At 38.1% G+C, this 56,403-nt stretch overlaps 1 protein-coding gene across 3 annotated transcripts; it reads right to left on the reverse strand.

The window, feature by feature from the left end:
• Window positions 1-15,595: 15,595 nt before the first annotated feature.
• On the reverse strand, window positions 15,596-47,218 carry RPS6KA6 (ribosomal protein S6 kinase, 90kDa, polypeptide 6). Of its 3 annotated transcripts, none has more exons than XM_010572414.1 (21): window positions 47,161-47,218; window positions 43,485-43,601; window positions 39,652-39,733; window positions 38,755-38,835; window positions 38,144-38,223; window positions 35,190-35,296; window positions 34,881-34,918; window positions 33,022-33,164; window positions 32,123-32,193; window positions 30,831-30,919; window positions 30,309-30,373; window positions 28,369-28,471; window positions 26,887-27,011; window positions 26,471-26,596; window positions 25,809-25,898; window positions 24,973-25,131; window positions 24,362-24,523; window positions 23,894-23,970; window positions 22,077-22,194; window positions 19,987-20,127; window positions 15,596-19,109 (listed from the first exon to the last, which is right to left on the reverse strand). In XM_010572414.1, exons 1-21 carry the CDS (start codon window positions 47,203-47,205, stop codon window positions 18,984-18,986), a joined length of 2,145 nt encoding a protein of 714 aa, XP_010570716.1. In that variant the 5' UTR covers window positions 47,206-47,218; the 3' UTR covers window positions 15,596-18,983. The 3 variants fall into 3 exon arrangements, with proteins under 3 accessions (XP_010570716.1, XP_010570714.1, XP_010570717.1); XM_010572412.1 differs by having other exon boundaries at window positions 35,185-35,306; XM_010572415.1 differs by lacking the exons at window positions 39,652-39,733; window positions 43,485-43,601; window positions 47,161-47,218 and having other exon boundaries at window positions 35,185-35,283.
• Window positions 47,219-56,403: the final 9,185 nt, after the last annotated feature.

Genomic DNA, 56,403 nt, shown 5'->3' on the forward strand with positions numbered 1-56,403 from the left:
ACCCCACAAAAACCCCCCCCCCCCCCCCCCCCGAAAAAATCAAAGATCTTTCTGGGTGACAAAATCGAAGACCAGGAAGCGAAAGTGGGAGTCCTGAAAAACGCCAGTAAGAGCAATCCTGCACAAAAACATTTGGTGCACATCGGTGGGATGTTCTTTGCTATTGAAGAAATACAACTTGCCAAGTGCAATAGGGTCACAGGCTGAACAGCAACAGCAAGAACATCAACTTCGCCCTGCTCTGTTTCACTGCTGCTCTCTCCCAGAAAAACCACCCACTGCAAAATTCTGCTCAGACACCATTTAATTCAGAGAGTCTGAATAAATGGAATGATCTACCTTTGTGAAGGATTTTGTCACGCTATGGGCATCAAACGTTAACCATATATGATTTTGTACAAGGTATGTCAGATTTGCATACAACCCTTGACAAACAGTCCAGGTAACCAGCAGGTAATCTCATCCAGCTTGATAGTTGTTGGGAAGATGCGGTTCCTACCTGCGTGGATTAGAGCTACTTGACTAACAGAAGCTCTAATTTCTGCTCAGCATGTGGACAAAAGCCTAGTAAGGCAAAATATCAAAAGAAGTAAGATAAAAATTTTGAAGGAAGATAGGGTTGAGAGGAACTCGCCAAGACAAGCCTCGCTGGTGTTGAAGTCTTTCCTCCCAGGTGGCTGCTCTCAGGGAAGAGTTGCCCGTGACCCTCAGTGGGTTTCCATACACAATACCCACTTCAGGATGTTCAGTGTTCTAGTCCACGAATAACACTAGTCTTACTAAAAGTTTCAGAAAATATTATTTTCCTTTACTCCTACGATTTGCATGCAAGGAAGCAGAAGCTACTCAATTTTTTCCACCTACTATTAATTTTAACCCGCTAGCGTATGCGGAAGATTGCTTTTTCCTCATAACTTTCCTCAACACTTCTTGTTCACCTAAACACTGAGACAGTGTCTGCTGTAGCTGCTTCTTCCAGGGACAAGCAAATCCGACCAGGCACAAGTCCTTGAATAATAACCCCACTCTCTTCACGTCTGGGCTGGTTTTTGGCTGGGATAGAGTTAATTTTCTTCATGGCTCTTAATTTTCCTCTGAATGCTGCCTTATGTAGAGGTCGAGAGTCACCGTGCAGGTTTTGAGTCATTATTTGCCAACTTACTAATATCAATGTGACGATTTAGGAGGAATTAACATTATGGATCATTTACATGAGTAAAGATGTTCTTGCTTACAGACCCAAACAAGGCAATATCTAACTAGGCCAAGTCATTTCTGGGGAAAAAAAAAAAAAAAAAAATAAAAAAGAAGTGACAATCTCACACAGAAGAGAACCTCCTCTCTATGGCAGTGTATTTCCTCCATTTTCATACAGATTTTCTTAAAAAGACATTTCTCAGACATCCCATGGGCAACTGCTCAACGCTTTCCCTAGCTGCAGCCTCGCATACAAATCAAATCAGTCCCAGCGCACAGTACGCCTGAGCAGACCCGCTTGGTATGCCTGACAGCAGCGGGATTTTAGCAGCACGCCGGGACTAGTATGAACTCAACTAATGCCCAACTATCAACTAATGCCCTCTCCTTCATTTCTATCAATAAACCACAAATTAATTGGTAGAAATTTAAAGACTGGCCTGAGGTCATGATCAAGCAAGATACCTATCTTCTCACATCATCCGTTGTCCGTGTTGATGTAATATGGATAAATGAAATTTGTAGGTTAATCTTGTCATATTAATGAAATAGTATATTATGGAAGAACTTATTTTAAAGCAGTTCTGACTTTAAATTGCTCCACTGCTCGTGAAAGATTCACATCCCCTAATTCGCAGCGTTTAAATAGCTGGGATGCCACGTGCGGCATTCGCACGGCAAATGGCAGATACAGAAACCGGAGAGGATCCCTGGCAGGATTCCCACTCTCCTTATGATGTCATCTGCCGCGGCAACTGCGTGATGTAAACAAAGCGGATGTCATCCACGGGAGGAGAAGTGCTCACAGACACTGAGTGAGTGAGTGGGGAAACGTGCCTGATCAGGAAGAATGTAGTAATGTAGTAGTGTTGAAAAAAACTTACAATGTGTGGTTTTGAGATGTTGTCCTGCTTTACAAAAAAAAAAAAGGGGGGGGGGGGGAATAGTTTTGGACAAAACAGTAATTATTGAGTACTGCAAATGACAAGCAGTCATACGCTACACGCTAATGTTAGCCCACAGTTCAATCTATGGTAACACCATTTTTTTTATATGTGTCAAGAATGGGGGAAAGAAAGGGAGATAAGCAAAAAAGGGGTAATTCCCAGCTCGAGTAACTATCTCTACAGGAGGAAGAATCACCAGGTTTTGACCAGTCTAGGATCACAAGTTACCAGAAGTAAACTAAGAGATACTTATATTTTGCACCAACCCCAGAGTTTCATCTGACCAAGAACAAGTGACGACGCACATCGGCCAAGATCCCGTCTCCATTAGTGGAGAAATGCCTTCGGAACTGGTGGCCACATGTTTTGGTTGAGTTGGGACCTGGGGATTTTTCTCTGCAGACTAGTGCATGCCACTCCCCAGATGGAAGGCCACCAAACCAACTTATCGTATAGAGAATTTTTCACACTCTTTTTGTCCCAGTATTAAAAGTATATTTGTGTTGCTTCTAGAAAACTAATTATACGCAGAGCTCGCCTGACCTGAATTAAAAAAAGTGCATTGAATATTTTCCTTATAATATCCCAAAAGCTCAGACACCCCAGCTGACTTCCATATTTTGTTTCAAAGGGAAAAAGAAACCTATGTGTCCTGGCAGATCTGCACTAAAATCCAGCCTCATTGTAGCTCCATATTGAGGATTTTTTCCTAGGAAAGCATCTCAAGTACAACCGTTTCTTTTCAAAGCGTTGACAAACATTTCTATGGCTCCTGACTTACAGTGGTGGAAGGTCACCAGCTCAGTTCACACTATTCGGGTGTCTTTTCCATAGACGAAAGGTCTCACTGAGCAGCTCAGTCTGGAGACAATGATCCATGAAGAGACTCATGGCTTTCCTAGAAAATAAAAGTCTGTCTAAATCATTTAAGCAGGATAACGCCTTCTTCCTTCGTGGAAAAAAGTGTCTTTCACAGCCTGTCTTATCTTTGTTATGAAAAAAAAAATGCCTTTCATTCAAGTTGCAGCACAATGATCTCGTCCTACCAGTACTAGACATTCCCTCTCTCTGAGCCCATGTCTCCTAGCATTGGGTCTCCAGCATGAATAATTGCTCCGCACAGGCCTGGCAATGGGCAGAGCGCAGGTTTTCTTGACATCTCTACAACAAAGTCAGACTTTACCCCGGTTGGCTCCATTCCCTCGCGGCGGGCGGGCGAGCTCGACTCGGGGAACGGTGCGTCGTAGGGGTGGGCAGTTGGCGAGCTGAGACTCGCGATCGTAGGCGATCCTGCGGCGATCGATTCTGCCAGGATCCCTCCGTCGATCAGTGGCGAAGCTCTGACAAGGGACGTCAAAATACCCTCAAGGCGCCCAACGTCTGGGCATCCGCTGCCCGACCTGCCGCCACCTCCACGTACGGGCAAAAACTTAGTGCGCATCGACCAGACTCGCTGGCTGTCACTCTCCCTGGGGCTGCATCCATCTCCTCTTCAATCCCTAAAATTCTCTTCTGTGTTCAGCTTTATGTCCCTCTTCCAAGATTAGCTAGAAAAAGAAGCCCTTTTTTTGACAGAGCTAATAAAAGGAGGATGAAAATGGTCGGTTAAAGGTAAAAAGTAATAGCAACAACAACAAAATTTTACGTCAGTTGTAATGGAGTCACATAATTCCTGATACACTTACAATATAACCCAGATAGAAAGGTTCACACTTCTAAAACATCAGGTAACACATCATCAAAGAAGGGCATGCAGGATCCTTGGTATTTAAAATCTTTAAACTGAAGAGAAGTTATATGTAAGTGTCAGCCTTAGTTCAACCAGAAACTCAGCACTTGCCATAGCAAACATTATGGAATTCAACATCACCTTTATGATCAGTCATCCCTCTGGCCTTAAAGAACATCATATGCGAGTACTACAGTGTCAAGACACTTAAAAAAAAAGAAAAAAACCCCAAACTTTTTCCCCGGTAAACCAGCAACCTACATGCCATCACGGCAAGCTTCAGGACAGTCTTTTTTTCAGGGCCAGATTGCAGCAAAACAAAAACTTTCTGCCTGCCTAAACCAAACCTCCCGGGTAAACGTCTGTCTCATGTTCTCAGTCTCTACAATATACTCAGTTATTTGCTTTGTTTTCATGATATTTAGGATTAAGTTATTACATTTCCAGATATTTCCCCATAGGCATTTTCTTAAATAGCTTACGTTGAAATAGTAATAATCCTTTGGATGGTCCAGCTGATTGTTCACCTTATTTCTTTTCACTAGGGTAGGTCTGTAAATTAGATCTCTCTTCTCCAAAGTTTTCTTGGTTGAATGGTTGCATTAATAAGAAAAGAAACAGAAATCAATTCAAGCATTCAAAAGGCTCTGAAGAAAAATAATTTCAAAGTAAAAAGAATTTAAGAAATTTCAAAGCCCAGAGAAAAAGAACAAAAAAAAGTCTTTATCCTTTTCCTATAGATCCCAGGTTAAAAAAATAAGGGAAAAAATATAGCAGGTTAAAAAAACTTGCCAAGAAATGCAAAATTTCACAGTTAGATATACTGATTTTCTAGTGTTTCTTTCCTGATGATGCCTTTTTATAATAGCTTTATCCTCTAAGCCATTAAGAAATTTTGTTTGATGTTTTATTTTAAATTTGCCTTTCTAGTTTCATCCAAGTACTAAATTGCGTACGGGGGTTTTATCTTTGCATTTCAAATAATACTTCTCTCCCCGGTCTTCTTCACACCTTTGGAAAACAGTTAGCAGGGACACCTTTGTCAGACCTCTAGCCTTGCTGAGCATTTACATTTCTGGTTGTCCAAGGTTTTGTGTCTTCTTCTGCAGAGAAACGGTGGCTATAAGGTGTAAACCTAACCCCTGCTAAGAGGTAAATCCTTGTAGAAGAGCTTCTGGGATAATATATCCACGTGTGTGCATTTTTGCCCACTCAAGAATGGAGAATTCAGAAGGAATCTGTTTTTTTATTGACCCCATTGATGAGCAGGACCTTCCTACAACAAGATCTGCAAGCAAACACTTTTGCTGAATAGTCTACAAAGTGCCACTGGCAGCAAATCATCCTATTCTTAGCTCTGTATAATTTGTAAGGACATTTGAAGGCATTTGCTAGGGCATAAATCATTTACAGTACACAGTTGATTCATGTGAAATTTAAGTTAGTTCACTCTGAACTCCAAACAATTACCACTGCGGTGATTTTATAAAATGCCTCTTCCCCTGGGAAGAAAGCATCTAAATCAAGCTCGGTTTCAAGCCACAAAAATTAATGATAGATATTCTCATCTCAACACGCAGGAAGCTGTGCACATAAATCCCCATGTCAAGATGAGGCTCATATAATTTTAAGCATTACACAAGCCCCACATTCAAAATTTAAATTAAAAGCTCACCTAAACTAGGAAAACGTCTTTGTTCTTACAGCTAGTTTTTGCACTTAGATAAAAGCAAACACGTTAAAACAGTCAGAAAAATTATGGGCTTATAAAATCATGTATCCTTGATGTTGTAGTATTCCAGGAAAAGTTTAGTAATGCCAATTTTAAATAGGGTAAACTGCTGTTCAGCCAGCTAGCCGTAGTTCAGAGCAAGGCTGTATCCACTTCTGTATCACTGCCTTATCTGAAGGACGTGGCAAACGGACTCATAGAAGAAAACTGCGTCAGAGAAAGCGATGACACGCCATCAGCGTCGGCCACCAGAGCAGGGGGATGGAGCAAGGCAGGGCAATGGAGCACGCAAGTCCTCAGCAGCAAGTTTCCCAAAAACTTAATCTTAAAACTTAAGGTAATCCCGAAAGGCAAAGCAGGATGAACATGGAAACACAGAGACCGACCTGTTCTCAGCTGAAGGAGAAGGAATAAAGCGTCTTCCCCCAGGTTCCAGCTTTCTCCAGACCATAACCCACTAACACAGAGATCCACTGCACGACACAAAGCCGCCTCAGGTCCGGACTGAGCTCAGCTGGGGCTGTACCCTGGGCGTTGCTATCACAGACTAAATGGAACAGGGTTTGCAGCAGGAGAGCATGACAGCTTAGCTGATATTTAGCCAAAAATGTAATTTTAAGTCAACAAAGTATGTTAAGGTTTGTTATATTTATTTACAACAGTATGCACGTATTACTGTTGTTAGCGTTCAGGTCGTTAGCGATACGCGACTTGCTACATGTTTAGAGCACATTAAAAAATTTGGAGAACGAACAACTTTTTCCTGATTGACTTCAAAAGCTACAAGACAATTTCCATCATCCAAATATGTCTAGACCTGAATGTCACATGCAAGTTAAAACTTCTTTTTTCTATGCTTCTCTCTACCTTCTGTCCAATTTTCAGATACTGCAAATGTTCATTTAACACGACAGCCAGGGATGAATTTTTCTCTGGCGTTTCCGAAGCCGTGCCGGCCAGGGACAAAGCCTCGTTCAAAGCCATCAGACTTACATGCCCGTAAAGTTACCGTGAGTATTTAAAAGGGTCACCCTGCTTCCCTGATTTAAAACCGAGCTCAAAACACGCGCGTCTCCCCAGACAGCGGCGAAGGGAGCAGGTCCTCGTGCCCGGCACGAACGGGAGAGGTTGTTGGCCAATGCGAGCAGCTTGGGGATGTTTAATAACAAGAAATTATCTTCCGCAACCAGGATCATCCCGAGACCCCAGATGGTCAAACAGCCTCCACCACGCCAGCTTTTCCATCCCAGGGGCTGCCTCGGCGGGGACACGTCGGTGGCACGGGATGGCCATCAGCACTGAGCCCGCGGCCGTCCCGGCCCCAGCTTGGCAAACAGCACCCGCTGGTTTTCGTCTTTGATCAAAAAAAGCCACCTCCCGCTCCGGCCACCCAGACGACTGCTGCCACCACGTCCCATCCCGCACCCGCTGGGGCTGCTGCAGAAGGAAATCCGTGGGGTTTTTTAGAAAAAAGGAGCAAACCGCGGCGCATGCAGCTGGCATCGCCCCTGGCCGCCCCCTTCGCTCCGGCCACACAGCAAAACCCACGCAGGGAAAATCGTCAGCAACGCTCAAAAATCCCACCCCGGCTCCCCAACACAACCCCCGAGGGAAGCCAGGGAGCAACAGGAGCCAGCGTTCCACCTCCCTCTCTGGAAATCATCTCGCTAAAGGAAGGATTCGCCATCACGACCTTTCCCAGGTTAAACCAGAGTCGCCTACCCGAAACCAGCATCCCCCCGAGAGCCGGGGCTCAGCCCCTGCCGGGGCCTGCCAGGAGGGACCCCCCCAAAACACCGGGTGCCCACGGGGCCACGGGCAGCGCGCCCAGGTCTGCGCCCTTGGTAAGGCGGTTTTCTCTCCGGACTGACGGGATTTGACTGAAAGGGGGAATTCAAACTTGTCTTTCTCCACGGGTGCCCCTCACCGATGATGGTGGTACCCGGGTGGGAGGGGGCACGGGCACCCACTGCGGTGTGTCCCCTGATCCTCCTCCACAGGGAGATGGCATCCAAGGGAGCCCCAAATATCGGCACTGACTGAACGCTGCTCGTTCACTCCTCCCCAGCGTCATCTTGCAGTAAAATGCCCCATCTTACTTATTTATAGAGGACAGAGGAGCTGGTTTAATTGATAGATCTGCAGCTCCGGGGGGGTGCAGAGGGTGTCCCAGCATCGCGGGAGGGGGGTCCAGCACCCACAAGGCTTAATATTAAGAATATGACCTGTAAAGAATAGCTCGAAATCACGGATATGCACCCACCTCAGCGTTAACGGCATTAGAAAAGGTTGACATCTCTTGTTTTACAGCCTGGAGCCAAATGGGTCCACAAATTCCTGTAGAGCAAAACCTTCCCGGGCACCATCCCCACCACCCCAAGGACAGCTCGGCTCGAACCACGCAGCGGCTCTTCCCCAGTGCCGGGGAGAAGTTTCCCCAAAAGTATATTTCTGCTTCAAAGCTACTTTCTAGAGCTGCTTTTCAATATTAAAAGATCATGGTTTTATCAGAAAAAAACCCCACCCAACCATAACTGTGTCCCAGCCGGAAAGAAGCATCACAACGAGGGTATTTCAGAGTTCAGTGGGAAGCTTGTTTGACTCAAGCCAAAACAAACAACAGAGCCCCGATGTATGAGATATCCTATAGCACTGCTTTCCCAACAGCACCGCGAGGGAAGGATGCAGAGGGAGCACTATTCCTTAAAATCAAGACAGCGAGAATTATCTTTGTATTATAGGAAATGTTTTGCCAAATCCTAACAAATAGGCTCAGGAGCATCCCAGCTTCAACCCAACACTGGGAACTATATCAGGTAACTACGACAGAGCAAGTGCTGCTAATTAAATCCAATCTCACCACTCTCAGTCCCGACTCATCCCCTGTAGCAAGGTGACCTGCAAAAAGCAGAAGCAGATCAGGCAGCAAATACTGGTACGAGTCACCCAAAAGACACTCGAATTACTACACGTCACGTATTTTAAAGGTAAAGTTGGGTGTCTGCTACCTGATAACTTACCCCCTAACATAAGTCACTTCTTTCTTAGTTGCTTCTGTGCATTAAGTCAGTTAATTTCCCTGCATCTGTGAACAACCCCTTGTAGAAACGCGCCCTATTTAACCCGGACCAGTCCTCGAATCGTCCGTCTTTCACACAGCCTCCACCAGCAACCTGTCCAGAGGTCTCCTCCAGAGGGAATTTCTTTTCCTGACTTTTCAAAAAAAATAAAAGGATGTTTATGATGGTTTTTTTATTCATTTTGCTACATTTTTCGTTCAGTCTCACCCCTAGCATCATTTTACTGCCTCTTTATTTACGACACTGAAGCGGGGCAGCGTGTAGGGGATGCAGGAGATGCTCATGATGAAGCAGGGCTCCCCACCCCAGCCACGCCACAGCAAAGGGAAAACAAGTTGTGATTTAGTAAGTTAATCAAAACTTCAATTGATCCACTTTGTATTTTCTTTCTCTTTACTTTCCAACAATTTAGGGCAATTTTTTTAATTAAATACAAAGGCCTTTCCACATTTCAGAAAATTAATCACTTTTGGCATTTATTAGTTATTCATTTCTGTTTAAAACATGTTTTATAATTCATTAAAGTACCTCAAAAATTAAATTCTTAACAGCCCTAGGCCCAAAATATATTTAAGTAAGAAAATTAAGCACAGTAATAAATAGTGAAGAATTCTGAAATATTAATTTGGCCTGTAGCATTTCAAATGTTTATTTGCAATAATTAATTTGAAACCAAGTTTACATTGCCTTTGTCAGTAGTTTGCTGGGAACTTTTAGTTACGTTGCTAATTTCCTCAAATTTGCCCTTCTGGTGGCATATTCCAACTCTGACAACCATTGCCAGTGCATTTAAATTAATTCTTTCAGCTATTTTTAAGTTTGATCATTTTCCACAAGGCACAGAAAATTAGCAAGACCGCTAAAGGATACGTTCCCGGTTTGGTGCAGAGGGAATTAGCAAACTGAAGCTGATTATTAATGCTAGGTACGTTTTCTGCTCCCCCATCTGCACCGCAGAGCCCGAGCAGCACAACGAAAACCCTTATTTGAAGACCAGCACAAGTGATAACGTATTTGGTGTTAGAAGTAAATGTATGTCCCCCCCCCGGAGGCAGCCTCTGATATAAATAAATATAAATTAAGACGGAAGAAAACCCATACACTTAAGAGAAGTGTCAAGCAGCAAGTTACTAGTTCCACCCCCAACCCCCCCAGTCCTTATGGGACACGGTGACACGGCGCAGTGGTGGCTCTTTGTCACCCTTCAGCACACCAGAAAATGTGCTTTTCTAACTTGGCAAGGCAAGCTCTTAAATAATTTTTATTCCTAAATTGTTGCCTTACTAGCAGGGTTTAATGAAAGCTTTTCTATTGTAGCATTTAGCTGAACCCTGGAGTATCATGACATATAAAATTGCAATAAATTCCCTAACGAAAATAGCAAACATATACAAAGTCGATTGACAAGCATACAGGTACCTAAGTCAGTTTTGCTAGAGTTCAATACCTTTGAAAAATCGCCAAAAAATATACACCTGATCTCTATTTTGATCTCAAAATATTTCTATTTATCTCAAAAAAAAAAAAAAATCTGTATTTTGCAGATTTGGTGGGTTTTGCTCTAGATCAGAAGTTTCCAAATTTGCCTCTAGCTACTGTTTCCAGATCGGAAGCTTTTGTACTTTGCTATGGAAGAGTGGGTGAAGCGTTAGAAGAGACAAATCCCATATCGAAGCATCGGTGGAACACTTCTACTCGAGGTGTCCGTGTGGGTCCCACACGAGACGCCCGTGGGCTCTGCTCCCATCCCGGCCTCACCATGCTTCATCCTCCTCCTCCTCCTCGGTGCAAAGCAGAGAACTGCTTACGGGACAGCAGGGCTGAAACCGTTTCAGCAGATATTTCTGGGATATTAACACCGGAGCGATCCCGCAAGGAAGAGAAGAGCGGATGGTTCTCCGCAGCACAGCCAAATAAATAAAAGAAAAAAAACACCAAACAAATACTACTATAACGCAGCTGAATTCCACCTTCCTTACTCAGTTATCCCTCAGCCGTAACCTGAAGGTTTTCGGTCTCTGAACGTTTTTCCTACCGGCCACCGAACCCCGGAGATTCCCCAACCGGCGGAGCGCTGCCTCCATCTCCTGGACGGAGCGGGCAGCGCAGGCAGCAGTCGCGATAGAAGCCGGATTATGTCACCGACAGTGTTTGGGTACCCGAGTGGTACCATTTCTCGGGGGAAGAATTGCCTCCTCTCTCTGCAGCACCCTCCCCGAGCTGCGCTTCGCCCCTGCTGCCATCGCTGCTTTCTCACCTACAAAACTACTAAACGGAGCCCAAAAGAAGCGGAAAAAGACACTTCACCCGTTTCTAACGCCTTGCTACGCGACCAATGTTCAGTTTAATCACAAAAGACCCTTTAAATTAAGAGAAATCTAGCCATCTGTAGTCGCAAACCTCAGACATCTCAGCAGAGACCGGGACGCAAACCTGGATGCCAACAGCCACGAGACCCAGAAACGTACCTGTTGAGGAATAAAGCAGTTTGCACTATCAGCCACTATTAGGGCATTAAACCTTATTGTTTAGTCACTGAGGACTTGACACGGTGAAATACCTCTGACAAGAGTCTTCTTAGGTGTCTTCCAAAAGGCATACAAGGAGGCCCAGCCTTTTTCTTTTAAGAGAAATTCCCCAGAACTTCTGGGGAAAGTTATTAAATAAAAATTAAAATAAGTTAAACCTGTATTTTGGCAGGATGCTAATGCCAGCAGACACCTGCTATTGCTTCCTGCTAGAAGGGAAACGTAACCCATTCCGTAGCAAATCTTAACCTTCACTTCATCAAGACAAGGAGCAGTGTGAAAAGGGAGCTCAGTTCGGGATTTTTGACCAGTGTATCATTTAACCGTGGTCTCAACCCTTACCTCCTGCTCTCCACCCTCGAGGTCCATCACTGCAGAAAGATGATGCTCAAGGAGGAGCACACTCCGGTCTCCTCAACATCCCAGTTCCTCCATGTCCAGCCTGGTAACACGCTGTGCTGCTCATGACACGAACTTGATCTGGTGACCACCTATGGAAAGCTACTCAGCTGAAGTAAGCATATTTGAAGTACCTTTGAGAGCCTTTTCTTCACCTTAAAACATTTTCTAGCCCATAAAAGCACAAAAGACAGATGGGGGAAGGTGCCTCTTACAGCCATAAAGCTTCAGAGATGAATCACAGGGAAGGAAAACAGCTTCTGCGAACCAATGTTTGCAGGAAAACAAATGAGCAGGATGCAATTAAGGCAGTCTGTAGTCTCCTTACTAACACTCTGCTTGTCCCTGTCCTCGGTTTCTGAAAACACTCGCTGGCATCTGACAAGTAAGGTTGCTTGGTTTTTTAATCCATGCCTCGTCTCTTCTCCCATCAGGAAGATCTTCATGAAGCCTGCAGGAACTCACTACCTGAAAGTTGGGGGTTTTCAGGGTTTTTTTTGGTTGTCATTTTAAAATGAATCTTTTTGTCCAATTTGGTTATTCTTTCCTGCCTACCTTCAAGGAAATCACCACCATCTTGCAAACTTTTTCACATCTTGCCTCCTATGTGGCTTCAGTCACCCGCTTCTTCCCAGCTCAAGGTATAGCTTTGCCGTTTGTTCTCCAGCTGCAGGAGTCCCCAGCTCCACCACCACTACCACCACCACTCTGCCAAGCCCTGGCCCCACACCTGGAGCCCCCCCAGCACGCCGCGGGCTAGCACTCCTGGGCAGGGGCAAGCTCTTTGCCACGAGAAGCCTGGTCCTCATTTAGCTCCTACTTTTTCCTTCCTATTTCAGTTACCAATTTATTAATGAAAACAAAAAAAAAAAAACCAAAACAAACCGCAAACAAGAAACCACAACCAAACCCTACTGAAGGACTTGATCAACCGATCCCCAAATTGCTGTGGGGTTTGTCTGCGGGTGACCTCAGAGCTCCCTCCTTCAGCAAAGGCTGTCCCTGGGCCAGGCAATTCCATCGCCAGACAGGCCTGAATGCTTGTAAGAAAAGTGCCTCGTGAGCAAATATCATCCAGGAGATGGATTGACTTCAGGCAATTGTGGAAAAAAACCTTTCTGTATATTTGGACTGATGGGATAACTGAAAAATAAGGTATCTGTAACCCATTTTGAATACAAACAGCAGCACTAGTTACCAAACACCTTAAAGGTATTTTAAACCCAGATACTCCAATTTAACGTCAATGCTATTACATCAAAATCTCATATTCTTGTCCCGTGACAGGGATTAGTAGCTGCATACTGAGCTGGTCCGTCACCTAGCAGCGAGTCCTCACAACATTTGGCTTCACAGTAACAGTTCATGTATTGGACAGAAGAGTTCAATGATCTGCAGTAATTTATCAGCTTAAATCCAAAGACAAAGCGGCGTCAGGAAGCAAAGCCACCTACTACAGCCCCTGAGACCTCACATGGGACCAGTGCCGATGCACATGCTTAACTCCAACCAGGTGCGCAGGTCACTTTTTAATGCGATTACTCTCATTCGTAATCCAAGTGCCTGTATTGTCAAAGGACCAGATCTTTGCAGGAAAATTATTTCCTCTTTTATAAAGTCAAATCTGAATAGATAACTGAAAAACATACAGAAGGTAGATCATCCCACCCTAAAGTAATACATCAATCCTATCAGTGAATGTATGTTTTATTGAAAGTGTGGCATGAAACACTTGACTGTGAGTATAAACTTATGAACAGCTCTTGATGTATGTGAGATTTTTGGCACGGTTTACCAAATAATGCAATTCACAGTACATTTAATTTAGGAATGTCCGCTCACTGGTTTTGATGTCAATTTAAAAAAAAAAAGGAGTTGGTGAACTTCCAAATCATAAATGATGGATTTTTGTCAATTATAAAATATTATGAATTTGCAACCTTTTTATTCTAGTACTCAAGGAACTGCCAGCTATTTAAAACTGTACCTTTATCATTATTCACAAAGTTTAACAAAAATAAATACAATTTTGAGGTTCTTTGGCATGTCGTAATTCAAGGCAATAGTATCTTTTAGCAGCACAGTGCAAAGAAAAACAACATACCATACAATGCACTACTAGATTCAGCCTTACAAGGAGAAGAGAACGTAGTACAATGCAAACTTTAATGTCAATATATACAGAGCTTTAAAGAAAACATTTTTTTTAAAATTAAATGAAATAAATACAGTATGATACAAAATCCACAATATGCTTAGAGAAAGAAATGAGTTACAATATCTGATAACGGGGACCTTTTGTATAGTTTCATCTTTGAAGTACCTCAGAGAGCATGTAATTCATTGCACACTGTTTTCAATTAATGCCCTTTCGTATATTGAGATTTATAGCCAGTCACGTGCCAAAAGAGTTTTAGCTCTAATCAGAGTATCAGTGCAAGATGCCAAAGTGCTTGGGATATTATGACAATGCAATTACTTAGCAAACGCTGCTCATAAGCCTAATGCAAAACACACAAAACAGGAACACTCTGTCCTGCAAAGGAGATCCACCTCAAGCATCCTTTCAGTTCTCACATAAAAAAACCCCAAAACAGGATCCAATGTTATTCAAATTATTGGTAATAAGCTGTTGCCCAAATCTTAATTAAGAGACATAATCAATTAAGTATGTTTTAAAGCTTTCAAAGAAAGTTTGCTTTCATTACATAGGAAAAATCTCACGAAAAGCAGTCACCGATTATTTTGGGGGAACTTCTAATTACATAAGTTATTACAATACTCAAGTCAGCTTTAGCTATATACTAAAGGTGGGAGGGTTTTTTTGTAAAATTTGCATTCATTCTCCTGTTCCCAAAGGGAAGTGTAGGCTTATCAACAACAACATAATCTGGGGGAGTAAACATTTAAAAAATACACTGAAGTAGAGACAAACAGTATTCAGACTGTACTTAACTAAAGGGGTGTTAATGCAGAAGGATGGTATGGTATGAATGACAGCATAGGCGTCTTACCAACAGGTATCACTACATACCCAAGAAAGTTTTTGAATAAACTTTCAAGGAGAAAATGTTTATTTTTTTTTTTTAGTCACATAGAGCTCCCATAGGATTACGCAAGGACTCCATTATCACAGCTTCAGAAGCCTTCTGAAAACTTTAAGAAAAACCTGCTCCTCCCTTCCCTCCCACAAATATTTGCAAACTTCTAATTCTGGATAGGACTGAAAAACTTAAGTGCTACAGAAGTACAAAACCCACCATGTTTGCATTGATGTTTTAGCCTAATTTCATTGATACACATCAGGGTAATTACTACAGCACTGTGCGATTCATTTAACTCAATTCTTACAAGCTATCTCAACTTTCTAATTGTAACATTTGAGGGCAGAGCGCCGAGTACTGGATGCAGCAATCTGTCACTGCAAATAACCAGTTTATAAGTATACTGCAAGTAACTTTCAATTGTTGAAGTTTGCCAGAGATCATTTTAACTACTGGACATGAAGATTAGCTTTGGAAAACGAATTAAAACATGGAAAACAGAATTCGAGCTCAGTATGACTGACTTGGGTGAGGTTTTGGATACCTTCTCTGGATGCAAGGAGAACATTTAAACCATACTACAACACAGGCCTCAGACAGTACGCTTAGACCACCTACACCTTAGGCTCTTCATGTGGTCAGAAAGAATTTACCAGTTTTAAGCATAATGGGAAAAACACAACATGCTAACAACGGCATTGAGACTACACAAGCCACAAAACAGTGGCTTAAACGAATCCACCCATCGTAATGCTCTCGGGTATGGGCACTCTTCGTTATGCACCACTGGCTGATATTGATGCCACTGTGTAGTTTTTGGATACATAACAGGAATACAATAGAGTTTCTCGCTTTTTATCAAAAGGATAACTGAAGATAGAAATTGCAATATCCAAGGGGTGAAAGAACAGCAAGACTCATCATGAGCCTGCTCCAGCTTTAGTGAGAACATATCAGGCTCTACGTGCACTTGAGAACTAGCCCTTATTTATAATTGCCATTACCAAACATTAGAGTAGAAGCTATTTTGCTGGCAGTAACAGAAGCCATATCCAAAATACTGTATCATTTAAGATATTAATTGGTTCTCTGAAAATTCCTCTAAATACATAGTATGTATGCCTATTCCTTTGTAATTATAAGCCTTTGTAAAAATTTCACTCTTTTTTTAATAAAAAGTAAATAAGTAGGATCATAACTAGTTTGTAATCTTGAACTGTGCAGAGATGATATGAATGTGAAACCATTTACACTAACCTTTCACTCCAGCCAAGAGCACATTCAAATTAAGTTTTCTTCCATTTCAAACATTTAACTGATTACTCATGAGCAAACCATGCTACTTCTATATAATTGCTTAATTGAACAAAACCTAAGTTTGAAAAAAAAAAAGGACGAGAAGTACGCAAGAAATTCCAAAAGTATCACAAAGAGGATGCTCATTAAGTACTATATAGTGAGAGTAAACTGCAAGTGAACTCTTTTGCATCCCTGCATATCCAAAATGTTTCAAAGACTGATATGCTGACATACACGTAGCAAGTGAACTCTTCCCCCCAAATTAAGGATTAAAATTGGCATACCAGCGTACACTGGCCTGTCAGATATAACAAAGGTGTTTGTCCACATTTTCCTTGTGATAAGACAACTTTGTAATGTTGCAGTCACTGAGACCTTGCTTTTACCCCAGGAGTACCACTTGCTCTAAAGGCTAGTAGTGATACAAAACCAGCAGGGATAACTTCATAGAAGATGTTTTAAATTCTTTGCTAAGAATCAGACTATCCATCTTGTTTGTGTACTTTTCCTCTTACCACCTTTGTGTTGCACACCAAGAACTGAAGCACCTTCAGCTGCTTACAACTGCTTTTGTGCAAAATGGCAAAATGCTTTTAAGGTGCTTATAATGTGGTGCTTCCTAAGTAAGCTAAAAGAAAATACCAGTATAAACACTGTTAAATGATTCATGAATAAAACCATTAAAGACCAGCTACTACCTTACGGGAAAGCTGAAGACAATTCAAGTTTGACATTTTAGTTGTGTACCACGCCTTGCATTATACCCTCTATCCCTAACATGGTTTTTACTACTACGTTTCAACCCACATTATACCTTCACCTTGGCTAAGGGGGCTTTATTTCCACTGCCTTTTTTTTTTTCCTTAGAGTGAATTCAAATTCTTCTGGCAGTCATTTTTAAGTTTACAAAAAAATTATACCAATAAGACTGTAGACAAAAGGTTTACAGGCATTCTTGCTGAAAAAGGTCTTCAGTAATGAAAACAAGGATGAACCAGCTGCATAAGGGGCAGATTTTTGTACTAAACAGTAAGCTTTCTAAGAAGCAGTTGTGTTCTTTGATAAGCTTTCAAGCATTTCAAACAGGCACCTCAAAACTAGGCACAAATGGCCCCTAAAGCTTCCAACATCTATCAAACACTCAAGAAATTTAGTATGGGGTATGTTCTGCATGATACAAATAGCACACCTATGTTTGCTATATTCATTAAGTCTCAAATCTACATATATTCATACCTAACTATTTGGCCAGATAATTTCCATCTTCCCCCACCACAACAAAAGAAAGCAGCTTATCTAATAGTACTTCCAATGCCACCAAGTACTTCACAGGTATAAGCAAAAACCAGCCAGCACCCTCTGCCTCTTAAGATCCGAGTTACTACTGCCACTCTTGGCAGTTGGGCCAGAATTCTCCTGAAAGCTTTTTTTCCTGTCTTGAAATGCCAAGTTCTGCCATCACTGGTGTCTTATTAATTGGCTACCAAATGTACCTGGGAACAGGAAATTCAACAATGGCAAATCAGTCTGAACTACATTTGATTTTTGGTCATTTGGATTCTCTAAGTGTTCACAGTCTAATTGTTGGTCACTAATATACCTAATATTTAAAATGCGTATCATCCTACTATGACAGTACAATTGCACAGTAGTGTCTACAAATTTTGAAAATACTTTGGAGCTCATCATCTCTTGATGCATTAGGTCCCTGTCTACTAGCAGCTAGCATGGGTTTGGAGTCAGAAAACCCCAAGATAATTCTGGCCCAGAAATTAATTTCCTCTCCATCACAGTATTTAGAAACAGCTGAAGTCCCAACAGCAAGCACAGAGGGCAAGTGAGTGCTGGCAACAGGATATTGTCAGTAACTTGTCCGTAACTGTGAAATTTCTTGGTCAGAATTCCCTTATCTGGGCACACTGCAAGGCTTATTTATTTTCCCAAGCTACCTCTACAATTAGGCAAATAGAATTTTGCATTTATGTTCCGTAATATTTGTACATGCCGCGAGAGATTCAGATAGAAGCAACAATCTATAAAAATCAAATAAATAAAAAATAAAATCCACATGCCAAGTTTGTTATAATAAAGTGTCAGTTTGTCTTGTATGCCAAACAAACTTAATATTGGCTATATTCAGTGGAAACGACTGCTGAGGAAACAGTAACATAGGCATTGTACTGATGGATAGACAATATAAATAACAAAAAGTATTAGATTGCATGATGTTGTCTTAAAAGTGGTACCAATGTTAGAGATCCTTAATTTGGACAGTTTATACACATAATTACCTTCTCCAGCTCAGTGCACGACACAATACCATTTGTGGTAACAACCAGAAACGTTCGTTTTCCTGTAAGAGGCCATTTGTTACCCATCATTTCTTATGGGTCACAAGTGATCAAATTAAGTTTATGGGTAAAGTGCAGAATCTTACACATCCCTTTTGTTCGTTTGTATTTTCACATAAACTTATCAGTTACCGGCACCATGCAAACGCAGACCTTCCAAATTAACACTAATGCATTTAACACTGGCACAATACATTAGTCAGCTTTTCATAACAGTAATGAACAAGTTAAATGAATTAAGTTGAATGAATTAAGTGCCCAATTACAAAATTAAGAATTTGTCCTTCACAACAGGGTCTAAAGGTGTGAAGAAAAGAAAAACTTACACTGACACTTTATGTACAACTTGGTCATTGGCAACGGTCCCCTAAACCATTTTTTAAATGAACCCAGCAAAACTATACAGAATGTGAAAGAATATTTGCAACAGATCTCTTAAAGGACAGTGTAGAGAAATTCATTATGGTATACCTGATGCTTAAATTAACTTAACAGATACGGCCTGTAAAACACAGTATGAACCTGTGGATTTTTTTTTTCTTTTTAAAAAAAGGACTTTTACAGAATTCAAGTAGTGTAGCAGGAAACCATAGATGCCTTTTGATCACAGGTCAGGCAAAATAGAGCCACTTATTGGATTTTCCCCTTGCTTCTGTTGCTAAGGTGTCCCAGTGGATCTATAAGTCTGTTGATGTTAGCTTTTTCATGCTCCGTCGCTGAGCTAAACTTGAGGCTGCAACAGGCTCTAACACTGGCTGAAATGTCTTGTGATTCAGTGCAGAATATGTAGCAGCCATGGCTCCCTAGAGAACAATGAAATATATAAAAGGCTGTAAAGGTAATTTTTATCAGAAAATAAAACAAATTAATATTAAATTCTTAATTAACTATTAAAAAAACAGGACTTATGGCAGGTCATGGAGATTCTCTAAAGTTTGTTTTCAAAAAAAACCCATTTATTCCTGAATCCTTCAGGTTTGTAAGCTTGGGTGTCTGACATTTCTTTTTCTTTCACATACCTTAGATGTAGGAGTAACTTTTTAATGTGGGTCAGAATTAGTACCTTCCAAGCAACATTAGCATCAATTTATCAAATACAGCCACCCAAGTGGCTATTCAGGTCCTGACTTACAAAGACAACACAATTAAGACTGGCTATCACAGATCGTTATTTTTGAATCCAACAAAACTAATGAAGTCAACGTAAAAGCTGCCTACATACAGTAGGAAGTTTTTGTGTCACAAGTCAGAAACACATATACCGGAGAGACAAAAATACCAGTGGAAAAACTGTAGCGTAGTTTATTAATTTATTTTAGGAAAGCACAATATGAGCCAGTCATACAAAAAAAATCCCAAGATTTCCTGAATAAGAATGCTGGGAGACCTGTGGTAGTCTCAGGTAACTTTCTTATCTGGTTTCTATATGGCCCAAGTTACCTCAATCTTTGAAAACAAAACATCCGAAAAAATCTCTTCCTTTACACATAAGTTAAAACTAGTTTACCAATAATTTGTCTATCTAACTTAAATATGTAGGTACCAGGAAAAACAAAAGAAAGCTAATTTATTTTCTAAGGAGGAAAAAAAAAAAAAAAGTCCTGCCTGTAGCTCTAAAAGCAACCCAACTCATTGCACATCCACCAGCTCAAGCAACATTCAGCCTCCAGGTTGTTTTACCTTTACTAGATGTGGTGCATCTTGCCTGTTCAGTTGATAATGCGGCAACTGGTCCCTACAGGCTATCCACGAATGTTTTAATACTTGCTCTGCTGTATACCGCTGATGTGGATCTACATGAAGCATATGTGATAACAAGTCCTAGATGAAAATGAAAAACGCACATCTATTCAGTTAAAATAATCCTATATACAGACTTTAAAGCATTCATTATGGCAGCAATGAAAAAGTACCCTATGTGGTAGCGATTAACACAATGCAAACACACACAGAGAAAAAAATCAGCAGATAAATTGGATCATTCCGTGCCTTGACACCACAGAAGTCTGAAAACAATGTGTTGTACTATTTAATCTGTTTAACAGAGCAAGCCTTTATCATAAAGAAACTTAACTGAAATATGAAACACACAACAGTTACTATTAATATAATCTTTAAAAGACTAGAAATCCTATTAAAATTTAGCAGATAGATATTATGGAAGAAAGCTATTATTTGCAACCATCTCATTTGTACTACACATTTGGGGTCTACTGACTACATATTACAATTAAATTCATATATAGTGATATACTATTGAAGAATTTTTCCTTCAGTGAGCTATATAAAGAGTAAAGCCAGCAGAAATAGACACTTGTTTTTGCCTGTTTAGAAGCATTAGCAATAAGGTACTAATTACAACATTGGTCAAAAGAAGAGCTGGGTGGGAAGGGCACAGAACAGAGACAGGAATAGCTTGAAAGAAAACAAAATATGAACAAGCTGACAGAATGTTCCCTTTGTTTTAGGTACAAAATGTTAAGCATTCTTAAATATACAGAAGTGAATTACTTGCGCTAAGACAGCATTAGCCAACAAGTATTCTGAATCACTCCTAAAATGAACAAATTGTGCAGTTCCAAAGTATCAGGAAAAAGATTTAATATTAATGCCAAGCTTTATAGAAGGTAACACTGGTGACTAAGATACCTACAGACCAGGCCAACGCTAAACCCAGAGAACACATACAGCAATTGATGAGAGATGCAGTCTTTAAATAAAAAGGACAGCTGCATAATCAAGCTGATCGAGATTTTTGGCAAGATGTCCAGATATATTCAGTTGTTAAAGTACTAGTTTAATTGCTGAAAGTACTAACAAAGACAAAAGACCTGATGACTTCAGCATTGAACAACATTTAAGAAATTGCGCTACAAAAAAATTAACCTATTAATACAAGACTGGTTAGCTACTAGAACTAACAGATAATTGTAAAAAGCCATCCTTCCATTTAAGGAATCCCACAAACACCTGATTTCAAGCCAACAAAAACAAGGAATAAAAAAAACCCCTCATGATTAGAAAAGCCTACATTGGGACCCATCTTACTTAAAATCTTTGTCAGTGACCTGGGGGAAGGAAGGGAGTGCACTCTTGCCAAATTTGCAGTGGGGCACCAAATTGGAGGTGTGAGGAAAGAGCTAATGAGTTCAAGGGCAGGGTGGCCATCCAAAGGGACCTAGGCAGGATGGAGTAATGAGCTAACCAGAGCCGTACAAAATTCAGCAAGGACAAATGCAGAGTCCTGCACTTGGAAAGGAAGAAATTGTCCCCAAAGTACGGGGTGGGGACAGACTGGTTGGGGACCAGCTTTGCTGAGAAGGACCAGGAGGTTTTGGTAGACAGCAAACTGAACCTGAACTACCAGTGTGACCGGGCATCCAAGAACGCTGACATTCCTTTAGTCAGCACAGCCAAAGGAATGGAGACAGCAGACAAAGTAAAACAAGAGATGTTCTGGCTTGAAATTAGGAGAAGCTTTTTCCTCATTACAGCAGCCAAGCATTGGAAAAGGCTGCCCAGGCAAGCTGTTCAGTTTCCACCCTTGGGGGTTTCTAAAGTCAGACTGAATAAAGCCCTGAGCTACCTGGTCAGATCTCACAGCGGACCCTGCTTTGAGCAGGAGGTTGGACTAGATGATCTTCATTGCAATAAAGTTTGCAGGTAATAATAGAAAACTACTGTGTTAGACTAGTCTGTTTTATCCAGTTCAGAAGATGTTCATTTGAATTCTATAAAAAACAGAAGAACAAAACAAAACACATTTACACCTTTGCTGCATCTGAAACAGTGTCCCAGTTGCCTCCACTTAAAGAGAATTTTCCACTGCCTATCCGTACCAGGATCTCCTCTGGAGTATCGTTAGGACCATTGGCAAATGGAGTATAGCTGTCGAAAGAACAAAAACCGAAATGGCCTCGTTATACGTAAGAAGCTGCAAGTAATTGGTAAAAATCTCGTGAATCATTCTGAGTAGATATCCCACTGCTGGCAGAAACACACTATATACTATTAAATACTTCTCACATTAGCATTTCATCTTCCAAACTGTATTATTTTCTTTCCCCCATAATTGTGGTTAATCAAGTAGAATAAATGGCAAATGCAGGCTAAAAAGATGTCTTAAGTTAGTTTCTTAATAATGCATTCTAACCAGTGCAGACTTTCAAGTTAAATAGAAGTGATTCATAAACACAAATTACGCTAGATTACCAGAGCATGTAAATTAATCCAAACCTGGAACAGTACCCTAACAGAATGGCCCAATAAAGCTGGAGTAAAATTGTATTTAAGGTATGTGCATTTAATTAGACAGCGATTCAGCACAATATACACACATCTATCATTTGGGGAAAAGCTACAAGAAAATTCTCATGATAGTTATTTACTTAAGTGAGTTTGGGAGGCTTAAACCACAACATCATTAGTTTTGGAGGCTTATAACAGTTTACAGGGTTTCCTGTACATTTGGCTTACTTTCTACAAATCCTACTGTGATGAACTCGAAAGAATTAAACTGACAAATCTGAAAACCAATCTGAAGCACTTAAGTATGTATTATGATGTTCTGGCATCTCCTATGATCATAGGCTAGTACCAAGTTAGTTTTAACTATAAAACCCAAATCTTACTCTGATTAAGTAGTTGTATCATAATACCCCTTAGATTTCAAATTAGCTTGCAAACCATAATAATTAAGCTTAATACATTCTATCTTAGTACTTTGAAAGCTTTGCATAGAAGAAAGATCAACCAGCATTATCAACAGAGGTTTAGGAAGTGTCCCAGCCAGTTAGCTCTTGTCTTTCAGTTGATGAGTTTAAGAGTAATGAAATGGAAACATAGGAATTCATGCTGGACCATTTCTTCCCCATACTTTCAACCTGCCTTTTGTTCAAACAATGTTTCTCAAGCGTGCAGGCAGTATACTGCCCAATATCTGCATACTTGCACTTAAATCATACAGCAATCTGAGTTTTGAAGACGGAACTGTAGTGGTGGTGGTGGTGGTTTTACATGGAGAAGTACAAATTTATCAAGAGAAACAGTTTCCAATAGATAGACCTTTTTCTTGTAGATAAATACCGCTATTCTTCTGTTAGAGCAAAACTCAGAAAACCTTTTATCATTTGGCCACTGAACGCTTCATGGTGCTTAATGAAAGTTCAGAGATTTAGAAAACTTAAGAGGTTACAAGCCAGTGTGTTCTACAGAAGGGCCAGGAGTCCAGCCTGTGGCAGGATATACAAGAAGATGGACTACAAGGCTACTAGCGTGGGGAGGACAAGAGGCAGGAGAAAGAAGAAGACCACCACACACTTTCACAGACTAAGTTCTCTCCTGGAAACTGGAGAGCATCTTTGGCATCTCCCAGTCATGCACTGTAGAAGAGAGAAGCTTTGAACCTACCTGTAAGATAAGCCTAGTTTTTGTATACATTTGCTTATAGCTTCCTGTTCCACTTCAGTGTCTTTGTCATTCTGCATTCAAACCAATGAGGTAATATCTCATGATTTTAATGAAAGCATGGATTCATGCAGCATGCTGGAAGTTTAGGTAAACAAAAGAGCCAAGAAGCATTTCTCACCCTGCCAACATTGTGTAAAGGAGAACACCCAAGCTCCATATGTCACAAGCAGCATCATATCCCTGTCTCATGAGAACCTATAAAACAAAGAGTGTTAAAGACTTTTCACATATTAAAAAAACACCCCAAACCCATACCACTACACAGCCTAAGGAGGGGTAAGTCAATCCCAGGATAATTTCAGAGGTTTGATTATTTATTTTTCAATATACAGGTTACAGTGACTATCAACAATATTTCTTGTCCTCAGAACATAACCTCTTAGGATTCTCAACAGGCTTACATCTCATTTTAGAGGGTAGATTCTGCTACTTTTAAAGCGGGTTTATTATAAACATATGCACCAGTGTTTATAAAGTACGTATAATTATATTTGAGGAAAACTAGCAGAATTTTTTTTTTTTTTAAAGCACTGCTAAAAAGTTTAAGTACTTGATGCATCAAAAACAGCATGGCAGCTTAAGATACCTCTGGTGCCACAAAGTTTGCGGTGTAGCACGGAGTCAGAAGAAGTCCATTTTCTCCTCGAAGTTGTTTTGCAAATCCAAAATCACAAATCCTGATAGAATCAGCATTATTTGAATCATCCATATATAAAATATTACTAGGTTTAAGGTCTCGATGCACTACCTTCAAACAAAGAAATTTTAAAATCCATCATTTAGAAGTTGCATGTACATTTATTTGTATGTAATTTGCAATTTATAAAAGCTATTCTCTAGATTAATATACTTATTAACAGTTCTATACAATTACATAACTTTAAAGTAACAAAAATTCTGGCTCAAGTAATGTCATAAAAAGCCTGCTGGCTCATAATGCAACTGGAACTAACACAACCATTTGCCAAAAAGCCTAAGAGAACAAGTATCTGCTGTTTCATAAACTGTAAAAGTAGAGTCAAAAGGACTTGCCAGAATAACAGGACGAGTTGTTTATATTGTTCACCTTTGTCATAAAATACTCAGAAATCTTCTTCCTTTCTGCCATAAAAACAAGCCAAGCAAAGCACATAACAAAAGGCATTTGTTAATTCTAGGAAATGTGAAAGAAGCTATGTCATAGAAGAAATCACTCACCCCTTGGCAGTGCAGGTAGTCCACAGTCTTAGTTATAGTGTATAACACAGCGCTAGCCTCTCGTTCTGAGAAGAACTTCTGTCTGAGAATTCGATCAAGCAGCTCTCCTCCTTTCATCAGTTCAGTGACAAGGTATATGTATCTGCCATCATCATATACCTGATGAGAAGTTTAACAAGTGTATACATACATAAATACACACATATCTATTAAAAGATCATCTATAATTATACATCCTGATAAATGAAAATTACAGACTAGATTCTTCACCTATTCACATATGAACTTCAAGCACAAACAGCAGGGACTGAAAAATTTCATTCTGCAATTCAAGAGCCTTAAAGCATGAAGCATAAGAAAGCTTATGTGTCATTCTGTGAGACATCGAGGTAATCGAACGTTAATTCATGACTCGGAATTAAATATTTTTTTTTCAGTCTAGGAACTTCTGCTGTAACAGGAGAGTAGCCCTACCACTCCCTATTGCTCTTCCCTCCCATGGACAAATTTTAGCTGCTGGCACTTTGCTTATGCAGGACAACATGTAACTGCTTTTTCAGATTACCAACACATTAGCTACTCATTTGAAGTAAGTGGAAATACAACATTTCTAACCTTTACATCATTTCTCACTTCAAGCTAACTAAAAAGCATTTAGAAGAAAATCAGTATCAGGACAATGTCATAATTTGAAATACTCAACACTTTACTATATGTACTGCTCTCCTATTTTACTACGGAAAACAAATTTAATAAATCCCAGTAAACTCCCTACCTCTATATTTACTTATTGACTACTGTGTAATAAGAGGTAGCAGAGAAAAAGAGGTACATACATCCTTTAAAGTAATAATATTTGGATGTTGTCCATAACGCATGAGAATCTCAATTTCTTCTGAGGGATCCCTCTTACTTTTATCAATTATCTGCAAAAAATAACAACAGGAAAAGCAACTTGGCTAAACAAAGTCTATTTAATAAAGAAATTTTTTTGTATTTATAGTCTCACTTCAACAACAGAATAAAAAAATTTTCTAGAGTTCATTACTTCTTACTGATCATGAGCAATTGATCATCCAGCTTCACACCTCACTGTTTATTCATTTCTTGCTCTCTCCTTGCTACCAGTTAAAACTGTATCATTAATGCAGTCTATTCTGCTCCAGTGGACAAGGAAATGCAATAGACTGTCTGAAGCATCACTGCTTCCCTGCAGCCCAGCTCCATGCTTGTGGATCTTAATTTTATTTCAGGTGTGCTCACCATCATACAGTATCTTCAGGCCTCAAGACTGAATTGTAAAGCCAGTTCTTCAAAGCCATAACCTTACCCACAAAAAGAAGAGCTATAGAAGCCAAATACACAATTTAAATTAAGAAAACACTGTTTTTAATTTCTCACAGTATAGAAACAGCTACAGCAACTAGAAAGTTCATGTGTTCAAATTCACAAATCTACTGCACAATAATTTCAGAACAGAGACATTTATTCAAAGTACCTTTACAGCAAACTCCATATTTGTAGCTATGTGTATACATCGCTTGCAAACAGAGTAGGAACCAACACCAATATCTTCCTTCAATTCATATACATCAGTAAACTGTGCGCTGTTTCCATGAAGTTGCTTTAAAAAAACAAACACATACAAACTGTCACCTAAAGCAACAAGATGCTCTTTGCCATAATACTGTTTCCAACAGCAAAAGTTTCTTCGGCTTGCCCATGCTTTCTCTTTTGAATTCTGCCTCCAGAAAAACAGCAACTCGCTTTTTCAAATTTCAAAACATCCCCTGGAAGCATTTTAATAATGGACATTTTAATAGTCTCCCCAACAAAAAAAAACCAGACTGTAAACACTAAATATTGGTCAGTCTTTGGCATGTCAAAAAGGTTTCCCAAAAAATAAAATGTTACCTGTACTATTGGCAGTATATTGGTGAGTGGTGATATTTTATGATCTTCTACAGTAGTAGTCGCAACAAAACTAAATCCTTTGAAGAGTTGATGTGCATTCGCACTAGGTGGGACTCCTGGAGAATCTAGTGGCATACGCATTTGATTAGCATAGCTAAATCCTAGCAAGGCTATTTTTTAGCATTCAGGAGAGACGTTGGAAGACACATTTTGAGGGAACGGAAGCAAACAAGGGCAACATTAGATGTTGAATAAGACTTGAGTCAGTTATCTGTCTTCTCTTATTGTAATAATACACACAAAGCAAGCATGCCTGGGTTCTACCTAAAACTGCAAAACACTGTAGGAACTAATGTATGAATACATGTGTTTAGGAAGCAGTTTACTGAAGCACAACACTATGAGAAAGAAAAAGATCACAGCCTTATGTTCAAGGACTGCCTCACAAATAAGAGTGCCCACAGGTTTTGCTACTTCAGTGGTATATGTGCTGTTGGCAAGGCCCAAGTGAGGCAATACAAGAATATTCAATTGATGATACTACTGAATAATTAGAACTAAATTTTCCTCAGATTATGTGCACCTCTGAATTCACTGTTTGAATTTTCACAGTAAGCACAGCCTGATAAGTCTGCGTAGCCTATTAGAACCATAGACATTCTCCAAATAAGCATGAGAAGTTGTTTTAGAAGTTGGATGCAGCAGTACAGAAAAAAATACACAAAAGAAAACCTGAAGTGAAACTTGAAGCATACTAAGCAACAAGTGTTTGCAGTTACTGTCTTTGTTTCCAAGGTCAGTTACTTGGAAATTTTCACAGTGCAATAATCTAAGAGCTACTTTAAAAATAAATTTTCATAAGCTTTTCAAACTATTTGAGATGTCTTTGCAACTGACCTAGTAGTACAGGTACCCAGTCCACTGTACATTTTCCCCACCCTTCTCTACCTTTGAATCACTGTTTTCAAAAGTAAAGTCAAATTCAGCATGGGTAGTGAGGGGAACAGCTCAATGAAAAAATTATTATAATACTAGTTTTAAGATTTAATTTTAATAATTATAATAATTAAAAGGCTCAAGAAAGTTACTTTAAGCAAGTCATTTTCAGTGGAATACTGACCCTAAAAATAATCACTGCACTGCTGCAATCAAATTTAGTGTACTTTTAGTGTTAAGTACTTCCAGTCCCCGAACCACTGCAGGTCTGACTGTAAACCATAACTAGAAACCATACATAATTCAGCTGTTAATATTCCTTTTTTTTTGTGTGTGTGTTTGTTGGTAAATCAAAGTTTAGCAGAATATTTCAAAGAATAGGAACCCGCTGAAGAAAACATGCTTCTTCAAAGTACTGGAACCCCATTGCACCCTTTCCTTTTAATGTCATCACTGGCTTTTTCTCTTAGAAAGCTTCTTGTTGTAACATTAATTTGACCCCTCTTGTCCCACGAATCTCACCAATTTATAACCATGCACAATTACCTTTTGGTGTTTTTGCTGTGAATTCTGGATCAAAACAAAAGGTATCTTCTGGCTTTCCAGAAGCAGGTTTAAATGGGGGTTGAATTTCTCTTCTGAACAGTTTCTGAAGTAGAAGGACAAAGTCTTGTAATTAAGAGTGAATGAAACTTCCATGGGTGCTGTAATTTTGCCAAGCTAAAGGGAAAGCAACTCAAATGTTACTGTTTTATTAAAACAGTTTTCTGAAAGAGTGAGTAATATAGAGCAAGTAGAAAACAACAAATATGTACAGAAACACTAAGTTACTTTCACATACCTTTGATTTGAAATGCTACGGGAAATGTTATAATTCAAACAATACACAGCTCCAAAGGGAGCTTCCCCAAAGAGAAGATATGGCATACAGTCTTTACCTTTCTATTCTGGGTCCCAGACAAAGACCTGTCACGAGTGACAGGTGTGTCCCTCTTGGCAAGGAACAGCCAATTCTCAAAGTTCTATTCCAGGTTTTTCCTAATCTACTAAACTAAGTCGGGGGGAAGGAAAGGAAAGCAGAACAATAGCTCCTCCATTTTTTCCTCCTTTATTCAACATGCTTTAGAAAAATGCATTGCCCAAATGATCTCAAATCAGCAATGAGTCCCATTTACGAGAAAATTTCATGCCAAATGATGTCAAAGCCCCATACAAAGTTCAGGAAGTTCTGAGAACATTTTCTTGGGGTTTCTCTCATCCTTTCAGACCTACTTTTTGCAGTTCTTTTCATTTAATCTTCCTGCACAAGAACATGCAATGTATTTCAATTAAAAAAAAAAAGGTGGGGGGCACGACCTGAATTCATCCCAAAGAAATAATGGGATACAATACAGAAGTGGTCATCAACACTACATATTGAAATAAATACAAAGCACTGTGAAATAAAAAAAGAAAAAAAGAAAGAAAAAATGAAAAAATGAAAAAATAAAGAGTTAGAACTGCAGATCTTTCACACATCCTTGCTGGTATTTATTTCAACATCAGTCCCTTCAAAAACCAAAATAGTAGATAATCAAGCTATAATAACACAGCCTTCTCTTACAAAGTGTACTCACATAAACAGTGAAGTTTTGCTGTTACTAAAAACTCTACTTGCTAATCAGGACTCTATGGCAGATGCTGCATAAAGACAGCTAGAAAACCACCTTCTCAGAAGTAAATATGAGAGTCAGGGAAGGATAATGACCACAGCTTTACAGAGGCAGTTAAGCACAGTATTGGCTAGCATTGCCAACAGCCCTGTCAGCACAGCAACATCTTATTTATTGTGTCTATCCTTTTGTAGGCATTATAGCAAAGGAGTGTTTTCAGAGCAGATTTATTTGATATAGAGCATCTCGGTTTTGAGAATGTTTCTGGGAAACACATCTCAAAAGATTACAGAGAACCACAGAGGAAAAGCATCAAGGTGCTTGTTAAAAATTTAAGCAGGCAATCATGAACTTGTACAACTTCTGATAATGTCGGAGCACCAGAGTCAATATTTCCAACTGTGAATGGAATATGACTGATAAAATAGCAACATGCTGTGGCTAACTAGAGAGAAGTCAAAGAGAATTATAGTCACAGTGAGTTTTTGTGCCCTGAATGGAAGCACTAGATGGACACTTACTAAAGAAAAGGATTCTTGTACATAGGGAAAACCAGCATCCTCTCCCAACTACAAATGCTCTAACAAACAATTTAAGCTTTAGAATGCTGCTACTCTTAATTATTTAAAAAGTAAATGTACAATTTATAATTACTACTCTCTATACCACAAACACTACAGCTCCAGATGCCAAGTAAGATTATAGTAGAAGCCAGAACTAAGTCAGCAGTATTGCAGTGTTTATTGTGCCCTATTGAGATGCAAATACTTACAATGCTACAACACACAGAAAAATTAAGAACAGCCTTAATCATTCAGATAATTTTGTACCTACATTCCAGTCAACAGTAGAAAAAAAAGGATGTCTCTTGATTTCTTCAACTCCATCTGAACCAGCTCCTAAACAAAGAAAATACTGTATTTAAAACACTTAGGTAAAGTCTTTGAAGAAGATTGCACTAAAAATTAGTTCATTTCTAAAAATTTTGTAGAGACATGGTTATTTGAGGGAATTGTAAATACAGAAATATTCCAAGGATATAAAATACTCAATTAAGCAGTGTATAACTCATCAGGGAGGCAAACAGACTACAAGAAGCCCATAAATACAGAGTGTCAATATTCTTTGCTCTGACACTGTCAAAGCTTTGGCTCACTGCTAAGAGTCACTGGTCCAAGAAAGTAATCATTCATTAGAACAAACCCAGGCAGTCATGATCCAAGCTAACAAGAAATGGTATTTAAACCCAAATCTTACTGACCATCTGGAGGTTGAGAGTCTCTAGCAACTACTTTCTGTAAATAGTCAACTCAGCCCAACTACTTTTATTTCAAAGATCCAAATAAATGAACCAACCTAATCTATTTGATGGGTTCCTTTTAAACAACATCCTCAGAAGACTTTGTGCTTCAGGGCTGAGGAACTGAGGCATTCCAAGTTTTGCTCTAAAAGAAAACAGAGAACAAGTAAGAAGAAACATATCTTACTAAAAATTGTCTACATATACTTCATTGCACAATTTGATGTATCAAAGATCTACTCCTAAGTCTTAAATGTGTACACTCTACAACTCATCAGCTTTTAGGTTTCACGAGTGGTTTAAAAACAACAAAACCAAAAAACCCCAAACAAAACCTGAAACAACCACCTCCCCCCCAACAAAAACCACACCAGATCAAAAACCTCAAACCCCACCCAAGCCCGCAAACCCAGCTTTATGCTAAAATAGAATAAAACAATTATCTCAGGAATATGTAAGTATTTTCAAAGATACCTTCATTTCACCAGGAAGTTATCACCAAAATACCTCTACCAGAATCAAGGCCAGAAGAGACTCATGAAGACATCATATAAAAGCTTACTGACTTTACCAAGCTTACTTTATGAAAACAATTATGCTAAGGCAAGAACTTCTTCTGCAGAACTATAGCATCACTTAGAGCTCCAAGTGAGGCTAGAAATCTAACCCATCCCCTTTCACAGGTAATACCACTATAAACTCATATCCAGGGTAAGTTCAAGCTGCCGTATGTCGCTAAGAACTCTCACCCCCTTCCCTGACTACCATCCCCTCAAAAGGCCCAAGGCTCTGCATGTGGTCTAAAGGAAATTCTTTGTTAGCTAAGCACAAATAAAGACGAGAACATATTTGCCCAACAACTTCACTTACTAATCACCAGTTTACCCCGTCTGTCTTGTTAGACAGCTTCTGTTGTAACCAAGGTAATTTAATATGAAAAATGTGAGCACATAAGTGCACTCTCCATATATACATACACAAAGCAACATCTGATTCACTATTGCTTACAAAATAAGGAATGTTGTAACAGTAGCAAGAGAGTATTAACAACAACATGAGTGGTAAATAATGCTGGTCTAATTCACTGTACTGTTTTTATCTTTATTATACACCTACAATGAAAATACAAAGTCACCGCTAAGATTTTAATTCCTGTAGATACTTGCTAACATTTGCATGCTCTGGGATCTAAACCTTATTGGGGCAGGGAGGAGGGGGCACGGCACTGCCTTTTTTTGTTCTTGTTCTAGCTTAATGCTCTTCAAGGACAAGGAGTTATAACAAGCTGTTAAAACATGTTTAAAAATTACATTTTCTGACTTGCCAAAAAGTAAGAAGATATACTTACTTCAGTATCATATTCATAGTTTCATTTCGATCTTTACCTTGAAATGGTAGTGTACCAGTAAGCATTTCAAACTGAAAAGAACAAATGTTAATCTAAATCAACACTTCTTCCCCCAACTGCTCAAACAAAGTGATAAGTACTATACTCTTCCCTATCGCTACATTAGACATACTGGCTTGAGCTTTTAAAAAATTATCAAAAAAGTTCACAGATATAAAATTTTGTTTTCAGTGGCAGTTTACATGATAACAACAGTGGCAAGTGTAATGTAGTGATGACGCAGGAATATTTTACATCCATAAGCTACTTAAAGTAATAAAATCCCCTCCATAACCAAGTTTTAGATATTGCCATACTCTGAAAACAGCAAGAAAAATAAATTCTAAACCAGTACTTCACTTTTTATGTCAAAATGCATTATTTCAGCCTGATGCTCTAACACATCATAGCAAAGGCATAAGTGCTAGCAGTTACTGGCTTATTTCACTACTCCACTCCAGTATTCATTCAATAGGCTTACTCTTACAAAAATGTAATTAATATGCCACCAAACCAAGTCTTCAGTTTTTCTTTTAACTATCAAGTAACATGCAAAATGAATATAGAAACTAAAGTTTCAGACTGACTACAACTGTTCTAAATGACTAGTGGACTACACATATGATTTTTATGGTTCCTGATAAGTACTCCTTACAGGGCTAAGCAAGCGAACAGTAAATTTTATTCAGATTGGTTGCTATTTCAGTGGCAAGTCAGTTGTTGAATTCTCTCTTCCCTTTACCCAAGCATTCATAATTAGATCTGGACAAGCTTATTCTAACTACATCATTTCACATTCACTTCGACATACGCGGTGTATTTGTGACCTTAAGCAAGGTAAGCAGTGAAGCATACAGTACCATGAGAACACCAAAGGACCACCAGTCAGCACTCTGGTTGTGCCCTCGCCTGTTTACTACTTCAGGTGCCATGTATTCTACAGTACCACAGAAAGAATAGGCCTTCTTCTCTTGATCTACTGATTCTTTGCTGAGTCCAAAGTCTACAACAACAGCATTACAAGAATATAGCCAGTAAAGAACTTTAGAAAAAAACAATACTGTACATGGTATTTCATAATCAAAGTGTTGACAGCTTTTGTTTGCTTGCTTTCAGGAATATTATGCAATTATCCTAGCTCTTCATGAAACAAGAAACTGCAGGTATCTAGAGATACCACAAACATTTAGTATACTACATACCACCAAAACCATTCTGTAAGTCGTATTAAACTGATGATTAGCCATCAATATTGCTATACAAAATAACTCATTTGAAATATTACACATTTAGAGCCTTAAGATAATCAAAAGTCCTCGTTTTCTCTGTTTACTGCCTGCTTTATTCACACAAAAAATTGGATAAAAGTAACAATGAGTTTCAAAGAGAACGCAGTCTGCATGGTCTAGTATTACTGAATGATGAATAAATAAAATCAGACTAAAAATATTGTTGTTATATAAGATAACATGGTTCTGCAACCTGACTCAAATTCAGTAGAGTCTTACGTGTCTGCTCACTTTATTCCCAGGATACTTTTTTCTCCCAGTTTGAACAGTGCCATTGAATATACAAGTCCTCGATATCAGCCCAACTCTCAAGACGAGGCTCTCAAGCGTCCCCTTTTAAAAAGGGGGAAATGATTGCTAATCAATAATCCCATTAATTATTCTTTCCAGTTCCAGAAGGAAGTGAGAATTTTAGGATTGAATTGTATTTAAACACATCATGCAGAATTTTAGAAATTATGCATTTTACAAACATGATTTCCATCAAGTCCTTCAGAGTTTAAAAACACCTTCATTTTCTCTTGGAATCTAATAGCAGTATCTATAGATCAAAATACATAATGAAATTTTTAATACAAGAGCATCACCTTAAATGCAATTGTAAGCTTTCAGAAATTCATAGTAATTTGGTTTTCAAATAGTCAGTCTTTTGTATATATCATTTCCTAGAACGTATGTATTTTAATTGTTCCTCAAAGCATGTTTCTGCAATTTTGTATGCATTTAAAAGTGATAATGCAGAAACACACACACAGGGAGAAAAAAAAAAGCGTAGCATTTCAGAAGTCTTATTGTGCACTAAAATCTTTTTACACCGAAAGCATGTCTGCTCCCTTTTATAAGTCTCACAGTCAGCAACTTTAGCCTGTGTCTGTAAGCTCTTGATCTTCAGTTAAAAGGCATTTCACAGTAAATCTCTATACAGCTCACTGTCTAATCTGAATAGTGGATAGTTTTAGTCACTAACATATCACCACCTGAACTAAAGCTCTCTTAAAAAAAACACATTCAATGTCTGGTTTTGTATTTTCAACTACATTTCTTCTATTTCAACCACAGCAAATAGTATCTGCACTTTACAGCAATATTGCTGCTAACACTGCAACTTGATCTACACACATATTGGTCAACATGAAAACTAACTTCAGTGGAACCTGCATGGACATCAGGATCTGATAAATGACAAAAACCATCAGATACAAGTCTCTGACTACCTAAAATACTTCAATAAAAGTACTTAATACTATATAAAGAATCATTATGTAGGGAAGGGATACAGGTTTATTATAAAAAGTCTAATAAAAAATTTTCTAAACAGCTAAATACTGACTCACACATACTCCAGCCATCATTAGACTATATTAGGCTTATAACTAAAAGCTTATACAGAAATATGTCCAGAAAGTGCTATACTAATAAGTGTTGCCTACCTGTTAACTTGATATGTCCTGCTTCATCAAGCAAAATGCTGAAAATTAAAATTCACATTCACCAATACACATAAAGAGGAATGTTTACATATAACATTTAAAATATAACAGTTAACAATTTTGATCTCCAACTTGTTATTAATTTAACAAACCAATATTATTTCATTTAATCACAGATATATTTTTTACATTTTATGTTTGTTTACATAGTCTAACAAAAATATTTTTAATTTGTTACATCACTATAATGGAAAATGCAAAGCAACAAGCGAAATACACATAATAGTGGTAAAATACATTTTACTTTACTTTTCTGGCTTCAGGTCCCTGTATACAATTCCCAAGCTGTGAAGGTGATCCAAAGCAAGGGCCAGTTCTGCGAGGTAGAATTTCACATCTTCCTCTGTAAACATAACCTAATAAGAACTGTATAGATTTACCTTCTGATCTTGTCTTCAGTTTTTAAAACTGCAATCTAAAAAATACTCCTGTCTGCCTAAGTTCCAGAATAAGTTTTAGAAGTACCTTAAGAACTTGTAATTCATTAATTCACCTAACAGAAATTATATACTAATATAGGCTAATCATCAAGTATACAAAAGAACTACCTGCAATACTTAAACAAAAACATCAGCAGTTAGTGCAGAGCATAAGCTAACTTTTAATGTAATAAATTTAATTGTTTTATTTGGTGTTACTGACCACCAGCAGTCTTTCTGCCACAATCCTATACAGACTGTTTCCACTGCATCATAAAATTTAGTATATGACTGCTGTATTAGGTGACTGTCTCTGTCAACTCACATTAACAATATTTAGGGAAAAAAAAGGAGAAATAATTTAGGAAAAAGTATGCAAAATAAAACACTTTGGTGAAAATAACAATGACATGAAAATCTGCAGTGGGAGTTGAAGAACCTACTCTGCTCTTCTTAGGAAAAGAAATTTGAAGAACCCTAGTGAGATACTGAAAAACTGATTGACATTGCACATAAAGCATTTGAGAGATGCATTCCTATCCTAAATACTCAACAGGTTGCTTCTAATTTCATATACAAGAATCATACCTGCTTTGGCTCTTGTCATGTTCTACCAATTACTGGAGAAGCTAGTAATCTTTAAATTACTGGAATTGAATTTGAGGTTTAAGTGAACTATTTCCTTATTTGTTGAAAACAACAGGAACAAGGAGAACAGCCATCTCAACTGCACAGTAGATAGCTAGTAAGACTCAAATTAAGGTAACTGGGCTTAGTGATTTAGTAGTACACTGATCTGTACTTTGAATTGCACATATGTAATCTGTTCTACTGGCAACAGAAATACTCCTAATTTCCATAATGATAGGTATTAATATTGTATGAATAATAAAGCTGTTACACTACACAAAGTTTCACCTTGATTTTTTTAAAGAGCAATGTGGATACTGTTTTTCATCTACATCCAAAAGACCAAGAGGAAACCTTGGATATCATTACTCCTTGGAGTAGCCAAAATGCAAATCTCGGAATGCAGTGATGTTAAATGGTAATCTACAATCTCCCAATAATAATTTCATTTAAAACTGCTTTCTGTGTCAACAAACATGATGCAAGTCAACTTCATTAAATGTTACCAATGAAAACTTCATTATATACTCATTTCACTTCCACAGCTGGAACTTTCAGGCCCACGTCAGAACTTAAACACCAACAAAAGTATTTTAATAACCTCATACTAAATCCAATTCATTTAAAATAATCTTGTGTGGAAAGTATGAAATGCCATGGGGAATTTACCGTCATGTGTATTGTCCACCGTCTTTGTTTTACCATGTTCTTTTGAAAATACCTTGTCTTCTGACCAGAAAATAAAAAGGCCTGACTTTTCTATATACACAGTAAGTGTTTAAAAGCCATCATAGAAGGTAACTGAAGTCTTCCAAAAAACATGTAGAGACTTAACAGTAAGAAAACTTGACAATTATTACTTCTTTATTCCCAAAGGGAATACATACCTCTTTCAACCACCTAGCTAGTGTTATTATGGATAGACTTGCATCCCTTACTTAAGAATGTTACATACTCGGTAATCCCAGCTGTGTTAGTGCAAGAGAATAGTTCTTCCTGCTATACCAGAATTTCCTCTATAATTAGACATCCTATATTCAAAGCAGAGATTGACCTCTTTCCTACCTACTGTTCCAATAACCCTTTACAAGTCGGCCGGTTTAAGCTTTTAACCTCCATTTTAGCCTCCAGGTTAATTAATTTTGAGCTCAATTCTTAGACATGATCAGTTTTAACCAAGGTCAGCTTTTTATTAAAAAGGGAAACAAAACCCCCTTTAAATTTTTCCTTCTCTTTTGCCCATTCCTAAAGTAAAGCTTTATTTTTACAAAAAGCACATGGGGAAAAAACTAGCTCATGGCCTTACATACTGGGGATACAACAACTTCCTTCATGTCATGAAAAAAAAAAAAATCAGTCGCATACACAGTTTTTCTCATTTAAGAAAGTGTCTTTTCTGATGCATTAGCAATATTAAGTGTATTTACACTGGTGAAAACACTGAAAAGCTCTCTTACTGTGAAGTTGTTGGGAAACTGCCATTAAAAATTTAGACCTTTATGAAAGGCTTGCAGAAAGAAAATAAAAATCTTATAAACATGTTCATAATACTTAAGGAAACATATAATAAATATTGCATGACAAATGTTTAAAAAAAATATTAACAGGCTGCATCATATTCCCTCCTCTGAAACTCACTCTCCAGAAAACAAAAATAGAAATGAAAAATTAAAGTTCCAGTTGCATGCCAGTGTTAGATGAAGGGGAGCAGTCTCAAAAATACCCAATGTTCACACTTTGTGAGATTAAGCATTAGGATTTGTATTACAGCATTATGAAATTTTACAATGCAGCAGAAATGTCTTACAGATGCATAATTCCAGGAGCACCTAAGCTGACTAGGAGCATAAGAACTATACATCCCCTTTATTGCTAAATCTTGATTTACTTCAGTTTGGTTTCCAAGCAACAAAACACTTTTAGACAAAAGAACTGTACTTTGCAAATACCAGATTAAGACTTAGGCCACTAATCAATACACACTCATGTTTCTTAAGTTTACAGAATATATTCTAGAGTACATAAGGGAAGCCCAACCAAGTTATTAAAAACTTGACTATGACAGGAAATATGGGGGAAACAGCTACAAAAGACAATCCTATACTGACAAGAAACCACCTAACACTGAGTGGAGATAAAATTTTAGGAACTTACCTCTTTGGATAATCGCGTGAATACATCTCCTCCCCTGAGAAAATCCAATATTAAATATAGCTTCCCTTCAGTCTGAAAGGCTTTATAAAAATAATTTAAAAAAATAATCAATAGTTGTGTGACAAAGATGATCTACAAAACAGATCTGAATGCTTTTACAACTTGGAAGTTTCAAGTGAAAGGCAATACTTTTGTAACGGAACTGAAATAATTCAGCAGCAGATGAGGTAATCTACTGAATGATTACTTGCTTCTTCACAGCAGATAACCTCAGTCATAAGAGATCATTAAAATACTGTTCTTTTATTTCTCCTTTGTCAAACAGGAAAACACCAAGTATGTGAATTACTGTGTTTTGGTTTTACTCAATGAAAAGTAAACAAAAAATCCTCTGCAAATCTTTAAAGATTTCCTGGAAAATTCTTACATTTCAAAAGGACTTAACTGAAAACTTTTATATACATGTGTAGTTACGTTCTGGTTTTAGTCTTGGGATTTAAACTTGCAAGAACCTAATTTGGGCACTAAAATGGACACTACAAAACCGAGAAAGAACACGATCAGCTATGCCTTCAAGTATTGAAAGAAACTGTAGCAAAAAAAATACCAACCATAGTGCAGTTTGACGATAAATGGATGATTTACTTCTACTAATATATCTCTCTCCATTTTTGTACGAACTCTATCGCGAACTGAGGGGGAAAAAAAGAAAAAAGACTAGTATGAAACAAATGTATTTGGTATAATACAAATGGAGCAGAAATTAGCATACGGAAAGCCGTTGGTGTCTAAGGAAGTACTTTTCCTTGTTACCTTATTTACATCTCCCACAAAACACGTACTTTCAGACAGCAAAATTCTATTTTGTTTCTTACCTGCCCCAGGTTCCTTAATGTCTATTTTTTTTTTCCAACACATCCCAATATTTTGGGATAAACCATAGTCCTTTCAAGAAAAAAGCTCACATCCACACTTCCAGACAGCTAACTTCAACCTCTGAATTAACTAACTGTACTGAATATATATTTTCTGTCTTTTAAGATTACTTTTTCCTCTTCAACTAGTAGGAGACCCTATTTACACACAGTGGAGTTACATCCATTAAAGTGCCTTCTGAAAGCCAAAACATTAATTTAGCTTGCTATGGCACCTATAACAAGGGAGTAACTTAACAATTCTAACCACAGTAGAGTTCTAACTTGACAAAAGACAAAAGGAAAATGGTTTATGAAATTAATTTGTTTTAATGTAATGAAAAGGCTAAACAGAATTAAATAATGCAATTTTAAACTTTGACAGCTATCTGTCCGGATTTAAAATAATTCTTAAACATGAACTTCTAAGTTACTCTATAAAAAAGGTACTTTCAGAGAAGAGCTATGAACTCACTGAAAAAAATTTAAGATTAAAAAAAAGATTTTAAAAAGAAGTATTTACAAGAGTCATTTAAGAGATGCAGGTGCACTGAAAACCATTTTCTAAAGTTCCAATTCAAAAGACACACGTACCTTTTAAAGAAGCTTTTTTCAATACTTTCATTGCATAAAGCTGCCCAGCATCAGGACCGATTATTTTCCGTACGAGGAAGACCTGGTAATATAACCACCACTTTTAAAATTACTGCTAAAAATATTTTATGTAAATCCGACAAAAAAACACTACTATGTCTTTACTTTTAACTTCATTAATACAGACTACGAGTCTGTATTCTACAGAAGCCAAAGGGAGATCCCTGGGAAGAATGAACTGGAGAAAGAAAACAAATGCCATGAAGGGCACATCCCTAGTCCCATCCCATTCCTCAAAAACTCTGAGGAATGAAAAAATGCTAAATATTCACAGTAAGTCTTTTTGCATAAGCAAGCTTAGTAATTGAATAAGCAACTATCACAAACCACCTATTAATTTCAGGCAGCTTTCAGTGTTCTTTCCTAAGTACACATCTTTAAAGGAAGGACAAAATTGCATTCCCCTAATCAGATTAGAGGTACATGCACCACCAAGCTCTCTGAAGTATTCAGATTGGTCATAAACTATACATTCTTTCCTATAGCAAGCTGTTTAAATAAGTAAGTACTTACATAAATGTGTGTGTTTATATTACTTTCTTGGAGAATGACAATTCTGCCTGGTCTGCCACCTCCTAAGAGATTTTTGAGGTTTAAGACCCAAGTCTCAAATATGTAACAGGCTATATTAATGAATTCTGTAAGAGTGGTGAGACGAAAGCAAGGAAACCTCACCATTTAAGATCAAAGCACCCCTTCCCTCTGGAATAGCAACTCCAACAGGTTTTTCTACTCTTTCCTTTCCAGAGGAGTTTTAAAGATAGATGATATATAACTTGATACTAAGAAAAGCATAATATTAGATAGAATAATGCAGTACAAATACATGTACCTCTACTGACTAATATTCTAACTACTAGGTCTTTCAATTTACAAAACAGTTTGGTATGTGCTCCTGTTTCCAAGTTGTTGTTCTTATAACAGCAATTATTAGTTATGAGGAAAGTTTGTACTGCAAAAAAAAAAAAAGTACAAGTCACAAGAGAATGCCAAGAGCTACCCGAAATTGCCTCTCTGATCTTAACTTATTCAGATTTTCATTAACACTAGATTTATTTACATATACACTTTGTTAGAAATTACTTGGAAATTGTTAAAAAAAGATCAAATACTCATCAACTTTTCCATTCTAGAATCAGAAATTCATATGCTGCCACTGACTAAATTGTACAGGGTGGGAGTTGTTTTTATTTAAGCTCTGGTTCGATGAAAAAAGTCATCATGTTTCAAGGTTATTGGGCTTTCTGTTTTAAGTTTTGCCCGATGATTGACCTACAGCACTACTCTCAATGTTGATGCTCAAATAGTAAAGGGAGTAATTCAAACACCAGCAAATAAGAAAACATCTGTAGATTAATACACTCAGTTACAAAAGTAAAATATTAATAAGCATGTACAAATATTTTAGTGCTTAATAACTAGCAGCTTGTAAGAATGTAAGGAATTCACGTACAAGTTACAAATTCTAGCTAACAAGGACCAAAATAGTTGCCACTGAAAACTACTCAAGCACCACCTATTTAATTTGCAGACAAAGTCTCCCTAATCCCACATCTTGCAGAGATGCAATGGTCGATTGTTCAATTGTAAAGCACAATCAAGATGGACACCTACTGCGCAAAGCGATTCACCTAAGTGAATAGAAGACCATTTTCACCAGACCAGATGCTGAAACCTCAGAATGCTACCAAAGGCTGAAGAGAGAAACTCGGTAATGGACATGAGGTTTAACCCTTCATTTCTGTGAAGCTGCGTTAAATCCTGCACAGATGCCAAAAAAACCACGTAGAGAATGGGCTGTAGCACTATACTAGGCTAGAGCAAACAAACCTTGTGTTTGCTAAGCCCAAAGGGAGATCCCTGGGAAGTACGAACTGGAGAGAGAAAACAAACACCATGAAGGCAACAGCCATTGATCTTCATTGTTTGTTTTCTCCTTTCAATAGAAAGCAACAAATATTAGATAAAAAGAGCTCCGCTCAGGTGTGCACCAGTCACCATCCAATTCTTAAAGCTGGTGTCTGAACCAAGTACTGCCAGGTTTCAAAAGCTCTGAAACAGACATCTCACCAAGCTGGTGGGATTCTGAGCGAGAGCATTCCTTAGGGTGTCAGAAGTCTGAACTCTGTGAAGTAAGAATGTGTCTGATCAGGGCTAAGATGTCCACACCAGATGTGCTGAGCCCTAAGATAGCTTAAGATATCTCAAGTCAAGAGTAATAAACGCATGGAGCCTTTTAGGCTCCATGAGAAGTGTATGAGAGAATCTGCAACCAACATTACCAGATAAAAGAAACGTTTCTTAAGCTGTAAAATATTAAGAAATATTTTAAAGTCTATTTTCTAAACTAGCACTTATTCACAAAATGCCTTCCTCATGTCCAGGGTTTTCCTCCCCTGCCTCTCGTACAACTCTATGCAGAGATTTGTTCCTGCCATGAGGTAGACAAAACCAGCAGAAGAACAGGAAATGGGAACACATGTAAAGCTGATTGTCTACTTTTTATGTGTTGCAAAAGATGTAGTTTAAGAGTCTGGTTTTAAAAAATAAATTAGCTTCTTATACACGAGGATTAATATTTCAACTACTGTGTTTCAAACTAGTGACTGAGACATTTGATTTTTAATTTCATTTCTGCAATGTGACACCAAGTGGCACATTACAAAAAGAAATCATTGTAACAAAAAAATTGCCATATTTCTTCTATATGCTATTTGAATAATTGTTCAGTTACTGTCTTTTAGCTGTAGATCACTTAAATACAGCAAAATAAAAAACCTGAAATACCTTTCCCTGATTATTTACTTTCTTGTTACTTTGGTTCAAGTTCTAAACTACCACTATCATTCTTCTGTATCTACATCAATACAGATTTCGTATATTGAAAAAAGTCATTCACAGCATGTCAAGTACCATCATTAAAAGACAAATCACCAACTCCTCCAGAAGTGTCTATCAATGGTGCCTCCCAAGCATCAACCTAAGCTACAGAAGATACAAGGCAACCTATATGGAACAGAGATATTGTTCATTCTGATTCCTCACTAGACACTGCAATAAATAAAGACTTGAGGCAGTTGAAAACACTATTATTTTATTTCAAATAGCCATGGCATTAGGCAAACAGAGCTTGTCAACACCAGAGCTGTTGCATAAAACCCACCCCTAACTCTCTAACCCAACTGGTAAAATCTCTTGATGTTGGTGCCATTGTTCCCATGAAGCTGCAGATGCCACTGCAGATGAACCACAAACATGCCTCTCTGTCCAGTTAAAGCAAATGATAACTTTCCATGGCAGACCTCCTAAAATTTGCTACTGACCATTTTGCCTAGAGACTGAGTCTGTTACCTCTGCGTCTGATATGATTTGATGTCCTGCTATAAACAGTGCTCCCTTGGCACCAGAACAAGGTTTGGAAAAAAAAAAAAAAAAAAGAAATTTGTCACTATCTTTTCAAACATTCCCAGCAACTCTGCTACAGCACTATCTTTCTTGAATGTCTGGACAGGTCTGTGGAAAAAGATTGCTTTTCCTCTAAAAAAACATTAAGTCAGAAATGCTATCATAGTGAAAATGAAAACATAGTCCCCTCCTACCCAGCTGCAAAGCAGGGTGGATAACTTCCTCCAAAGCAAAGCAATTTCCACAAACATATCTACCTGTACTCAGATTTGTTACGTTTATACTTAACCTTGTAGTATTACAGAAATAAGGGAAGCAAGATAAAGCAGGTTCAAAGTGGACATCAGATGAAAACAAAGTTATCTTACCTTTCCAAATGATCCCTGTCCAAGAACCTTAAGTAGTTCAAACTGTGCTGGATCTGCTTTCTCACATCCTTCTTTCACATGGTGTGTAATAGGGATTTCTTTCACACTTCCTTCATCCTATTTTTTTCAAGGCAAACAAAATACAACAATGAACAGGCCTGAATTAATCAACTCTTGTTACAAGCGCATGTAAAAGCTTGCTCTTTTCTTGGTTTTTTTTGTGGGTTGCTTTTTTTCCCCTAATAAAATATTCAAAATTCTAATAAGGCACAACAGAAAGCTGTTCAAATGAAGAGTTTTCCCATCTATCCTTTCTTAAATAGATGCATCTAAATTTTCTAAACTGAAGTTCTCAAAGAATGTTCATTTCCTTTTGTCATAAATATTATAACTACAAAGATGGATTTTCTTACATAAAAGGAATAAATGTACAGATTTTTAAACCAAGTCTAAGATGATTCTTCTGTGCTTCACTTCTGTTTTAGCGGCCCTTAGTTTTCCCAGTGACTACTCTTCTCATCTTTCCCTTTCCTGAAATAGCCTTAATGAAAGCGAAATTGAATTTCATCATTTTAGGTAATTATTGCTTTTCACAGCAGCAAATAATAAATATGGTCATCCATTTGTAGGTAGATGAACATGCATCGTTTGAAGAGCATAAATAAGATATGAGTCATCTTAAGAACTCTGAGAATTCTTGCATCCAACAGAAGAAACACAGCTCTGGGATGCAGAGCTCATGGAGATACCATCCTTTGTAGAGACCTACTTCAGAAAGCTGAGGGTAATTCTGAGGTACTACATAAAAGATTTAGTGTTCTGTTGACTTTTTCCTGTTACTCTCATGTTTAGCAAAGCAGGGCACAGCAGCTACAATTGTGAAAAGACAAACATTCATGATGAAAACAAATCAGATGATGTATTACAGCTCTTATGGTGTAAGAGAAGTTTCTGTGAGCCAAAATAAGAGAGCTGTCAAAATAAGCACCCTTGAAACTACAAACTACGTGCTAAGGCCTAGAACAGCAACCTGAGCTTGCACGTACAACAGGAGCAGCACTCCTCAGCCCTATCAAGAATACCAACTAATTTCTTGCACGCTGCAAATACAACCCATTCACAACAGAAAATCCCACCCAATCTGCAGGCCTTTGATGTCTTTAGGGTATCCAAATGATTAACTGTCCTCCCATCCTCTTTAGACCTTCATCTTGAAAGCTTCTCTTAGCGAAGACCAGAAGAACACCCTACCAGCCTATGGTGTGTTGCTGTCCCTCAATGACAAGTATGAACACCACCGGAAAAAAACCTGACCACTTGATGAAACAGCTGGTTTTAGAAAAGAACATCATTCTATACTTAGGTTGACTACAGGAAGTCTTGCTGCCCAAGACCATGCATTAAAACTTACAGTCAGCATTATCAGACTTGATACAGAAGTATCTAGATGAAACTCTCTAGGTGGGTTTACACAGAAATTCAGGGTAGAAATCTGATCATCTGAAAAAAGGGGGGAATCATCACACTGCATTAACTGTCTATGCCGTAATTGTTTTGTTTGTCCTGAGGGGGTAAGAAAGAGTTCAAACTAGCATCTCAGTATATTCACAAACTGTAGTTCAACTGTTACTACACATGAGTCTTTTCCCCTCCCCTACATCTCTTATTTCCTATTCTTCCTGGAAAAGGCCTCTTTGTTCCGCCTGCTTCCCATGCAAAGGTAGGTATTAACACAAGACACTGCTGCATAACAAAGTTAATTCTTTAATTCACACTCTAAGCTACTTTATTTCCCTCTGTTCACAAAATAACAGCTGACATACACTTATGATACAGTGCATACATCTCCATTTCATCCATCCATCTTGTTGACTATGCATATACGTATTCATAGGAAAGCCACACGTATCTTCTCATTTTTACTTTTTTTTTTTTAACACATGCCTGGAATTTAAGGCAGGTAAGAACACTAGCCTTTCAAGTGATCTGATGACAGATGAAAGCAGCAAGTTGTCTAGTTATACACCAAGTCGTACAACAGACTTAATGGCTGGTTCTTTCTATGAAATACATAAATACTCTATTTAGAAGCTCTTTTACTTCACCATCCTAATTTGTATTCCTTAACACTGTGAACCTTCACATGAGAAAAGATCTTTAAGAGTTCACCTGCTCTTCTGTTTATCACCCACCTTGAGTCATTAGCCTGTGACATCACAAGTGGTTGCTGCGGAGACTGACAGAGTATTTCTAAAAGTGAACTGAGGAGAAAAAACGTTTTCTATGCAAATAAAGAATAACTTGAGATGGGTGAGATGAGTTATTTTTTATAAAGTGTTTTACCTTCACAAAAGATGTCTATACAATTTCACCTACTTAACTATCATTAAAGTACTAAAAATTGGCATTACTGAAGTATAAAAAGACCTCTGCATCATCAACAAGAAATAAGCAGGTAAAGAGTTGAACAGATATACAAGCCAGTTTCATTTTCATTTCTAGTTTGGCCTCCATGAACTGCAAATCTGGTTATCTGGTTTTGTGCTCTGCCGCTTGAGCGGCAAATCTATTTCAGGGCTCAGGTACCAGCTCCCACTGAGTCGCCTTGCACAAAAGGGAAATATTCCCAGCAGGTTCAACAGAAGACAAAGCACTGAAAGAAACGCCGCAATCGGTTATGGCTTTGTGCCATCTTACTTCGTTACAGCTTGACTGGTATGTAGCTCCAAGCACCTAACAAACAAGCTCAGCAACATCCTTCTGGTTCAAGTACAGTAAAAGATTGAGACAACCCATTGCTCATCTTTCTTTGCTACATGTAAGATGACTATGACACTGATTGTTTATTTACTTACTCCACACCAGGAGAAGTCCAAGCACCACATGTTTCTACACTCAAGAGTTTATTCTCCAAATCACTTACTTACAAAGTTATTATTGCAATACAAAGCAGTAGTTACAGCTGGCAATAAGATCTACTTGATACCTTCTCCCATGATCCTGTTCAAAAACATACGGATGAGTATGTTCAAAAATGGCCCATTTTTCCGTGCAAAGTCAGGCATTTCACCACATACAGAATTAGCCTGAAGTTTAGTCCAAGATTTAGCCAGCATACAGAACACTGATCTTCAGCATCTCCTAAATATGCACATCACCAAGGCACTGGACAAAAATTGTGCTCAACAGGGTTTATCTGGGATGTTTCTACATAAAAGTCAAATTAACATACTGGTATAAAAACTAATTCTGTTCTAAAATAGCAGGAATTCAGCACTTTCTAGATGAATGTACAGCAACTACATTAAAAAAATACAAAGGAAGAACAGATGACAGTGTAATAAGAGTGACATTAAGCACTCTGTGTATAAAAGGTTCAAGGTTGGACTGAGCATTTTCTGAGGTCGAGGGATCTGTAAATGCTCTCTCTAGCACACAGAAACTGTTTTCCATGAAGCACTGGCTCATGCAGCAACCTTTCCCACACAAGGCACTTACGGCCCCTACCCAGGTATTAATTTTCAAAATCATCTTTGAGACTTAGAGCCTCTTCAGATCTGGTCAAATAAAATGATAGGTTAAAAAGTTATTAAAGAGCAGGGAATGCATAAATTCTGCTTCAAAAGGAAGTCATGCTAATGAGTGTCTAAACTGAACATCTATCAGATATACTTACGTGGTAGGAATATGGTTCACCTTCTTCCATGGGCTCATCTGCCATTTTAAGGCCATTTAGCTGGAGAGAGGAAGGAAGGGGAATGCAGAAGAGAAAGAAAAAAACACAACAAAAACAACATTAAGACCTAACAATTTCAAATAAGCAGAGTTCATCATTTGACCAATTTACATTTCAGAGCACACAAATGAAAACTGGTGGTGGTGTTGCTCTAATTTAAAACTGTAGTTTCAAACAAATACTACTACTTAGTAGTTATATTTAGCATCTCCCTTATGTGTCATTTAGCATACCCCTTTGTAAATGCCATTCCACAGTGTTCTTTAATGGGAATTAATTTCAAATTCCTTCTTTAAAATCTACAGATACCATCCAAACAAGATGACACGAACGTAAAATTCTTCCGTTATACGCAAAAATTATGTTGAAGATGCTTTTCAGAAAGCTAAAATCTGCTGCTGAAAATTAATTTGCAGTTTAAGGAGAAAAGATTCAAAAGTGATTTCGAGTCTTTTTGGGGCAGGAGGGAGAAGTGCGAGAGCAGGTAGAACAGAGAATACATACCACAGATTTCTTATGCACAAACCCAATCACCTATTTCCTTAAAAAATTAGACTCCTCTAAAAATTCGCTTGCATCAACAGTTATCTAAATATCTAGCGAATAGAAAACTCAAACTTCAATGAAGTATTTTAGAAACTATAGATCTGTATATTATTTGTGGATCAATTTCAAAAATAACACTTTTAAGAGGCAGAAAAGTATGATATGCATCTGGACAGAAGCAAATAAATGACACGCTCTTAAATGAGCGCAATACTTGCTAGCAGTTGCCTACCCCCACCCGCCACCAAAAAACAGTAAAAAGAAGACATCAAGTCCACAGTCACAGTAACAAAAAAAAAAAAATTAAATTATTCAGTTTAAGCTCTCCTTAAGTAACAAAAAATTCAATGCTGCTTAAAAAAAATGAAAAAAATGAAAACTTTAAAACTGAAACTGTAAAAAAACCCAACAACAAAACAAATAAAAAGGACATGCTCTGCTTCAACATGCAAAGCATTAATTAAAAACTGGTAATACCTGACAAAATGGGTGAAGCCAATTATGGATTTTGCTAGTGATAATTGCTAATTTATTTACATGTTAATTGTTCAGCATCACTACCTTCCTGTGGCATAGATCTCACACAACAAAATACTAACTAGAAATAACAGAAGGAAACTCAAACTACTTTTCCCCTGAAAACAGAAGTTGAACCAAACAAGTTCTCAGACTGGGTAATGACTTTTTTCTTGTGCTTCTGAATTTATCTAAAATACATGCCTAAGATACTGAAATATGTTATAATTATCAGTATGTGAATTGGTAAAACGCAGAACTACAAAGAATCTTGAAATGCCATATAGACCATGCCCCTATTTAAAAACAAAACAGAAAACTTGACAAACAGGTAAGGCTGAAGGGACAGGTTTATACCACCACAACTGCATCAGCTAAGCAAACCCTCAACCACTTCCACTGCTTCTTCTAGGACCCTTGATTTCAAGTACAGCTTTTAAGAGTTAACTCCTAAATTAATGATTTTGATAAAATTAAATCTCCAATTTTTGTAACAAGATACTGGCACTTATTTTTGGACTATATCCTCACTGAAAAAAAATATCAAGGAAAGCAGCATGAGGCTTTGATTACTTTCACTCTTCTCTAAGTTACTGTTTATTTTACCCACAGTTTACACACATACTTTTCACATTAACTATAATCTGTCAGTTTAACCAAGCACTGGCATATTCACATGTTCATCATTCATACCTATCATGCATTGCCACCCTAATTTCTCAAGGCCAAAAACACTAACCTGGATTCAGAAACCTCACATACACTACAGAAACCAATGCTACTAACTAATCTGCTGCATAACTAACTTGTTTTTGCGTAAAGTATTTTTTCCAAATTAAATACTGGGAGGGATGGGAGACACTCGCTATACTTGTTATTGTATGAATTAATTGGATACATCGAGAAATGATACCAAAGTTCAGACCAGATACGAACTCCAACCTCACTTCAGACAATTCACTGCCATGTAATTTCTTCTCACGATATCACTCAATTACATTCAAGCATGAATCTATGCGAGGCCCACCAAAGTTGTCCAAAAATCTTATTTGGACCTAGTAATAAAATGGGTTTCCACTCCAGATGCTCAGAAATATGATACAATTCTTCACTCATGGACTTTAATTTGAAGTGAATTTAGTGTGCATTTCACCTTTTCTTTCTTTAAATATGGTCAACATTTTCCAAGTTTTGTTACTTAAATTTAAGCTCTGGATACAATACTACCAGCCAGAAGAACTGTAGATACACTGAAAACAATAGCTTAACTCCAGGCAATCAGATACAGAAAGCTGTCACTGCTGGAACGGGGTTTTGAACCAAAAAATTAGCATGTTATTTGATCTACATAGTTCCTGAGCACACCATGTAAGCATACTTTCAGCTTTCTAGCAAATCAAATATAGTAAGTTATAGGATTTTTATGGCAGGTAATCAAATGTCATGTTAATTAACAATTTCCTACCGTACACTCTTCCCCTTCATTGTTGCTCATGGTCTTTTTTTCCTGTCCAGTCTCTCTATAACTACAAAGACTGGAATACCTGCCAATTTTTAGTCCAAAGAATTTTATGTTCAAGCGCATGAATCTACTTTTATTGTCTGATATACACAATTACACTTTTGCCTTATTTGTTTGTGAGCCCTGGTTACCATCCGTTAAAAAAACCCAACAAAACAAAACAAGCAACAACAAACCTGTTGGATTGTTATCCAAAGTCTAGTAGTTTGCTCGTTATTCAGTTAAGAAATTCATTGACAAAAATTAAATCATTACTGTTCTGTGCAGTTACTTATATTGGCCAAATTTCAGTAACGAGAAGTTTCCACTGTCTCCCATATTAGGCAAAAATTCACACCTCTGTGGAAACCAAAAACAAAATTCTGCTTCCGCAGCCAAGTGGGACCCCTTTTAGTGATTTAATCATGAATATTTACACACAAACATATATAAAACAGAACTATTTTAACCTCTAAGTCATTACTTACTAAGTATCTGTGAACATACAAGTTTAATTTATTATTGAGAATTAGAAAGCACATATCTCTATAAAGAGAACAGGTGAAAGGAAGCAAGTACCATTATTCTGAAGAAGATTCTTTCACCCTTGAATCATTTTGTTGTTCAGTACTGCTAAAGTCCTACAACTAAGAGAACACTTTAAATATTAATTTTCATTAAAACACAAACTAAACTCGGACATTTAGGCAAACAGTGTCAATACTTTCCAAATACAAATTTTGAAAATTACACAAAGCACTCCACATTATTAATATAAAAATAACCAAAACAACTCTATAAAAAGATGAGAACAAAGTTAAGGTCAGATGACCTGGCACGTAAGAAACTTACTTTTCCAGAGATGCAGGCTAAGAGACCCAATCCTCCGATGCCAAACTGCCTCTGAGGTAACACAGCGCAATCTGCCTTCTGATTTAAATAGCTGCAATGGATCCCATGACTCCCTGGGACCCTATTACCTTGGGAGAATATCCAAAGGGCTTTTGTGGGCTGGTAAAAGGCTTAACTACTATTGCACATGTTTCTCCTCTGATAATTAGAGCAGAGCAGAGGAATCCCAGTATTACCAAAGATTGGAACCATCTTCCCCTCCACAATAAGGATATTTTAACCATTTACATGGTAAATGTGTTATGGTTTGGTGGGTCTACAGGTTTTGGCCAAAAGAACCTAGACAAATGGTCAGCAAAACCACTGCACTACAAGGAAAAACAGCAGAAGATGTAAAGCTGGTTCATTCTGCCCTGTTTTTACACATCCTCATTTAGGCATTCAAACAGAATTAAAAATTTTATATAAAAAACAGAACTGGGAATTTTATAATATTATTAGAAGTAGAAAGCATTATTCATCACCACTCATGTATAATCTAGTCTGGCTTCAAACAGGTAAAATTCTACATAAGGATCAACAAAAGCTTCTGCATCCTCCCCAGTTCCTCCTTCACTGTGCTTAATTTGCTAAGTTACTGCAGCTACAGTCAGTCACCAGATCTACACCTCCCAATTCTTCCAAATGAACACAAGACTAACCAGTTTGCTTCCCCACATACAAAAGTATTACTTCAAATACTTATTTCAAAATGTTAGAGTGGAAGCTTACATTAGAAACCCCAATTATTTTGAAAAGACTTTGAAAAAATCCTTTGAAAAAAAATTCCTGTTAAGACAACCACATTTGTTCCTCATTTATTCTGAATTACATCTGCAGAGAGTTTGCATCATTAATTTAATTAGCAACACATTGGCCTACTGAATCTGATTTCCTGAGATAAGTTTAAGAAATCTGGGGGTTCTGTGCACAGCCAAGCAGGTGAGGGGTTTTATGATTTATTTTTTTTTAAAATGTCTAAAAGTCACTGTGAACAAAACTGAAGCTTAAAGGCATCTATTCTTCCTATAAAACATCTACAACTTTTCTCCATGCGACAGTTTTTTGGGTGGGTTTTTTTTTTTTAAACTGTACATATTGTTACTGGGTGCAAGTGCCCAAGGTGGATTCAGTGCTCTTTACAGCCTGGGCTCACATGCTTTTGGGAAGGAAGAATTTCCCCCCATGCAGCAGCAAACCCCACGAAGTGTTATTAGGGTTACCCGACACTGAGTTACACCAACTAAAGCCGAGTCCCACCCTACCACAATGTGACCAGAGGAAGGACGTCCTGCTGATGGCAGCGCCCACGTGAGACTCTGCAGGTCTACGCTGAATTTTCTTCTCATCTGCTCACCGCCTGCACAAACCCTGTGCTAGCCTCAGTCCCTCAAATCCTCTCACAAAAGGAAGAGGCCAGGTAACTCACTCATGCTTTCTTTAAACATACCAAGTAAATGAAGATAAAGCCATCTACCTTAAAAACAAAACAAAAACCTTAAACCCATAATCAGTTACTAGGGAAAGTTATAAAGTTCTTTTCCTGTGACAAATAAATCATACATTCAGACAAGATAACAAACCTTCAGCAACATATAATTACTGATTTTAAGAGAACATTTTGATCCTTCCCATTATCAGACATCAGGGGAGAATTCTGTGTGTCTCAGACTGGTTATAGTTATGCAAAGATACAAACCTAACCGTCAGGACAGGGATCACTGAACCAGTAAAGGACTTGAGATCTTTTCACTACTGCCTATCTAGTAGACGACTGCAACTCTATCATCAAAGGGCAAAAAGCAGCCAGTCTTGATATCATGTTTAATGGCAGATAAGAGAACACTGGAAAAGGGTTAAGATCTAAACTTGATAAAACCAAAATATTTCTAACTTTATTCTTAATGTAGTAAAGTACACCTACATAAATATTAAAATTCTAGATACTACGAGTTAACAAAATACCATTCTTCTGATTTACGGTTATTGTGAAGTCTCTCCAAAGCTATCCTGTGGGAACCAAGGTCAGCTACCTTGAACAGACTCCCCCTGCTCTTTTTAGAGACTCAGGATACCGTAGCAGATGTCCAAAATAATCTTCAAAAGTGGTATACCAAAACAGAATTATTATTATTATTATATTGCAGCACTTCTCAATGCATAAAGACACTCATTGTTTGCCATTTAAGAGTATTAATGTGCTTACTTTTTTTTTTTTAAAGGCAGCTTGTTCTCATAAGTGTTTATAAAAAAACCTGTACATTGTTGCAATGGCTGAGGGCACTTAATTCAAGTTAGGGGCCATACTATTACTCTCTTTTCTTAACATAACACCACCTAATTGTGGAGGCTTTCAGAGATGCACAAAACTAGGTAGCTGAGTCATCCATGTCACTGCCAGTAATTACTCACAAAGGAGTTATGCAACTCCTAACACTGACAAAATTCAGTGGCCTTTGACAGACCAGGCTCAGAACATGCTTAAGAGGATGGACAGAAAACACTGGCCAAAATCAAAGATATATTTATTTAAATTGGCACAGGCAACAGATTATGCACAACAGAAGCAAAACTCAACTCATGAACATGCTTTTTGGAAGGCAGCAACTTGCAATGCAGCCGTTCTCTAGCAAAATACTTCAGTTTCCAGTCACTTTGTTGTTTCAGCCTCATCTTCCTTGTCACTGTCAGCCAACTAAGCAACTGGTTTCTGAAGTATTTCAAAAATAAATATTTGACTGAGGTTGCATTTATGCATGCACTTAAGTCAATTACACTTCTCCTTTTTATTAAATGCATGCAAGACTACTTTTACTGAACAGGCAGAAAATTCCAAAGTTACTGTATCCTGCCCCATCCCAAGTATTTTTGCATTTCATTCAGTTTGGTCAATAAAATGTTAACATCTACTGTTTCTTTGTAGACTGCAATCGTACTTTAATAATCTACAACGGCTGAGTATAATCAACACCCTCATGCCTATTTTTATTACCACAAAAATACTTATTAATCCTATATTTAGGAGGAAAGAAGTTCACTCAATATTTGAAGCTTAGACTGCATGACACACACCCTTCCTACCTATTCTTAAGGAATTCCCACAGTGACAAAATTGCTTCACAAGTGACACTGTCATAAAGGAATATAAGAACAGACAGGAACAGCACAGCACACAGTCCAAAATGTAATCCTTAGCACTTCAAAGACCACCAATGTGAAAAAGGGCAAAATAATTCAATCCTAAATTTCTTCCAAAAGTTCATGTTGGTTTTATGCCTTGAAGCACGAAAATTTGTTTCCTACCTTCAAGATCGCATCCTTCCCCTGCCAACTGTTTTTACTTTGTCCAGTCAACACGAGTGTTACTTCACTGGAAACGCACTTATTTCTAATAACGTAATCCTGAATTTAGTCAACAAGCAGATTCCTCGGAGAGAACTGTTTCTCTAATTTTTCCTCCTATGCTACAACTGATGGACAAGAGCCCAAGTAAGTTAGTCCTCAAAACATACGACGACTTCACAGTAATACTGTTGACTGTAGTTCCAGTGAGGCCGAGGTCACCGAGATCTACCAGACTGCCAACGTAAGGATGTAGTAAGTACTACAGGCTATAATTAATTCTATAAAATTTAAGTGAAGAATCCAAACGAAACCAAAATTAATTTCAACATAAAATAAATCTTTGTTAAATCCCCAAACCACGTGAATGTAGATTTCCAACAAGTGAAAAGTACTACAGATCCCTGAGATGCACCTAAAATAAAGCTTTATGACAATAACAAGTGTTTGTTAATGTAATTTGGAAAATTCATACGCAACTTGAAGAAACTGGTTTTGGTATAAACGAAGTCTCAAACACTGCTAGCCAAATGCAACACGGACGTAACAAACATGATGTCTCATTTTAATCAGAGCGCAACTGAAATAGTTTTACACGGACCCTGTTAAGTAAGTGGTTCATGTATGGGCTTGAGGAAGATATAATTTAAAGAATGAGTGTTGCAAACAGTTGCCTTCAGATGTTGCGAACACAGAGCTGGTTCAGTTGGACATCCACCATCCAGTGCTCTGTGGGCTAGACGAGCGTGACTCCAGAACCAGGCTCCTACAGCAGTGCGCTGCCAAGCTCAAGTCTCATTATTTGCCCAAGCCCAGTCAAGCATTCGAAGATAACTTAAATGTCACCACCGTCAGCAGAACTACCTGTGTGAGCTTTGCTGCGTTGGAGCTAGGGCTGGTTCTCCAGCCACGCTTGCTAACTGCCAATACAATATTTATGGCAAAATCTGTACGCAAAAGCAGCACTCAACACAATACTCTGAAAGTAGCACCAGCCTCGACGGAGGGGTATTTGTCCAGCCAAAAAAATACTGAGAGATGCACAATAACCACAAATGTTCACATTGCAGCTGCAATACTCTGATCATTTTAACACTGATGTATCACAATATTCTTAAAGAACAAATTAACGGGGCCCAGAAAGTTCTCACACCTTCAGTAATCTTCATACCTTAACTACAGCATACTATTTTTACAAACCATAAGATTAATAAGCCTTAATACTTCTGCTGACTTTTTAATCCTTACCTGTAGCTTCACTAGCGTAATTAGGATTTCTATAATATTAAGGTACAGAGACTGCGTCAAGTATTATTAGATCATTACAATATTTTAAAGTGTTAAAAGTGTAGCAGCCATGGTGTAGAAATGTATGTCAACTAATTATAGTACTTGGAAGTAGCACTCTGTAGACACGGCTACAGAAAATTAAAAAAAAACACACCAACTCTAAGAAATTTAAAACCTCATGGCTTTATTCCTATCATGAATTACTGGGGTTTTTTTTTAGTTTACATGTAGAAATTTTTATCAGAGTGTAAAATTTCCACAAGATCCTTTAAAGAATATCCTTTCACTCTTCCCAAAACTTCAACCTACGCCTGTTTTGCGCACTTTGTACTTACAGATGAATTTGCTACAGACCTTTTTACTTATGATAAGAAAAGCCTACTGCATCATGGAAAGCAAGTCCGACCAGTTTTAAGAAGCTTTATTTAGATAACATCTTTTGTGCGTCTAATACACCTAGGTGTAATCTTTTATTTGTCATACCTGATGATACTTGATATGCAATCCTACGCTTCTGATTTAAAAGTGCAAAAGTTTTAATACTCGAGTGTCACATTCTGCTGAGATATTATTACAGCATAACCAGTCTTACCATTTATTTTCCTTTAAATAGCATTTGGTACTTGCTTATGGATGCACCTAGAGCGCTAAGCAATACCTTGAAGACACTCTCAACGCTGTTCCTTACGTTTTGGCATGCAAACCTCAGTCACACGCTCCCGGTTCTTTCTGTTAGTTGCGCGTAGGGTAATTATTGTGTAGCTCTTCAATGAAAAAGCAAAGGGACCCCCTCCTCGCGATAACCCACCTGGCTGCGCATCCAGATTAGCACAGTCAAATTTTCAGGAGAAGTTAAAGTAACTTTCCGCAGGCGCTACGGCCATAAAACCGCGTTTACAAAAAAAAATAAAAATCCTCCGGAGCCGCACGTTCACCGGGACCCGACAACCGTGACCCGAACCCCGCCACGAAGCACACCGGCCTTCGGCGCTCCTGGCACAGCCGTGTCTTTCCCACCGGCTAACTTGGCTCTCCGCTAACTCCACACGTGTTTCTGCCGCCTCGCACCCCGCAGGGCACCGCCGTTTGCCATCGCC

The sequence above is a fragment of the Haliaeetus leucocephalus genome, unplaced genomic scaffold (genome assembly GCF_000737465.1).
Source record: "Haliaeetus leucocephalus isolate CR32 unplaced genomic scaffold, Haliaeetus_leucocephalus-4.0 Scaffold340, whole genome shotgun sequence".
Classification (NCBI taxonomy): Eukaryota; Metazoa; Chordata; class Aves; order Accipitriformes; family Accipitridae; genus Haliaeetus; species Haliaeetus leucocephalus.

Bases quoted from the DNA above. Each gene is read 5' to 3' on its own strand.
- RPS6KA6 (XM_010572412.1), bottom strand. From the start codon at position 47,205: ATGGCAGATGAGCCCATGGAAGAAGGTGAACCATATTCCTACCAC. The intron at 32,194-33,021 runs GTACTGTATGCT...TGTTCTTTTCAG, and splicing joins GGTCCTTTGGTGTTCTCATG to TTTGAAATGCTTACTGGTAC. The intron at 27,012-28,368 runs GTAATTGTGCAT...GTATGCCACTAG, and splicing joins CACAGCAAAAACACCAAAAG to ATTCTCCAGGAGTCCCACCT.